This window comes from Manihot esculenta, chromosome 14 (assembly GCF_001659605.2).
Source record: "Manihot esculenta cultivar AM560-2 chromosome 14, M.esculenta_v8, whole genome shotgun sequence".
Classification (NCBI taxonomy): Eukaryota; Viridiplantae; Streptophyta; class Magnoliopsida; order Malpighiales; family Euphorbiaceae; genus Manihot; species Manihot esculenta.
The window spans coordinates 23537847-23609935 of record NC_035174.2 but is presented as its reverse complement, the minus strand read 5'-3'; the positions used below and the strand labels follow the sequence as shown (position 1 = coordinate 23609935).

Here is a 72089-nt window from a genome sequence, read left to right as displayed (position 1 = left end):
GCAGCCTGACGATCTCATCAACATACACCTGCGCCAACTTGTCCACAGAATAGCCACTCCTGACAGGGATGAAGTGAGCAGATTTGGTGAGTCTGTCCACAATCACCCATATGGAGTCCGTAGCTATATTTTCCCATTTCCACTCTAGAATAGGTAGCGGGTTAAGCATTCCAGCCGGCTTCTGATGTTCCAGCTTCACCCTCTGACACACTTCGTAGGCTGACACAAATTGTGCCACTTCTCTCTTCATAGCTGGCCACCAATAAACTTTCTTCAAATCTTGGTACATTTTGGTGGCTCCAGGGTGAACGATGTATCTTGCATTATGAGCTTCTCTCATAATGTCTCCCTTTAGCCCTATGTCATCTGGTACACATAAACGACTCCCGTAGCGGAGGATCCCCTTGTTGTCGAATCTGAACTCACTATCCTTGCCTGACTGAACAGTCCTGGCAATCTTCACTAACTCTGGGTCCTCATGCTGTTTCTGAGCCACCTGCTCTAGAAACACGGGTGCCACTCTCATCTGGGCTACCAAAGCACCTGTACCAGACAACTCCAACTGTAGACCCTCATTCATGAGCTCGAAGAACTCCCTCACTACTGGCCTCCTCTCAGCCGATATGTGGGACAAACTGCCGAGTGATTTCCGGCTTAAGGCGTCTGCCACAACATTCGCCTTACCCTGATGGTATTGAATCTTGCAATCATAATCACTCAGCAGCTCCACCCATCTTCTCTGTCTCAAGTTCAAGTCTCTTTGACTCAGGATGTACTGCAAGCTCTTATGATCTGTGAAGATCTCACATTTAACCCCATAGAGGTAGTGCCTCCACATCTTGAGTGCAAAGATTACTGCTGCCATCTCCAGATCATGTGTGGGGTAATTCAACTCATGCTTCTTCAGCTGTCTAGAAGCATAAGCAATCACCCTTTCATTCTGCATTAACACACAACCCAATCCCACATGGGACGCATCACAATAGACTAAGAAGTCTTCATCACTAGATGGCAGAGCTAACACTGGTGCTGAAGTTAACCTCTTCTTAAGCTCTTCAAAACTCTCTTCGCATTGGTCGGTCCACACAAACTTCTGATTCTTCCTGGTCAATCTGGTCAGAGGAGCTGCAATCTTTGAGAAGTCCTGAACGAACCTCCTGTAGTAACCCGCCAAACCCAAAAAACTCCTAATTTCTGACACTGAAGTGGGTCTAGGCCAGTTAGCCACATCTTCTACCTTCTTGGGGTCTACCTCTATTCCATTTTCCGACACCACATGCCCCAAGAATGAAATGCTCCTCAGCCAGAACTCACACTTAGAGAACTTGGCATACAAGCCATGCTCCCTCAGGGTCTGTAGAACCAACCTCAGATGATGGGCATGCTCCTCTGCATTCCTGGAATACACCAAGATATCATCTATGAAGACAATAACGAAGTGATCCAGGTACTGGCTAAACACTCTGTTCATGAGATCCATGAATGCTGCAGGGGCGTTGGTTAACCCGAACGGAATTACAAGGAACTCAAAATGCCCATATCTGGTCCTGAAAGCCGTCTTTGGCACATCCTCATCTCTGATCCTCAGCTGATGGTACCCGAACCTCAGATCTATTTTGGAGAAACAACCTTCTCCGGCTAGCTGGTCGAATAGATCATCGATCCTTGGCAAAGGGTACTTATTCTTGGTAGTGACTTTGTTCAACTGCCTGTAGTTGATACAAAGTCTAAGGGATCCATCCTTCTTTCTCACAAATAGAACTGGAGCACCCCAAGGTGAGGTACTCGGTCGGATGAAGCCCCTTTCTACCAGCTCTTGCAACTGTTCTTTCAATTCCTTCAATTCTGCTGGTGCCATCCTGTAGGGAGGGATAGAGATCGGTCGGGTTCCAGGCATCAATTCTATCTCGAACTCTATCTCCCTAGCAGGTGGTAAACCTGGCAGCTCGTCTGGGAACACATCTAAGAACTCTCTGACCACTGGCACCGAGGCGAGCTCTCTAACCTGACTACTAAGCTCTCTCACATGAGCCAAATACCCCTGACATCCCTTCCTAAGCAACCTACGAGCCTGAAGAGCTGATATCAGACCTCTAGGTGTACCCCTCCTGTCTCCCCTGAAGACAACCTCTGACCCATCCTGACCTCTGAACCTGACTACCTTGTCCCTGCAGTCCAAGGTAGCACCATGGGTAGATAACCAGTCCATCCCTAGAATGACGTCAAAATCAGTCAAATCTAGAACCACCAGGTCGGCGGACAAGCATCTTCCCACAACAAACACTGGGCTGCACTGGCAGACTGACTCTGCCACTGATGGATCACACTTGGGTCCACTGACCCAGAGAGGGAACTCTAACCCAGAGACCATTAATCCTAACCTCTGAACGGCTCTTGGTGCAATAAAAGAATGAGATGCACCAGGGTCCATCAAGGCATACACATCTGAACAACCAATGACTAAGTTACCTGCCAGCACGGTGTTAGATGCATCTGCCTCCTGCTGAGTCATCGTGAAGATCCGTGCTGGAGCTGATGGACCTTCACCTCTGAAACCCGCTGAAGAAGAGGCTGACCCTCTCCCTCTGCCTCTGCCACTGGCCTGAGTCGTGGCTAGAGCTGCTGGCTGCGCTACACTACCTGAAGCTGTCTGCTGGGACTGTGCCCCAAAAGCTGCCCTAGGACACTCCCGTGCCATGTGTCCCTCTTGCCCGCATCTAAAGGAGGCTGTCGTCCCAACCAGACAAACTCCCTTGTGCGGCTTTCCACACTTCTTGCATACTGCATTATCCGCACCAGAGCTTGAGCCACTCCCTAGTCCCAGACTGGACTTGATCTTGTTCTAGAACTTATTCTTCTTTGGCTTCCTAGTGGTGTTACTCCACCTTTTGCTACCTGAAGCTGCTGCACTCAGAGAAGAAGAGCCTAGGGTCTTAGAACCAGAGGGCTGTGCCACTGACTGTTTAACTGTCCCCTGAATGATGGCACTGGCCTCCATCTTTTGGGCCATATCCACTATGGCATGGAAGCTCTCCCTATCTGCTGACTGGATCAAGGAGGAATATCTGGAGTGGAGTTTCATGATATACCTCCTTGACTTTTTCTGGTCTGAGTCAAGATTTTGCCCTGAAAATGGCAACAGCTCCAAGAATCGGTCTGTGAACTCATCCACACTCATATCATCAGTCTGCCTCAACTGTTCAAACTCTATCATCTTCAATTCCCTTGAGCTATCAGGGAAAGCCCATCCTGCAAACTCGTTTGCAAACTCTTCCCAAGACATGCTGTCCACCCTCGGGTTCACATAATTCTTAAACCACTCTCGAGCCTTCTTACATTTGAGTGTGAACCCAGCCATCTGAATGGCTCTACTGTCATCAGCCCCAATCTCATCTGTGATCACCTTAACCCTTTCAAGATACACAAACGGGTCATCCCCTTTTTCATACTGAGGAGCACCTAACTTCATATAGTCGATCATCTTGACCTTGCTCCCACCAGATGAGCTAGGCTTAGGTACTGGGGTTTTTGGTACTGTGGTTTCTGCTGGTGGAGGAGGAGGTACAGCATCTCCTGGGGTAGGGTTTGCTGGATTTGGATAGTAAGGTGGAGGTCGGTACATGGGATATTGTGGGTATGGTGGGTAGTCAGATGGGTATGGCATGTGAGATGGGTAAGGATTAAAGCTGGGGTAATCCGATGTACCTCCCATCGAATACCCGGGGTTTTGAGAAAAGGGTGGGTAGTGAGGTGGCTGAACAAATCCCGAGGCCTGGGTGCCTCCTTGGGACTCTCCCATTCCCTCTTCCGACATGCTCACTCTTAAACTGCCATCCCTCCTTTGGTCCACATCCATCTCATCCTCCATATCCTCTGACATTCCCCCCTGAACTGTTCCCCTCACTGATCTACTTCTACCCAGATCCAAAGACCTTCTAGGGTCTCTTACTGCTCTTTCTCTGCTAGACCTGCTAGACATTGCCCTAGGCAATGCTGGAGGACGGGCGCTCGTGCCCTCATCCTCAGGTGGTACTTCAGTCAATCTTGCTGATCGACGAGTTCCTCTCATCCTGTTTTCTGAAAAACAGCGCACATCACACAAAAACATTAGCATCATATGGTTCATGTGAGCACACATGAACCCGCATCATATACATCACATATCATTAATGCACATGCATATAATCATGGCATTTCACATCATCATGCAAGACAGGACTCCACATCCTATCCTAGTGGACATGATCTTCCTATTGTGCTTGACCTTCTATAACCTCTATGAGCCCGACACTCTAGGTCCGACCATATGAACCTAGGGCTCTAATACCATTCTGTAACGACCCGAAAATCCGACCGCTACCGGCGCTAGGATCCAGGTCAGCTTAAGGCCGCCGAGACCCGTAGCAAGCCTGACATACAACCTGTAAACCTGTTTAATCCCATACATGATCAAGAATATACATAAAAATTTGAACTTTTCTTTACATTCATTCACCAAACTCAACCTGTGCATGCACTATACATAACATGGTTATAAATATTAACTCCTCTTTGGAGTCTCAACAGTGCCCCAATGGGGTGAAATCATATATAGAGAGTTTGGTTACCAAAGCATCATAAAACATAGATCATGTTTACAAAAGGGATTAATATACAAACTCGGTCAAGCACAATTTCTAAACCTCAATCTCAGAATCAACATATACATAACATAACTATTCATAACTTTACATCACTATATAATTTGTCATGTCCACATTCTATCTATTACAACTCTAGACTTCATTCACCTTGACTTCTCTGTCTAGCCTGTACCTGCAACCCTGGGGGGTTAGGGAAAAGGGGTGAGCTACTAGAGCCCAGTGAGCAGAATAATAAAACATTTAAATCGTATGCTATAATGGAATGCAACACATCACAGACAAATCACATCACGAATGGTATTGTCACCAAGAGTCCTCTACATTCCAAAGTGCCGAGACGTAGAATGGGTCAACCGGTCTTTCTCTTAACATAACATAACATAACATAACATTCCAATGTGCCAGGGACGTAGAATGGGTACAACCTGGACTTTCTCTTACATAGTGCCAGGGACGTAGAATGGGTACAACCTGGACTTTCGTACCATACCGTATCATATCACATCACATCATATCGAGGACTAAGGATCATCCAATAACCATCCACATCATCATCAAATTATGCAATGCAACATATTCGTGAATTCTAATGCAAACAACCTAGAATATCACATATCATTCGTGATGCATGAACATGCTCAAATTTATATTGATTTGCTTTAAAACATAAGTGTTTATTCTACTCACCTCAACTAGCTCTGACAATGACTGAAGCAGCTGACTCACTGCTGGGGTCCTCGGTTCCTCGGGTCCGAACCTTCACAGGTGGACTCAAATGAGGGACCAAACAACTAGAACATAACTCTAAAAACATCCCCCAAAAACCCTCTAAAACACCTCAAAACATCCAAGCAAAAACATGCAAAGGAAGGCTGAATAGGGCACTTTCGGCAACAGGTTCGGCGGCCGAAAGTCCCTCCAGAGCCGAAAGTCAGGCAGGTTCGGCAGCACCTTCGGCGGCCGAAACTCCCAGACAGAGACGAAACTCATGCATGTTCGGCGGCATTTTCGGCGGCCGAAACTGCCCTCCAGAGACGAAAATCCTCTTTCGGGGGCAGGCTTCGGTAGCCGAAAGGCTGGCCTCCCAGGCAGGTTCGGCGGCCGAAAGTCCTTCGGCTGCCGAACCTGGTTTCTGGTTCCTCATGCACATTTGCCTCCCAAAACCATCCAAACATGCATTTTCCCTAATCTACAACATACATACTCAAGCATACAAGTTCCTAGGGGCTTCAGACTATCTTAAACCCCATCTACAACACATCAAACATCCACAATGTCTAAAAACATAACATGAACCCATAAACCTAACCATAAGCTAAACATGCATTCTACCCCATAGATCTACTTAAAACTTACTTAAAACATGCTATAAGCTCAAGATCAGCCCTTACCTCTTGAAGATCGAGAGGAGAACGACCCTAGCTCGTTAAATGGGAGAGAGAGAGTTCCTTAAACCTCCAAGCTCCAAAACTTGCTCAAATGTTCAAAACATTCAAAACAAAGTTGCAAACTCATAAAAATCATGATGAATGGAAGGAAGAAACTCAAGATCGGTGAGGGACGGCGGAGAGCTCACCTTGGCCGAAAATGGGGAGAAAAACTCGCCCGTTTTCGGCTAATGGACCCTTTATAGGTGGCTGGCCAGGCCACATTCAGGAGCCGAAAGTGCCTCCGCATGCATGCCATGTTCGGCGGCCGAACTTGAGGTTCGGCGGCCGAACCTAGACTTCCCTCACTTATGCTTTCGGGGGCCTAAAGCACTCCCGAAGTGCATGCATGTTCGGCGGCCGAACTTGAGGTTCGGCGGCCGAACTTGAGTTTTCCTCCAAGGCTATTTTCATGAAAAAAGACTCATTTCTTTCATGCTTAAAACATAAAACACATTAAAACATTTTATGAAAACATAGTTTTACCCTTCTAGAGGTCTCCGACACCCGAGATTCCACCGGACGGTAGGAATTCCGATACTGGAGTCTAACCGGGTATTACATTCTCCCCCCCTTAAGAACATTCGTCCCCGAATGTTCACCAACTAACACATAGCATGGCATAAGTAAAGCATACATACAAGCACATGAACTCACAAGGAACTAACCTTAAAAAAGATAAGGGTATTGCTGGAGCATGGACTCCCGTGTCTCCCAAGTGCACTCTTCCATATTGTGGTGGTTCCACAGGACTTTCACCATCGGAATTTCCTTGTTTCTCAACTTCCTGATCTGGGTGTCTATGATCCGTACTGGCTGTTCAACATAGGTGAGATCCTCTTGGATCTCCACATCAGGCTCACTAAGAACCTTGCCCGGATCTGACACAAACTTCCTCAACATGGAAACATGGAAAATCGGATGGATTCTCTCCATAGAAGCAGGTAAATCCAGCTTGTACGACACATTCCCAATCTTTTGCAAGATTTCAAAGGGTCCGATGTATCGTGGGGCTAGTTTACCTTTCTTCCCAAAGCGAACCACTCCTTTCATAGGAGACACCTTGAGCAATACCAGATCCCCCTCCTGAAACTCTACTTGCCTTCTGCGGATGTCTGCATAACTCTTCTGTCTGCTTGCAGCAGTCTTGATCCTTTCTCTGATTATGGGTACTACCCTGCTGGTAATCTCTACTAGCTCAGGCCCTGCCAAGGCCTTTTCTCCAACTTCTTCCCAGCAAACAGGTGATCTGCACTTCCTCCCATACAAAGCTTCATATGGAGCCATCCCGATGCTAGCATGATGGCTGTTATTGTAGGCAAACTCCACCAAAGGTAGATGCTGCCTCCAAGAACCGCCAAAGTCCAGCACACACATTCTGAGCATATCCTCTATTGTCTGGATTGTAATACCCGGCAGATTCAGACATCGGAATTTCTACCGTCCGGTGGAATTCGAGGATGTCAGAGGTTTCTAGAAGGGTAAGAGAAGGTTTTCTAAAATATTTTCAAGTATTTTAAAGGTTTAGAGTGAAAATGATTGAGTTTGGAAGAGAAAAGGCCAAGGAGGCAGAATGCAGGTTCGGCCCCCGAAAGTTAAAGTTCGGCCGCCGAAAGTCCCCTAGTTTCGGCCCCCGAAGGCAATGTTTGGCCGCCGAACGTTGCATGGTTTTGCATGCAGGTTTGGCCGCCGAACCTGAGGCGATTGCTCCTCTATAAGGGCACCGAGTGGCAGAAAAAGGGGGAGACTTCTTCTCTCCTTCTGGCCTAGGTAAGTTCTTGATCTCCTTGAAGTGTTTTCATGGTTTTTTCTTCAACTCTTTCAAGGTTTTAATGAGTTTTACCCTTGTTTTGAAAAGCTATGAGCTTTAACCAAGGTTTTGGAGTTTGATGCTTGTGAAGCTTGGTTTCTCCATATCTTTGCGTTTGAATCATACTAGCCTTTGTTCTTCAAGAGGTAAGTGTTGATCCATGCTTTTTATGATGTTTTATATGAGGTTTGTAAAGGGAAAAGGGAGCTAGGCATGAGTTTGCATGAGATGGGCATATAGGGTTGATGAATCCTTTATGTTTGATGTGTGCCTTGTGAGCTTGTTTTGTTGGAGTTTAAGTTGTTTTAAGCTCCTTTATGCTTGTTAAAGTGTTTATGCATGTTTTAGAGGGGTTAAATGCATGTCTTGAGGGTTGAGCAGGTGATAGAGGGACTGGCAGGCGTCCTTGTGCACGAAACTGAATTCTGGCTGAACTCAGGTTCGGCCGCCGAAAGTCCAAGTTAGGCCGCCGAACATGCCTGACTTTCGTCTCTGGAGGAGACATTCGGCCGCCGAAGGTGCTGCCGAAGGTGCCCTGTCCAGCCTTCCTTTGCTTGTTTTGCATGCATGTTTTGAGGTGTTTTAGAGGGGTTTTGGGAAGGTGTATAAGAGATGTTTATCAGTTGTATAGAGTATGTTTGGTACCTCATTTAAGTCCTCCATTGTAGGATTGGACCCGAGAAAACGAGGTGTTTAGCAGTCTTCAGAGTTAGAGTTGGTCCAGAGCTAGGTAGCCCAAAGGTAGCCAAGCAGAGGCTACAGGTGAGTGGAACTAAACTAAATATTTTATCTTGAAAAATGACACGATTCTAGCATGATCCATGCATCATAAAATGCCATGTTATGTATTAGGTTGTGCTGCATTAGCATTCACGAATATGACGCATTGCATAAGATGATATTTGTGCGGATGAATGTTGGATGATCCTTAGCCCTTGATAGAGCACAGAGTACAGATATAGAGTTATGGCATGAGGTAGCCATACCAGGTCGCCCCTGGATAGTCCAGGTCGCTCCTGGTACTATGAGATAGACAGTTTGACCTGACTCAGATAGAGAAGTCCAGGTGAGGCCTAATCGCCCCTGGCACAGTTGGCCTTGTGATAGAGACAGGGAAGAGAAGTCCAGGTGAGGCCTAATCGCCCCTGGCAAGTTGGACATATTGTTATATGTATACAGTAAAGGGCTATTGGTGAAAAGTTCATCCTTGAGGTGATATGTTTGTGATGTGATACATTTCATGAAAGCATGTAATTAATGAACTGTTTTGCCTGTTCCTTCTCACTGGGCTGTAGTAGCTCATCCCACTCCCTTAACCCCAGTTTTGCAGGTTCTGAGATAGCTATGGGAAGTCAAAGTCAGCAAGAGTAAAGAGAACAGTGATGCATGAATGTATGTTTGTAATAGCATAGTGGACATGATGTAATTAAAAGATTAGTTGTCATGTAATGTATCGATATGTACTGTCATTTACTGGATAGACTTGTGCTTTCCCTAGTGTCACTGTTATAGTGTGATGTATGATTCATCCCTTGTACACAATCCTGTTTTCCGTTTCTTGATGAGAAATGTGTGAGTTAGGCTTAATGTATGGCTTCGATGAGATACCAGTGGGATGTGTTACAGATTGTGTTAATCCCTGGACCACAGCAGATAGTAGTCCCTGGTATAGGCCCTGAGGGCCATTTCAGATTGACATATCTGAGTAGCAGCAGTTAAGCCTACAGAGTTTTACAGGATTGTTGAGTCGTTTTGTATCATGTATGGGATTTATCAGGTACACAGAGAGTATAGTTGGCTGACTACGGGTCCCGGCGGCCTTAAGCCGATCTGGATCCTAGTGCCAGTGATGGTTCGGACCGTTACTAAGGGGTACCGGTTTCCGGGTCGTTACAGATTTGGTCCTTTCTGATTGTCCGTCCGTCTGTGGATGGAAAGCAGTGCTAAAATCCAACCTGGTACCCATGGCGTTCTGCAGACTCCGCCAAAATCTGGAGGTGAACTGGGGCCCTCTATCGGACACTATTGAAACAGGAACCCCATGCAGCCTGACGATCTCATCAACATACACCTGCGCCAACTTGTCCACAGAATAGCCACTCCTGACAGGGATGAATTGAGCAGATTTGGTGAGTCTGTCCACAATCACCCATATGGAGTTCAATCTATTGGACGTCGCCGGTAACCCCACTACGAAGTCCATAGCTATATTTTCCCATTTCCACTCTAGAATAGGTAGCGGGTTAAGCATTCCAGCCGGCTTCTGATGTTCCAGCTTCACCCTCTGACACACTTCGCAGGCTGACACAAACTGTGCCACTTATCTCTTCATAGCTGGCCACCAATAAACTTTCTTCAAATCTTGGTACATTTTTGTGGCTCCAGGGTGAACGTTGTATCTTGCATTATGAGCCTCTCTCATAATGTCTCCCTTTAGCCCTATGTCATCTGGTACATATAAACGACTCTCATAGTGGAGGATCCCCTTGTTGTCGAATCTGAACTCACTATCCTTGCCTGACTGAACAGTCCTGGCTTTCTTCACTAACTCTGGGTTCTCATGCTGTTTCTGAGCCACCTGCTCCAGAAACACGGGTGCCACTCTCAAAACAAAGTTGCAAACTCATAAAAATCATGAAGAATGGAAGGAAGAAACTCAAGATCGGTGAGGGACGGCGGAGAGCTCACCTTGGCCGAAAATGGGGAGAAAAACTCGCCCGTTTTCGACTAAGGGACCCCTTTATAGGTGGCTGGTCAGGCCACATTCGGGAGCCGAAAGTGCCTCCGCATGCATGCCATGTTCGGCGGCCGAACTTGAGGTTCGGCGGCCGAACCTGGACTTCCCTCACTTATGCTTTCGGGGGCCTAAAGCACTCCCGAAGTGCATGCATGTTCGGCGGCCGAACCTGAGTTTTCCTCCAAGGCTATTTTCATGAAAAAAAAAAAAAAAAAAAAAAAAAAACTCATTTCTTTCATGCTTAAAACATAAAACACATTAAAACATTTTATGAAAACATAGTTTTACCCTTCTAGAGGTCTCCGACACCCGAGATTCCACCGGACGGTAGGAATTCCGATACCGGAGTCTAGCCGAGTATTACAGAGTCAAACTTGAGATCAAAATAGATTTTAACATAAAGATGTGATCCATTATCCTTGCCAATTTCTTTTATGAGCTTAAAGTAAGCTCATATATGAACATCTTAAAGTATATAAATGCAAAATTGTTAAATATGATTATATATAGTCTAAGAGACCAATAGAGGAAATAAAAAGGAATGAAGCCAAATGCAAGATAAATTGTTTCAATTGTCACAAGACAAAAATTGTCTAAATAATTTGATTTTTCAAACTAACAAATATGACAAAATTCTTATGAAAGTAAATATCTACAATTTATTGTTGAAAATTTGAATAGTACTTATAGTTCATTATCTGCTACCTTCACGAGCATTATGATTTACAGGATTGCAAATAGACCAACTTGTGCATATAAGCATAATGAACATTAATTTGGTTGAAAGACAAGAGTCACAACGGAAAATGAATATGTGTTTATTAAGTATCTATAACTTGTTTTGTAAAGATTAATTATAAATTAATTTAATGCTTATAAATATCATATCATTAACAAGTCTAACTTGTAATGGATATGAATGTAATTCAAAGATCATTAACAAGTCTAACTTGTAATGGATATGAATATAATTCAAAGATGTACATATTTTATTTAGCGAAATAAAATATTAACATTAATTATTTACTCATGATTTAATTTTAATTATAAAGGTAACTGAAATAAAATAAATTTAAATTATTAATTGCGATTAATATTGAAAACTTTTTTAATTTAAAGTGAATTTAGTTTTAATGGTTGTGTGAAATTGTTAAGGATATAATCACTAATTTAGAAAAAGGCGGGGATAGGTCTCATTCGGGTTTATGACCTATACTGACTAGTAAGTTTCATTATTAATATAAGATGACGTAATTAACCTTATATGACAAAAATAAAAGTAAAGAATTTTTAGAACTAATACTTAGAATGCATGTGGTCCATTTTGAAAATATTTTTTAAAGGGGTATTTCTAAATATTTTGAAATATTTATGTTTTTTAAATATAAAAATGAATTCTTTGAAATGTTTAAAAATTTTTAACTTAAAAGTATAAAGAAATATATTTCGAAGAGTACGGAGGTCTTTAATATAATCAAAGCAAGATGTTCAAGTACTTTATTGAATGAAATCTTTATGAAAGTCTATTAAATCATAATTAAGAACCTGCTAAAAATACAATAATATATGAAATGTCTTAAAAAAATTAATACTATACGCACTGTATGAGATTTAATAAACTATATAATCATTCTTATGAAAAATTTATAGAAAATGCACAGTTTCATTACTTTACTATTAGATTCAAAAATCAATCAATCTTTTATTTATTTATTTATTTTTTTGAATTAAGCTCACATTTATAGTTAAATATTTTAAATTAAATATTTATTGTTTTATCATTAGAAACTAATAGAAAAGTCATACTTTCATAATAACAAAAGATACAATATTTTTTTTTATCACAAAATCAATTTCACGGATTTGAAACAACCACAAAACCACAAGATTTTTCTTTTATATAATTTTTTCTTATTTTTAATTAAAAAATCGACTAAAGACATTTTTTATCACAATGTATAAAATTATAACACTTTTTTATAATATTCAATATATTTATTATCGATTCTCATGTTTAAAAATATAATAATAAAAAAAATTTAATTTTCAACTTGAAAATTTTATTAAAAAAAAAAATGTAAGGAGCTACCACAAGCACGATGGGTTGCAGCACTGATATCGAAGCTTATCTTTTTTTTTTTCTTTTTTTTTAATTTTCTCTCCCTCTCTTTTCGTTACTTGTTAAATGAAGTGGAACTACTGAATTTGATTATTTGACCACATGCATTGAAGTCCAAGGTAATCTTATACATTAAGATTGGAAATAACTTATCAGCCCACATAATAATATAAAGTACATAAGCTAATTCACAAAAGAATGAGAAAATAAAAGAAGCGAAGGTGAATGTCAGCCAGTGCTAGCAGATAGATCTCCAGAAAGAGCACTTCCATAGGATGCTGATCCTGTTTGTGAAGTTGTACCTACACGGGCTTTTTGAATCTGTCTTATCCTGAAAGCATCTCTAGGTAGTGGCTGGCTTTGGACAGTTGCAGTTTCATCATCCTCTTGCCCTATAATCACAACATAATAACAAAACATTAAATCTTCAAAAAGGAATAGCTCACCAAATTTGAATACAAAAAAGTAAGGGTGAAATAATACTACCCTCAGATTTGGTCAAATATTAGTTAGTTATTGCTGGTTTCAAAACTGACCTAAGGAATTACAAGGTGAAGCAAGGGCTGGAATCACTCTTTCTGTCCCTAGGGGTGAGCGTTTGGTCGGTTCAATTCAAAATCGAACCGAACTGAATAAATTAAAAATTGAAATTTTAATATTTATAAAAATCAAACCGAACTGATTTTAGTCAAAAATCGAATCAAACCAAACCAATATGATTCAAATATGAATTATATGTTAGAAATATAAGTCTGAAACATAGTCTAAATATACATTGATTTTTTTATTAAAAAATTACTATATTACTATATAAATATATAAAATAAATTAAAAGTTAGGGATTTGGTATGCAGGGAAAAAATGGCCAGGTTCGGCGTGGGGCGAGGCAGGGTTGCTCAAGTTGTCATCCCTAGACTGACAAATTTGGTTTTGGTTCTGTTAATTTTTGGTACTCAGCCTTGACTACTACATCGACTTCCAAATCGTTGTCGCCAAGTTTTTTACATCCTTAACCACGATAATTAGCCATCCACAGTATGGTTGCCAACCAACGGTAAATTCCAGCAAACAATGTTATCCGTAACATTGCTTACTTCCATCCTCAGCTCCAACATCATTGGCTTTCTTCTTCAATTTCATTCTCTGATTTCTTTGCCACTCAGATTCTCGAGAGAAATTGATTGCTATAAATTTCAACATCCTCAACCTCCAAGCAGAGCATGATTAGGTAGAAGAATGGAGGAGAGGGAGAAAGCAAAGCAATCTGTGAAATCAGAGGACTTCGGTTTGGCATCATTAGATAGAAAAGAGAGCACATGAGTGATAGGTTTTTGATTTGAGAGACTTTTCACACAACGGTAACTATTTGGTTGTGATTTTTGAGTAAAATCCTAAAATTAGGGACTTCGACAAAAGGGCTAATTGCAAAAAGAGTCGATTCCTAAGGGCCATGTAATTTGGTTTAGAAAAGTAAAGAATAGGATATATATTATTTGATTCCAAAAATGTAGAAATAGAATTATCTATAAATTTGAAGCGGAGGGAAACTTACTATCTGAGTCCTTCCTTTTTCCAGATTGTCTATCTCTCAACTGTTTGAATGACGAACTGCTAGGGACAGGACGAGACTTGCTAGAACCAGAAAGGTCACTTGTAGCAGGAGCAGGGGATGCCCCTAACTTTCCCACCTGCCCATTTGGTATGTCAGCCTGCAAGCAAATTGATAATACAATATCCACATTTGGCGTTGGACCTAGAAGCATTCAAGAACAGGTCATTAGAAACTAAGGAAATTATATTTTAGCAGCAGCAACAAGTAATTGTGAGTCATTAATTTTTCATGCATCATTTCTATTGAGTTAATTTTACTCGCGATCAATCTTGTCACCAAATTTCAATATAACCACCTAATGCCAATCTATATCAATAAAATCACTCAATTTTGAGGAAAAGAGGTTCAATTGTCTTTTTGATTAAAAATTAATTTCTGCTTAATTTAGAAATGAATTTATCTTTTGTCAATTTCAAATTGATTGCTAAAAATTGAAACTCAATCCTCAAGGGTTCAGGCCGGATCAATAAAATTTAATACATTACATGAACCATGGGTGAAACTAACCTCAATTACTATTGACTTCAAATCACATGAACTTGATATCGAGAGAGCAAAGTTAGTAAGAAAACACTTGTTTCACTATGCAATTAAATGAAATTTGGATATAAAATCTATTCTGTAATCTATTTAAACAAAAAGCAGATAGTTCAGAGGCAAAATCTATGTAAAAATCAATAAGCAGTTCGCTAAACAAGAAGAGAGCGTGGAGGTTTGAGTCATCTTCAAGGCATTCACTTAGCCCTTTCATCTTCGGCACAAGAGCGTCAATGTGAACAATTATAACTTGACCCGATTTTAGATGTGGTCCATTTTTATATATAATTATTATATAAATAGCTATATAACTATATAATAACTATTAATATATAGTTTTTAACAATATAAAATAACCACATATTCTAGTTAGTTATTATAGATTTCTAACTATATAACTGCACATCAATTTAGCAATCCTATTTCGTTACATATCTATTTCTTTCTATCCAATTTTGGATCAAATATTCTTAAATTACTAGAACCTTTTCCAAATCACAGATACGTCGGGTAGATTCCTTTAAGCAACAAATGCAATTTCGGTTTCACTCTAATACACATTTGAAAACAATCTAAATAAAACTTTATCAATAGGAAATGGGGCATAAATTAAATTTTAGACATAACTGGAATTGATGTTCTGAAAGTTACCTTCAACCGTAGGCAAGCTTGCTAAAAAAGACACAAGTGCTGGTGGTGTTGCTTTTAATATTTCATCCAACGCACTGGTTGTTCCAGAACCCAACAACCCAATGATGGGATTAGACATGTTGGAAGCAGTTGCAAATCCAGGGGTTGTGCTTGGAGAAATTCCAGTCTCTGGGATCAAGAAGACAACTATTATTTTATGGCTAATATTATGAGAAAGTGGCTCCAATTGTTTGGAATTGTGGAATATAACATCTATAAAATTGAAAAATTTACATTGCAAGAGAAATTAAAGTGAGACCAAAGAATATGTCATCTTAATCAGGCTCTATTTTAGAGAAAATTACCAAGATTGTGGCAACATTAAACTCGATTTATTGGGTTCCCAATGAACGAAGAAAAATGTTGACCAAATGAAGTGAATTTTCCACTGAGAAAACACTATGTATGTTTTAATCATCTAATTAAAGTTATCTTTATATATATTTTAATAAATATGAATTTATGTTGCTTAAAATAATTGATGACCCAGTAAGATACAGTTTCTGGTCTAGGCAGCTGACCTTTCTTTAGTCTACCTTGAAGGACACAAACGTTAACCAAAAATTAGATGCACGCATGTGGATGGATACCCCAGGTGTCAACTGTAAACTAATAAATAGAGCAATAAGTAGTTTACTGATATTTTCAGAATACATACATATAAGTCTAAGCATTCCTGTAAATAATTAATAAAATAATTCACAATAGAGAAATTCAATTTTATTACAAAGCAAGAGTAGATATTATTAAAACAATTTAAATGATAATATTTATTTGTCAAGTCAAAAACATGGGTTAATCTGGCATAATACTAAAAATTATAGCTTCAGTTTGTCACCATTAAATTCAAGGTTTATTTAGATATTCAACCACTCCTTATAGTCCCAAATAAACTTCTACACCTAGAGCAAATGTCCATAAGAGTATCCCTGTCATAGAGATTTTACCATTACCAATACTCCACTATCCTTGTATCAACGTTCCATTCAGAAAGTTCCTTTGGACTTAAATGAACTTCCATAGATTATTTGAACTTTCAGAAAGCAAACTCCCTAACAGTATTGTAAACATGAAAACACTGCTTAGGGAATTATGATAAACCAAAGTTGCATACCATGCTTTTGCCTTGGCTCATAAATCACCATACAAGAAGTATCTGGATAAATAACTTTTGTAGATACAGCTGAATTGCTTGTCAGACCTGTACTATCCTTATCTGCATAATTCGAACAAAACCACAATTAAGGAGGCAACAAAAAGAGGGAAATAATTCTAGATAGAAAAGAAGAGAAACAATAACAAGACAATTTTTTTTCAGGAATAAAATGCAATTAGTACCTACAATCCCAAGCCCATTAGAAACAGCAGACTTCTCCATTTTCTTACTAATATTTTTAGCAAGCCACTGAAAAGAAAATAAATAAAACCAACAACTCAGTTACAGAATTTGTAGCTAAGGAACTTGTACAATTCAGAATGTTCCTACACATGTTTAGACAGATTTATAAAATCCAAAGAGCATGTATCACCTGTATAATAACTCAACAACAAAAACAACAATTCAACGCCATGGATTAGAAAGCAATAGACCTTTTTCTTCTGGAAGACGAAAAATTGATTTTTTGCAATGTACGGCCATATGATTTGAAAAGTACATTTGGCTACTTTTAGCCAAGGCATCCCACAGAATGCTTAGATGAGAGCAATTGCAGCAATATTTGAAGAAGCCCGAAATCCAACTTTGGCCTGTTAGAGATTTTGGATAACCTTTCTTTAGTCAAATCAAGTCTCTTTCAGGTCTTATTTCTAGGTGTCTCCTTAGTTTTAACAGTCGAGGATGTTTAGGTTAATTTTTGCGTCGCATACTATAGAAAAAGATATGGAGGGCAGAAAGGGAATAAGTCAGCTGTAGCCAGTGGAGGTAGTTAATATTGGAGGGAAAGAGTTTTGAAGGGAAGATGCTCAGGTAGCTAGTGGCAGTTACCTTGTTTGGTAGTAATAGCTACTGATATAGATGTGAAGGCGATACTGAGAGAGGATTCCAAGAATTCAAGAAATAATATTCTCTCACTCTTCTGATTTTGTCTCTCTTCTTCTCCTTCTCTCTCCTTCTCCTTCTCTCTCTAATTTCTATTCCTCTCTAGATTCTTCCTCTATCCTCTTCTAAATCCTCAGTTAGGGTGCCATAACCCTAGCATTTTGGTTTTGCAGGAAATTGGGTAAACTAGTGATCCATGGATTTAGTTCTATGTAATAGGCCTTCGTTTGTTACAACTTTACATTTGGCAATCAACTGGATCATTCTTGAAAGTCAGATTTCTCATTAACGAGCCCAAATCCACATTTGGATATCTCTCTCTCTCTCTCTCTCTCTCTATATATATATATATATATGTGAAGTTCAATCATGTTACGAACATACGGTTATGGGTCACGGATCGCGTCATGGGATTATTGATAGAGAAGAGAGAAGGAGCTCATTAGAATGAACTCTTAATATCTAAGACTCGTTAGTGAGAGTCTTAAATCTCACAATTTTGGAATAAATTTTGCTTGTTCTATTGAATAAAATTAAACCTCTTATATAGTGAAGGTTCATACAATCACACAATCATATAATTTTTAATTAGAGTAGAAGTCTAATACAAGCAATTATTAAGATAAAAAACTCCTAAGATAAGATGACAAAAATCTAATAACAAACAATTATATAAGGTAAGATACTAGAAATAAGATAAGATAATAGAGATAAATAATTAATTGATAAAAATAATCTATTTGTTATAGATTTAGTCTATCTATTATCCATAACATCACTTCTCTTTGGAAAAAAGAGTTTATCCTCAAGTTCAAAGATAGAATATGCAGCCTGAAAATAATTGATAGAGTCTTATATAACTTCGGATTTAGGACAGTCTTGCCAATTGACTAACATTTTCCAAACTTGGGTGCTTGGCTCAAAAGCAACAACTTTGTACTCCTTTTCATCACACGAGCAAAGTTGACTTTGGCATTTTAGGGCACCACAAGTACCTTTATCCTATCGTTCGCTTGTTGACCAAAATTTTATTGGCTGCTACTTGATCTATCTTGGTTCTAGTTCCCCCTGCTATTGAAAGTTCGAATTAATTCAGAAATTTTCTAAGCTAAGTCATTCACACGCGCATCAAATCGTTGCATGAAGGAATTCAGCCTCTCTTCTAGATTTGTTGAATCACTCATGACGACCGGCTTTTCTTTCGCCTTTTTTGCGAAGGTTATATACTTAGCTATAACTTCAAGCAAAACCTATATCTCTTTTTGCTCATGATATTGCTGTTGATACCGTTCCTCAAATAATTGGATATAGGAATCCAATTTTGCTATAAACTGAATTGATCTCCCATGATAATTGGGCATTTGGATAAACCAGATTTAAGGAGATATTCAAGAAGAGACACAACAAAAGTAGAAAAAGCTATTGTGCAACCTACTCAGTGGCATGAATCTTCATCTTCTCCATCTTGTGAATCATCCCTAAACCTTAAGCCCATTGATGATCTAAATAAACCAATTGCTCAAAAAAAAGAGTTAGGTCTTGCACAAATCACTCTATTTCTAACTTTCTCTCTTATGATTCTTTACCTCCATTCTATAGAGTCTTTGTCTTGTCTACTTCCTCTGTGTCTATCCCACAGGATTGGAAGGAAGCTCTCAAAGATTCTAATTGGAAAGGAGCAATGAATGAAGAAATAAAACCCTTGACTAAAAATCAAACTTGAAAATTGATGTCTCTTCCACTGGAAAAAAATTAGTTGGCTGCAAATGGATGTCCACTGTGAAACACAAAGCAGGTGGATTAATTGAAAGATTCAAGCCAGACTAGTTGTCAAGGGATACACTCAAACCTATGGAGTGGATTACCAGAAGACATTTGCCCGTGTTGCCAAAATGAACTCAATCAGAGTATTTATATATTGTGTTGTCAATCTTGACTGAAACTTACAACAATTTGATGTTAAAAATACATTTCTCCACGAGGACTTGGAGGAGGAAGTGTATATGAAAATCCCTTATGGATTTATTGATAAAAAAAATACAAAGAAAAATGTGTATATTAAAAAAAACTTTGTATAGGTTGAAATAGTCACCCAAAACTTGGTTTGATCGATTCAACGGAGTTATGATTTTCTTTGGCTATCAACAGAGTAATGTTGACCATACTCTATTTATCAAACATTGCAAAAGTAAAATTACTCTTCTCATAGTCTATGTTGATAACATAGTAATAATAGGAAATGACACTGAAGAGATGACTCGGCTGAAAAAGCTTTTGGCTCAGGAGTTCGAAATTAAAAATCTAAGATAACTTCAATATTTCCTGGAAATCGAGATTGCCAAATCAAAGAATGGAATCTTTATTTTTCAGAGAAAATACATTTTGAATCTTTTGAAAGAAACTAGTATTTTAGGTTGCAAACCAGCAGAAACTACCACTGAGAACAATCACAAGGTACAAGCAGGGACTGGTGAATCAGTGGATATTGGTAGATATCAGAGGTTGGTAAACATATTGATTTACATTTCGCATACTCGACCGGACATAGCATATGCAGTTAGCTCAATCAGTCAATTTATGCATGATCCTCGTGAGTCTCACATACAAGCTATTTTTCGCATTTTGCGATACTTGAAGTCTGCTCCGGAAAAGGTCTCCTATTCTCTAAATACGGCCATCTTCGCATACATGCATTCACAGATGCTGATCGGACTGAATCTCTTACTAATAGAAGGTCGACTAGTGGTCACTGCACACTTGTGGGAGGAAACCTTATCACTGGAGAAGCAAAAAGCAAAGTGTTGTTACTCGATCAAGTGTTGAGGCGGAATATAGAGCGATAACACAAGGTGTTTGTAAATTCCTATAGTTGCAGAGATTGTTGGAGGAATTGAAACCCTTGGAAAGGGACAAACTTCTACTTTGACAACAAAGCTGCCATCAGTATAGCTCGTAATCCAGTTCAACATGACCGAATGAAGCACATAGAAATTGATCGACACTTCATTAATGAAAAGTTAATAAATGGTGTCTTGAAGTTATATCATGTGACTTCCGATGAACAGCTAGCTGATGTGTTTATAAAGGGCTTAGCAACAAAGCCTATCACACCTTGATTTGTAAGTTGGGTATGTGTAATATTTATGCACCAACTCAAGGGAGAGCGTTGACCAACATAGAAGGTTCCTAATTAGGAGGATTCAGATTTTTGAGATCCTAATTATGCATGATTATAAGAATTTTATTTTTATTGTAAATATTCTTAATTTAGGTTGATTCTTTGTGCATAAATACTCAAACCTTGTAAAGATCAATTCAATTGGAATAGAATTAAAAAAATTCTTCACAAAATTCTTCACTCATAAATTAATCCTATATATTTAATAAAAATTATACAATAGCATAACATTAATCCTATATATTTAATAAAAATTATACAATAGCATAACAATTCCTAACAAATTAAAAGTCTATAGTACTTTATAATAACTAGAAAATTTATCCTAATTTAAACAATAATAAAGATTCATAATCACAAAGTTTATTCTAATCCAAATAATGATAAAGATTGATAATAATCAAAAAATATATTTGTTAACCATAATATGTTTTAATTCAATTCAACCTTTTCTATCAAACAATATTATAAAAAAATAATAACTTATAGAGCAATTGATCTTAAAAACCAAACATTCACACGTTTTTAGTGATTTTATTCAAATATTTCAATTTTGGCAATTTAGTCCAAAATACAAAGGTATTGTATAAATATATTTCAATTTTGAAATCACATTTAGGGAAAAGTGTGGTTTTATATATGTAACATGACATGTGACTTTTTTATTATTAAACATAAAATTCATTTTACATCAAAATTGTTGACTTATTTAACTAATCCTAGCTGATTCTAGAGATTTGATTTGATCTGATTAGGATCCTTAATTATTTCTGTAATTATTATTTGATTATTTACTTCCTGTTTAGATATGATTCTCTGTGTATAAATAGTCATGTAGACTAATTGTAAAGATCAAGAGTGAAATACAAAAATACTCAAAATTTTCCCAAAATTATTCATGGTATCAGAGCCTTTTCCTGATTTTTTGGGTCCAAATTCAATTTTTCATTTTTAGGGTTTTAAAATCCTAGATTTACCATTTTTGGTACTAACCCATCTAGGAGCCTCTTATTCTCTCACCGCCGGCACCAGGATAACCGCCGGCCGATCGACCAGCTTTGACGTCGGAAAAGCCTGCGCGTGAGGCTCACGCGCCACCCCTTCCCGGCGCATGACCCGTCGCTTCCCGGCGCGTGATCCATCGTCTGTCACTGTTTCGCCGCTCCGATCACTGCGGCGATGATTCCGGCCCTCCCGTGCTGTTACCCGGTCTTTTGGTGAATCAATTGGGCTTTCTTGTGTGTACAACCTTGGGTACCTCCTATTCTTTCACTGTTCATAAATCTTTACTATGGCAGAAGGTAAAGGGGTCTCGATTCCTAACTCTGATAATCCTTCCTTGCAAATTAGTCCTATAAAACTTGATGGAACCAATTATCTTGCTTGGTCAAGGTCTTGTTTGTTGTTTATCAAGGCTAGAGGACTGCAGGGTTATGTCACTGGTAATAAAAAGCAACCTGATGAGAGTGATCCAGATTTCCCTCAATGGGACTCGGATAATTGTCTTGTTATGACATGGTTACGGAACTCTATGCAACCTCATATCTCTAAGTCCTATTTGTTAATTGATACTGCTGCAAAAATATGAAAAGCTTTGTCCTTAACTTATTCCAAGATTGGGAATGATGCCCAAATTTATGATATTCGGAATAAGATTCATGGTACTAAGCAAGGAGAAATGACTATCTTTCAATTTTATTCTGAGTTATGTGGCTTATGGCAGGAGCTTCATTACTATCAAGACTTCCAGGCAGACTGCACTGGAGATGCAGTCAAATTTCGAAAAATGATTGAAAAGGAGCGGGTCTATGATTTTCTTGCAGGGTTGAATAACGAATATGATCCAATTCGGGTCCAAGTGTTCGGAAGAAATCCTTTTCCTTCTCTAGAAGAGGCCCATGCCCATGTTCAACAAGAGGAAAGTCGTCGACATGCTATGCTCCATACTGCACCAGTTGAAAAGGCTGGGTTGACTACCAGTTTGAGCACACCACAGCCCCCTACTTCTGAGAAAGATCACTTACACTGTGACTATTGTGGGAAACCAAGGCATACCAAAGAGACTTGTTGGAAGTTACATGGTCGTCCCACTAGAGGTCGTGGAGGAAAACGAGGTACCTCTAGAAATCAAGCTAAGTTAGCAGAAACTGTGGAGGAGCCCTTTAAGGAGACAACAACGACTGAGTTTCTTTCCCCTAATGAACTTCAGAGTCTCAAGCGCCTCTTGTCTCATATTGACACCTCTTCATCCTCTGGTGCCACATCTAACTTTGTAAAGTCAGATAATGCTTCCTCTTTTAATAGAAGCCAAACATTGAGCACTTTCGGCGGCCGAACTTACCTTCGGCGGCCGAACTTGGCTCAACTGCCTTAGGTCATTTCAACTCAAAAACTCACTTCCATTAACCTTAAAACATCAACACACATCACATCACTTAGGAAAACATAAATCCTACCTTTTTGTCTTCCATGGATTATCGATTCTGGTGCGAATAGACATATGACAGGCTCTTATAAAGGCTTTCTCAATTATTCTCCTTCTCTAACCAAAGATAGTGTCAGAATTACTGATTGCTCTTTTACTCCCATATCCAGAACAATTTGTTATTTGCACATCAAACATTAAATTATCATCTGTCCTTCATGTTCCCCACTTTCCTGTCAACCTTTTATCTGTTAGTGCTATCACCAATGCTCTTAACTGTAAAATTGAATTCTTTCCTGATCATTGTGTTATTCAGGATCTTCGCACAGGGAAGATGATTGGCAATGGTAGGCTGCATGATGGCTTATACATGTTGGAGAGTGATCCGGCTTCTTCGATACCTCAAGCCTGTTTTGGAGAAAATAAGGATGTCAATCGGAAAATAATACAGTGGCACCGGCGGTTAGGGCATCCATCATTTTTTGTCTTAGAAAAACTTTATCCTGATTTGTTTGCTAAAACCCAGTTTGGCTCTTTATTTTGTGATGCTTGTGAGTATGCTAAACACACTAGAACATCCTATCCTTTGAGTCATAATAAAAGTCAAATTTCTTTTGCAACTATTCATTTTGATGTTTGGGGGCCTACTCAAACGGTCTCATTATCTGGTAATCGATGGTTTGTCACCTTTATTGATTGTTGCACTCGAATGACTTGGGTCTATTTGATTAAAGCTAAAAGTGATGTCTTTTCCTATTTTCAATCCTTTCATAAGATGGTTTGTACTCAATTTGATACTAAGGTGAAAATTTTGAGAACTGACAATGGAAGAGAATACATGGATAGTAGCTTTTCTGCTTATTAGGAGAGTAATGGGATAATACACCAGACTAGTTGTCCTTATACTAGTGCTCAAAATGGCGTTGCTGAGAGAAAAAATAGACATCTATTGGAGGTAGTTCGATCTCTTATGTTCACCATGAATCTACCCAAAGCATATTGGGGAGATGCAATTCTTGCATCTGCTTATCTTATCAATAGAATGCCTCTCAAGACCCTTGACTTTATGAGTCCTTTGACGGTTCTACAAGGGAAGAATTCATACGTTGTTCCACCAAAAGTATTTGGGTGTGTTTGCTTTGTCCATACTAGGACGGCAGGAAAACTGGATCCCAAGGCCCTTAAATGTGTGTTTGTTGGGTATTCTCCAACACAGAAGGGATACAAGTGTTATCATCCTCCCTCTAGGAAATACTTCGTTAGTATGGATGTTACCTTCCGAGAAACTGAACCCTACTTCAGTACCACCCACTCACCTCTTCAGGGGGAGAATAATGAGCAAGAAGAGGTGATCCCAAATTCTGTGATTCTGAATGATATGGTTCAACTAGAAAGTTTGAGTTCTAGTAGACAGGGGGAGATGTCCAATCAGGGAGAGAGAACTGGTCGTTTGGACAAGCCAGATTTGAGAAGGTATTCAAGGAGAGATAAGGCAGAAGAAGCCATTATGCAGTCTACTCAGAGTCAAGAATCTTCTCCTGGTGAGTTACCCACAACTCTTTCTTCTAGTAAGTTACCCACAACTCTTGAATGTTTCAATGACTTAGATAAACCTATTGCACAAAGAAAAGGGGTCAGATCTTGCACTAAACACCCTATTTCTAACTTTGTTTCTTATGAATCTTTATCTCCTTCCCACAGAGCCTTTGCCTTGTCTATTTCCTCTGTATCTATTCCACAGGATTGGAAGAAAGCTTTTGCAGATCCTAAATGGAAGAAAGCAATGATTGAAGAGATGAAAGCATTGGCTAAAAATGAGATTTGGGAGCTTGTCACTCTCCCACTTGAGAAGAAACTCGTTGGCTGTAAATGGGTGTTCGCAGTGAAACACAAAGCTGATGGCACAATTGAACGGTTTAAGACCATATTGGTTGCTAAAGGATTCACCCAAACCTATGGAGAGGATTACCAAGAGACATTTGCCCCAGTTGCAAAAATGAACTCAATCAGAGTTTTGTTATCTTGCGCAGCCAACTTGGACTGGGACTTGCAACAGTTTGATGTGAAGAATGCTTTCCTCCATGGAGATTTAGAGGAAGAAGTGTTCATGGAAATTCCTCTTGGGTTCGCTGATGAGAAGACACAAGGAAAGGTGTGCAGGTTAAAAAAGGCTTTGTATGAGCTAAAACAATCTCCCAGAGCTTGGTTTGACAAGTTTAGCAGAGCCATGATGTCCTTTGGTTACCAACAAAGCAATGCTGATCACACTCTGTTTATCAAACATCATAAGGGTAAGATCACCCTTCTTATTGTGTATGTTGATGATATAGTGGTGACAGGTGATGACAAAGAGGAAATGGCTCAACTAAAGAGATTGTTGGCCCAGGAATTTGAAATCAAAGATCTGGGAAAACTGCAATATTTTCTAGGTATCGAGGTGGCTAGATCAGAAAAAGGAATTTTCATCTCCCAAAGAAAGTACATTCTGGATCTTTTGGAAGAAACTAGTATGATGGGGTGTAAACCAGCAGAATCTCCCATTGAAAGTAATCACAAACTGAAAGCAGGAACTGGTGAGTCAGTGGATATTGGAAGATATGAGAGATTGGTAGGAAGGTTGATTTATCTCTCACACACTCGACCGGATATAGCCTATGCTGTTAGCTTAGTCAGCCAATTCATGCATGACCCTCGCGAGACTCATATGCAAGCTGTACTTCGCATCTTGAGATACCTAAAGTCTGCGCTAGGGAAAGGGCTTCTTTACTCCAAACATGGTCACCTCCGAATTGAAACTTTTACAGATGCAGATTAGGCAGGATCTCTCGATGACAGGAGATCCACCTCTGGCTACTACACAGTTGTGGGGGGAACCTTGTCACCTGGAGGAGCAAAAAATAAAGTGTTATTGCTCGGTCAAGTGCGGAAGCAGAATACAGAGCAATGGCCCAAGGAGTATGTGAACTCTTATGGTTGCAGAAGTTATTGGAAGAGTTGAGATTGTCCGAGCGAGACAAGATAACTTTGTATTGTGACAATAAAGCTGCTATAAGTATAGCACAAAATCCAGTTCAACATGACCGAATCAAGCACATTGAAATTGATAGGCACTTCATTAAAGAAAAATTAACAGACGGTGTCTTGAGCCTAGTTCATGTGACTTCTACGGGGCAACTTGCGGATGTGTTTACTAAAGGGCTTAACAACAAGATCTACCATAATCTGATTTGCAAGTTGGGCATGTGTGACATCTTTGCATCAACTTGAGGGGGAGTGTTGACTTATTTAACTAATCCTAGCTGATTCTAGAGATTTGATTTGATCTGATTAGGATCCTTAATTATTTCTGTAATTATTATTTGATTATTTGCTTCCTGTTTAGATATGATTCTCTGTGTATAAATAGTCATGTAGACCAATTGTAAATATCAAGAGTGAAATACAAAAATACTCAAAATTTTCCCAAAATTCTTCAAAAATAAATCTTACAAACACATAACGTTAGATCTAATTATTTTAATTAATTAAAATATATTTTCAATCAGTTTCTCTCATTCCTCACTCTCTCCTTAGATCTCCTCATTTCCTTCGATTTCCACAAATTTTAAATTCTCAAATATAAAGGTTATTATTTTAGTGAAGTGAAATAAGAATAGGAATGATTCAGTATCAATTACTTTTCCATCAACTACATTGTTGATGATGATGTTAAGAAGGAAGGACATGGAAAATCATGATACAAGAAGAAAATCAAAAGAAAGGGGTGGGAGAGGAATGAGAGAGAAATTAAAAATATTTTTTAATTGATTAAAAAAATTTGAAGTTATTGATCATGTGTTGTAAGATTTGCATAGGTATCAAATAGATCACATGTTTAATAATAAAAAGCCAGATTAATGCCACATAATAAAAAACACACTTCCCTAATTATGATTCAAATTATAATAAAATTTGTGCAGAACTTTTAATTTTAAACTAGATATGTGCTGGTAAGATTTATTTAGAAGTAAAATGGGTTTCAAATTTAATAATAAAAGTCACATATCAAGTTACATATGCAAAACTACTCTCTAAATAAGGTTTCAAATTTGAATAAAATTTATGCAAATCTTTTAATTTTGAATTAAATTATCAAAATTAAAATGTTTAATAAAATAGCCAAAACGCTTAAATATTTGGCTTTTGAATAAAATAAAATGTTTATCTATGTGTCAAATGTGACCCACTTTTAATAATAAAAAAAACACTTCTAGTGCAGTACCTAGTCATCAAGAGCACACTTCCTCATTTCTAATTTCAAATTAGGATAAAATTTATACAAAGTATTTCAATTTTGAACTAAATGGCCAAATTGAAACATTAAAATCGCCAAAAAGCGTAAACGTTTAGCTTTTTAATGTCAATTGCCTTCATTTAGAAAAAGTAGAAGTACTCAACATACCTCTTGACAGGATAAATGATCCAAGTCCTTGGAAGAGCATGGCCAAAGATCCATGAAACTATAGCGGGAGACAACTTCTTGCAATGAACTCTCTAATGTTGATCCTCCATCTTCCCCTGACCTTGAAAGAGCTTCTTTTCTTCTTTGCTCAACCTAAATTATGCTATTACTAGTTAAGGCTGAAATTTGACCAAAGAAAATCTAATGCCTTTATACATATGGGATGCAATTTCTGAAGTGAATGCTCTTTCAACAATTATCAACATCTTTTTGAAATCTTTATGTTCATGAGCCATTGTGTTGGTATTTCATGTCTACAACAAGTAATTTTCCATCTCTATGTATCACCATGAGAGGGTGAATTATGAGGCTACTCTCAAATTAGAAAGCAGAATCCCCAACCATCCTTTGCATAGGTTTGCTGCTAGTATTGCTTTTATATGAGGTGCACAATACACAGGAAAATCTAGAAACAGATTAGGAGTCACGTGTCCTCTCATGCATGTGTAATTTGGTTGGTAAGCATTACAAACACAACACTTGTAGAAAAACTAAGAGCAATGCTAAATAACAAATGTGAGCAAAAGCATCAGCACAATATTAATTAGAGAGGAAGAAAGTGTGATAAGAATGGAAAGGATCTACTACTGCCAAATTGATGGAAGACTAAAGCAACCTTGGAGAATTTAGATGAGTCAGGAAGCTAGGAACTAAGTTTAGGAGTCATGGATGAAGAATGTATGAGGTGACAGCATTCAAATGGTTTTTTATAAAGATTTCCCTCTAATGATTAATGAACTTGAGAATACTTTAAAGGAACAAAAACAACAAAACTATACTGCTCTAAGGGTCATGGGATATTTATAGACTGAGAAAATAACTCTGACCAAAAAGAAGGTACCTAAATACACGCTCTATTCTTAACATTCCATGAAACCATGTTTGTTATGTTACAAAATAACAAAGATCCAAATGCTGAAAACGTTGCATTATTTAAAAAAACTTGCTACCTTCAACATGCTAGCTAGATCTCCATATGTTTGCTCGAATAGAGTAAAACGTTTCCATATCTGTACAAAAGTTTATAAGAACATCAATTAGCAAAGTTCCATTTAGATTTGACATATAAGAATGAATCATTGTGTGGAACAATGTAGCACATATATAAATAATAATTACAAAATCGTGATCTTTATTTGCTATTTGCTATGCTTGCAACACATAGGTCAAGTACAACTTTTAGATAAAGACATGCACCTAACAAAATGATTCATCAAAATTCAAACCAGAAAAAATGGATATGTGCATGAATTTACAACTATGCATTTCTTTGAAAACCTCTGCTTAGAGATGGCTTTAGTTTAGGCAGAAAGCTGTTCAAAGAAAATAAATTCAGTTGCTTCAATATCAAGCTTCCCAGACACTTGTATCTCACCCTCTCTGTCTGTCTGAGTTTGTGACTCAAGATTTTTGGGAGAATTTAGAGAATTCTTGTATTTCACTCTTAATCTTTACAATTGGTTTACATGACTATTTATATACAAAGAATTATATCTAAACAGGAAGCAAATAATCAAATAATAATTACAGAGATAATTACGAATCCTAATCAAATCAAATCAAATCATATCCCTAGAATCAGTTAGGATTAGCAAATAAGTCAACACCCCCCTCAAGTTGGTGCAAAGATGTCGCACATGCCCAACTTGCAAATCAGATTATGGTAGATCTTGTTGTTGAGCCCTTTAGTAAACACATCTGCAAGTTGCCCAGTAGAAGTCACATGAATTAGGCTCAAGACACCGTCTGTTAATTTTTCTTTAATGAAGTGCCGATCAATTTCAATGTGTTTCGTCCGGTCATGTTGGACTGGATTTTGTGCTATACTTATAGCAACCTCAACTCCTCCAATAACTTCTATAACCATAAGAGTTCACACACACCTTGGGCCATTGCTCTGTATTCTGCTTCAGCACTTGACCGAGCAACAACACTTTGTTTTTTGCTCCTCCAGGTGACAAGGTTCCCTCCCACAACTGTGCAGTAGCTAGAGGTGGATCTCCTGTCATCGAGAGATCCTGCCCAATCTATATCTGTAAAAGCTTCAACTCGGAGGTGACCATGTTTGGAGTAAAGAAGTCCTTTCCCTGGCGCAGACTTTAGGTATCTTAAGATGCGAAGTACAACTTGCATATGAGTCTCACGAGGGTCATGCATGAATTGACTGACTAAGCTAATAGCATAGGCTATATCCGGTCGAATGTGTGAGAGATAAATCAACCTTCCTACCAATCTCTGGTATCTTCCAATATCCACGGACTCACCAGTTCCTGCTTCCAGCTTGTGATTACTTTCAGTGGGAGATTCTGCTGGTTTACACTCCATCATTCCAGTTTCTTCCAACAGATCCACAATGTACTTTCTTTGGGAGATGAAAATTCCATTTTCTGATCTAGCCACCTCGATACCTAGGAAATATTGCAGTTTTCCTAGATCTTTGATTACAAATTCCTGGGCTAACAACTTCTTTAGTTGACTCATTTCCTTTTTGTCATTGCCTGTCACCACTATATCATCAACATAAACAATAAGAAGGGTGATCTTACCCTTGTGATGTTTGATAAACAGAGTGTCATCAGCATTGCTTTGTTGGTAACCAAAGGACATCATGGCTCTACTAAACCTGTCAAACCAAGCTATAGGAGATTGTTTTAGCCCATACAAAGCCTTTTTTAACCTGCACACCTTTCCTTATGTCTTCTCATCAGCGAACCCATGAGGAATTTCCATGAACACTTCTTCCTCTAAATCTCCATGGAGGAAAGCATTCTTCATATCAAACTGTTGCAAATCCCAGTACAAGTTGGCTGCGCAAGATAACAAAACTCTGATTGAGTTCATTTTTGCAACTGGGGCAAATGTCTCTTGGTAATTCACTCCATAGGTTTGGGTGAATCCTTTAACAACCAATCTGGCCTTAAGCCGTTCAATTGTTCCATCAGCTTTGTGTTTCACTATGAACACCCATTTACAGCCAACGAGTTTCTTCTCAGGTGGGAGAGTGACAAGCTCCCAAGTCTCATTTTTAGCCAATGCTTTTATCTCTTCAATCATTGCTTTCTTCCATTTAGGATCTGCAAGAGCTTTCTTCCATTTAGGATCTGCAAGAGCTTTCTTCCATTTAGGATCTGCAAGAGCTTTCTTCCAATCCTGTGGAATAGACACAGAGGAAATAGACAAGGCAAAGGCTCTATAGGAAGGAGATAAAGATTCATAAGAAACAAAGTTAGAAATAGGGTGTTTAGTACAAGATCTGACCCCTTTTCTTTGTGCAATAGGTTTATCTGAGTCATTGAAACATTCAAGAGTTGTGGGTAGCTCACCAGAAGAAAGAGTTGTGGGTAACTCACCAGAAGAAAATTCATGACTGGGTAACTCACCAGGAGAAGATTCTTGACTCTGAGTAGACTGCATAATGGCTTCTTCTGCCTTGTCTCTCCTCGAATACCTTCTCAAACCTTGCTTGTCCAAACAACTAGTTCTCTCTCCTTGATTGGACATCTCCCCCTCTCTACTAGAACTCAAACTTTCTAGTTGAACCATATCATTCAGAATCACATAATTCGGGATCACCTCTTCTTGCTCATTATTCTTCCCCTGAAGAGGTGAGTGGGTGGTACTGAAGTAGGGTTCAGTTTCTCGGAAGGTAACATCCATACTAACTAAGTACTTCCTAGAGGAAGGATGATAAAACTTGTATCCCTTCTGTGTTGGAGAATATCCAACAAACACACGTTTAAGGGCCTTGGGATCCAGTTTTCTTGCCGTCCTAGTATGGACAAAGCAAACACACCCAAATACTTTTGGTGGAACAACGTATGAATTCTTCCCTTGTAGAACCGCCAAAGGACTCATAAAGTTAAGGGTCTTGAGAGGCATTCTATTGATAAGATAAGCAGATGCAAGAATTACATCTCCCCAATATGCTTTGGGTAGATTCATGGTGAACATAAGAGATCGAGCTACCTCCAATAGATGCCTATTTTTCCTCTCAGCAACGCCATTTTGAGCACTAGTATAAGGACAACTAGTCTGGTGTACTATCCCATTACTCTCCAAATAAGAAGAAAAGCTACTATCCATGTATTCTCTTCCATTATCAGTTCTCAAAATTTTCACCTCAGTATCAAATTGAGTACAAACCATCTTATGAAAGGATTGAAAACAATAAAATACATCACTTTTAGCTTTAATCAAATAGACCCAAGTCATTCGAGTGCAACAATCAATAAAGGTGATAAACCATCGATTACCAGACAATGAGACAGTTTGAGTAGGCCCCCAAACATCAAAATGAATAGTCGCTAAAGGAATTTGACTTTTATTATGACTCAAAGGATAGGATGTTCTAGTGTGTTTAGCATACTCACAAGCATCACAAAATAGAGAATCAAATTGAGTTCTAGCAAACAAATTAGGATAAAGTTTTTTTAAGGCAAAAAATGATGGATGCCCTAACCGTCTGTGCCACTGTATTATTTCCTGATTGACATCCTTATTTTCTCCAAAACAAGCTTAAGATATCGAAGAACCTGGATCACCCTCCAACATATATAAGCCATCATGCAACATACCATTACCAATTCTCTTTCCTGTGTGAAGATCCTGAATAACACAATAATCAGGAAAAAATTCAATTTTACAATTAAAGGCATTGGTAATAGCACTGACAGATAAAAGGTTGACAGGAAAGTGGGGAACATGAAGGACAAATGATAATTTAATGTTGGATGTGCAAATAACAGAACATGTTCCGGATATGGGAGTAAAAGAGATATCAGCAATTCTGACACTATCTTTGGTTAGAGAAGGAAAATAATTAAGAAAGCCTTTAGAAGAGCCTGTCATGTGTCTATTCGCACCAGAATCGATAATCCATGGAACATTATTGAGAGAGGAAGCATTACCTGACTTTACAAAGTTAGATGTGGCACCGGAGGACGAGGAATCAGAGTTAGGAATCGAGATCCTTTTACCTTTTGCCATGGTAAAGATTTGTGAACCGTGAAAGAATAGGAGGTACCCAAGGTTGTACACACAAGAGAGTTCAATCGATTCACCAAAGGACCGGGTAGCGGCACGGGAAGGCCGAAAAGATGGTCGGAATCGTCGCCGAAGTGATCAGAGCCGCGAAGCAGCGTCAGGCGATTGGTCACGCGCCGGGAAAGGGAAGCATGTGAGCCTCACGTGCGGGCTTTTTCGGCGTCGAAGCTGGGCGATCGGTCGGCGACAGTCCTAGTGCCGGCGGTGAGAGGAGGAAAGGCTCCTAGATGGGTTAATACCAAAAAGGGTAGATCTAGGGTCTCTAATACCATGAAGATTTTTAGGAGAATTTAGAAAATTCTTGTATTTCACTCTTAATCTTTACAATTGGTTTATATGACTATTTATATACAAAGAATTATATCTAAACAGGAAGCAAATAATCAAATAATAATTACAGAGATAATTGAGGATCCAAATCAAATCATATCCCTAGAATCAGTTAGGATTAGCAAATAAGTCAACAGTGACAACAGTAGTTGTACTAAAAATATTATTAGAATCCATTCCGTTGAGTTCCTATGAATTTTTTTTGAAAAGTAAACACCAAGCAACAAACAAAAGTACAACCTAAATGGAAGAAAATGCCCATGTGAAAGCACTGAGCTAGATGAAGAATGAAAAAGATTACTAGGAGGGGTTGAAAGAGCGCCTAAAACTGATTTTGACAATAGCAAAATGTGCTTCTGAAGGCTTTGAGAGTTTATTTAGGGTTGAATAACAAATAGCAAATCTTAAATTTGAATCAAATTACTTATTATATTGAAGGACAAATATGACATTCTATGCTTTACATACAGAAATCCCAAGGCACTCCAGCTAAGGCCATATTAGTATCACACGAAAATTCTTTTCCATTTTAATGGAAGCTACAAAGCTACTAGGTTCCCATAAAATTGTCGACTACTACTAGAAAATTTAAGCATCAACAGAATGGGTAATTATAGAATTTCTAATAATCCTAAATCAAAATCAACCTTTTGCATTATTTTATATTAACACTCAGAGTGATTGATCCCCAGCCTTATTCTATATTGAGATGAACTTAATTGCCCTCAGAAACGGTACTCAACAAATGCTTTACCAACCCTCCTTAATCTCCTCAATATTTCAAAAATCTTCCTGGTAGTATTTTTTGTTTCTTATGACAATTTACAAATTCACAGAACTCAATCAATGCTACGAACACAAATAAATATGTCTGTTTATTTAACCATAACCACACTGCTATCCTCATAAGATCCCAGAAAATGATATACTTCACCTCAACAGATTCTTCAGGTGGCAATGAGCTTAATGCCCTTTCAAACAAAGCCCTGATGTTTCTGTCATCATTCAAACGAGACAAGAAATCTGCATATCTGCAGCATGAAAGGGGAAAAGTGATATTTGATAAACCATATCATCAATAGCAAAGTATAAAAGGTCCATTAAATATTTCCCATTCATGAGATATCTTATACCACATGAACATTAGCAAAATCACATATGATATAATTTTTGTGACAAGAACTGAACTCACTCAAGAATATATACAGGCTCATGCATAAATCGTTTCAATCCTGCTTCAAAAACCTTGTGTGCCGTCTGCAGGAAAGTGCAACAAGAGACAATATGAACTTAATTTCTCTAGTTAAATCTTTTACTTTTCCACAAATAATAGTTCACTTATTGGCAAAGGAAATAAAAATTGGAAGAAAAGATGTCTTCTTCTCAATATCCTCCAATCACATTACACAACAACAGAAGACCCTCCTTTATAACTTTCTGAAGTAGAAACGATAATAAGGCTGGAAAAACTACCATATTTAGCATAATCTGCAAATTGCTGCAAGTGAATGACCGAACTTCATATACACTCCAACAAGCTATGTGATGTGGGATAGCTTGTTAAACATTTTAAGTTTCAGTGTTTAGAAAGAAACTTAGAAAATAGTTTATTTGGTTACTTTATTAGGGTTAGCGTTCCTATCAGGACTTCTTTATTGTTATTTTTGTATTTGATGATTAAGAAATTAAATTAAATCCCGTCTTTCTGTTTTTCTTTTGTGGTTCTACATCACTACGTAAAAGGCAAAAGCACAATAAATAAGAAGCTGGAAAGCAAAGATTTAACATTTTCCCTTCGGAATAAATATACCTTTGGATCCTTGTCAAGACAAAATGCCATCAAGGCATATGCAACATACACATGATATGTGCAGTTTGGGGATTTGCGAGCATCTAGGAAGTACTTGCGTGCTGCTTCTACCCCTTCATTCCTTCGTAGAAAGCGAATAAACTACAGCATAAAATACCATGAAGACAATAAGTCCAATATTTAAAGAAGCATGAACCAGCCCGACATTAAGTACAACATAAGCTAAACAAAGACTTTCTTTTGAAGCCACAAATTAATAACTAGGCATACTGGATTTATACTAGCCATACTGGAAAATAAAAAGAGAAACAGAATTGACGAAGAAGAAAAATCTCACTCCCAATCACATCTACATCCAATTCAACCTTCTTGATGAAGACTGCAAACAAGAACTCATCCAAAATTCCCAATCTCACGTAATCAAATTATCACAAGGGAGTAGATACCACTCCACTCATCATGCCAAACGACAAATAAAATTACAACCAGCCCGCATCAAAATACACAAGGGGAATAATCAAGAAACTGAGTGCTACTGACTACTAGTTTATTAGCAGACATCAATTGAATCTCTTCACACAGTTTCTCAATTTCAGCTTCTACCCTTAATAGTGAGTTGGGAGTTTCCATATTCACAATTTTCATGTGCAAGCCCTCCGGGCATGTACAAACAGAAGTTCCATATAAATCTTTAAATGGTAGCCACTACTTGAATAAAATTGCTTGCTATTTTCTTGGCACAATCTCATATTCTTTATTCTTTAAAATGTTATAGAATAATAGAAAATTTTGTTTATTCGTCTCTATTTAATTTTTTGCATTGCAATCTCAAACAGTGTAAAAACACAGAATAACTTCTTCAAAGATTCACTATTTGCTATACAAGAAGCAAGATATTTACTGAAATATTAAATACTATAATAGAATAAAAATTCACCAGCAGTGGAGAAAGAACTTACTTGTATATGTGCTAGTGCTGTTGTATTAACACCATCCCCCAAAAGGCTTTCATATATTTTCTTTGCTGGCTGCATTAAGGAAATACTTTGATCAAGAACCAAGAAATCAATCACACTAATTGAAGGGGGAAAAAAAAGGAATATGTGGAAGTTCCATACCAGGATCGCTCCACGGGATTCCTCCAATTCAGCATATGCATATTTCAGCATTTCTGAATCTGATGGTGTAAGAAAGAGAATGATAGAGCATAAGTTGCCTCAAAGGAAAAAAGAATAAGGAGAAGAAAAGGCCTTCCTCAATCCAATTGAAAATTGCCGTTTACATGCCTATTTGTTGACTTTTCAAGTCAATTACAGCATAAACATGAACAGGGGGGAAAAGCAACATATAGATAGACTGGAAATTTTAAAAACTTTGTCAAAAAGTTAGAGAAATCAAATTACCTGGAAGAGCTTTCAAAGCCCGTTGAAATACCTTGATTGCAGCATCTATAGAGCCACTTTTTGCATGCCAAGTAGCATAGTCATACCATATATCAGGATAATGGTATAAATACATCAGGCACTGGATAACAATATAGTAAGCAATCCATCAATAAGGCGATGAATAAGAGACAATAGATCAAGACAAAAACTAAAATTTTTTCTTTCATGAGAATAGAATTAATTCTTCATTAAAGAACTTCAGAATACACAAGCCAAGTTTTAATGGAAGACATATTACTATCTAAATATACATTAAAAAACAATGACTATAATCAGCTATCAATTCAATGAGTAGAAATCCGTGGGACTGCAAGGAAAAGTTCCATGTTTCCTAATCTAAGATTGAATTTGGCATTGCTTGAAGAAATAAGCAAGCTATCTATAGAAATAATATCTACATATCCAATCCAGTAAAGACCTTTAAGTTGAAATCATATATGTACCATGGCATGCCCATTCCAAAAATTATTTTGTGCCATAATTGCTTTCATTCACATAATCTAATGGTGATATTTCATGAAGCCCTCAACTAGAAAAGTTGTCAGTCCACATATCATGGTTATGTGGGTCTCATGGTGAAGATTACATTCAACCTTGATGCTTTCTCCCCACCAACAAAACTTGCCTCTATTCACTAGTTTGTTTCTATGATAGCTATCCACAACTAGCCGTTACATCAAGTAGATAATGTTTTTCTACATGGTGACCTTCATGAGGAAGTATATTTAGAACCACTTGGATTTGTTGCTTAGGCAAAGTATGGAGAAGTGTGCAGTCAAATTGCTATATGGTTTGAAACAGAGTCTCCGGACTTGTTTTGGGAGGTTCAACAATGTAATTCAAGCATTTGGCAAGCATGTAGAAAGTAATTGTCATCACTCAATATTTTATAAACAGTCCACAGTTTACTAGTTATACATGATGATATTTTATTACTAGGAGCAACATGGCAGACATTTCATCTGCAAAATTCTTTTGTCACAGTTCACAGCAAGTTGGAGACAAATAACTTAGGATTGTTTAAGTAATTCATGGGTATTGAGGTGACAAGGTATTGGAGAGGCATTTTTCTCACAGAGAATATATATTCACCAATTGCTGAGAAAGACAAGAAAATTTTGTGCTAAGCCATATAAAGCACCAATGACTCTAAATCTGCAACTTATAATAGAAAATGGAGAATGGTCTGAAGAGCTTGAGAAGTATAAGAGACTGATTGGTAAATTGAAATATCTTACAATGACTCATCTTGATATAGCGCAGTCGATTAGTTTTTACATATCAGTTCATGTCATCTCCAACATTAATCATTGGACAACTTTAGAACAAAATTTTATGTTATTTGAAGAGAGCTCCAGGACGTGGTCTATTTTGTAGAAATCATAGGCTCACTAGATTGAATGTTTCCCAAATGCAGATTGGGCTCTAAGATTTATAGAAGATCTACCACAAGATATTCTCTTTGTTGGAGAATTTGGCATCTTGGACAATTATGAGAAAAAAATGTAGTATTTCAATCTAGTGTAGAATCAAAATATAGCGCAATGGCATGATAAGCACGTGAGATTGTATGGATACATCAGCTATTAAATGAAGTTTGTCTTAAGACCCATTACCTCCCAAGTCATAGTGTGATAATCAGGTTGCTCTCCCTATTGCTTCTAATCATGTGTTTATGAGCAAACAAAACATACTAAGATTGATTGTTTGTTCATTGGAAGATTCAGCAAAAGATTATTGGTCCAAGATATGTCAAAATTGGAGAGCAATTAGAAGACATCTACACAAAAGCTTTGTCAGAGCTCGGTTGGCTATGTTGGTTGACAAGTTGGACATGATTAACATTTATATTCCAACTTAAGAATGAGTTTTATAGAATAGAAAGTAAATATATATAAACATTCCTAAACTATTTAACATCTTAGTATAATCTTAGGGGTTTTATTTATTTCCCATTTAGGGTTTGAGTTGTATATATATGTATTATGAATGAATTAAAATTAAGATTTTCCTATTCAAAGATAGCAAAATATACATCAAGACAGATTTATAGACATTAAACGATAACAAAAAAATTGTGCATAATGGAATGAAATGAAATCATTGAAAAATTTACAAGACATGCTTGGCTAAAGCATAGACAAAAACAAATAATACACACATATAAAGGATACTTGTGCAATCAAGTGAAAGGATTTACAAGCTTCAACAAAGACCCAGAACATACAGAGATAGATGGGCTTCATTGACACCACTGTAGAAATTAGAAGCCAAAAGTTTCTAATGAAGAGAAGACAAAAGACATAAGAAACATAAAGGAGCAATTCCCCATTACCTGCTCATAGGTGAATACAATTCTCTTATTGGAAGAGACACTGTCTATCCTTTGGGGGTTTCCTCTGAAAAAAGACGATTAGATAAAATTAATCCAAAATAATGAAAAGACATCTAAACTTTTTAGCTAAAATCAATATCCAAATAATGAAAGATGCGGCAAATGTCAATATATATATATATACACTCAATATCTTAGTAAATAAGAATAACCTCATTTAATATGTCAATACATCTCAATGCTTTACATAAACCAATGTTATTAAGTCGAGTGATGACACTAAGACAACAGGGTCCCCTATTGTCTTAGGTGAGAAGCGAGAGGCAATGCGACACCTTTTTCAAAAAGGTGCAAAGTCAAAAAAAATTTTTTTTTTTAAATATATATATACAAACACATCAATGCACACCCATATTCAAAGGGGAAAAAACATATTATTTGCAACAATATAAGAGATATAAACCAATAATGTATTACCCATTTAACTCAACAATAAATAAATAATACTTAAAAGCCATCTAAAAAAACAACAAATTATAATTTTTGAAATTTTAAAATTAACAACAATAGAACAACAACAATTTAAAATAAGTGTTGCAAGATGGAAAAAAATATGTATTGTATGTATATCATTAGATGAAACATTGCATATTTATATACGAGTCCTAATGAAAAAAGGAAAATAATCTAAAATCAAGTCCTATAATCAAGCCCTACGATCAACCAAATATATAAAATATCTATACATATTTACTTTCTATACCAATAAGAAAGCAATCACAATTTTCAAAATTATTCAATTATAAGCAATATAAAACATAAATATATAAAGCAAGCCAAAAAAGGAAAAAAAAGGGGTTGTTGTCACATATTTGGAGAAAAGATAGAGGATGATGGATTTTTGGAAGATGATAAGAAGAGAAGAGTTATCTTCCACTACTATATTCCCAACTACCTCCACTAACAGAAAAAAAAAAAAAGTAAAAAGTAAAAAGTAAAAGAAAAGATCAAAGATTCTAAAAGCATTTATTATTTTTCTATTAAAAATACACTCTTCCATATGACTCTCCATCTTCTTCTTTCTTCTTCTTCGTCCCATGTATATTGTTCTACTCTACACATATTCAGAAAAAAAGAAAAGAAAAGAAAAGAAAGAAAAACAATTGCAAAAAAGAGATAGCGCCTTCCTTCACCGAGGCAAGCACCTCAGTAAAGGTACCTCACCTAGGCAGTGGCGCATCGCCTCACCCGGCGCCTTTCTGCCTCCTTAATAACTTTGACATAAACAAAGGACATCAAATTCAGACTCGAGTTATAAGCAAACTTTACACCTATAAAAATTTGTAACCTATCAAATGACTGCAAAAATTTTAGTCATAAAGTTATTTAGATGTAAGAATAAGATGTTATTGCTCTTAAGAATAAACTAATTTGGTTTTCTCCCTAGCCTACATATCAATGTTTCCTAAAGTTTAAAAAGTAGAATCTAAGGAACATAGATGTATAAGTTTGCCTTCCCTTTTTTTCCTCATGCAAGAGGGGTAAGAAGGTGTTCAAAGACTATCAGGAGGACTCAGGATCAAAGGCAAGTAAAGTGCCCATGCTTACTTTTCAAAAGCTAAAAGCCTTTTCCAAGCCATCCACTGCAGTTCTTCCTGAAAACAAGGAACAAAGATTAAAAATTGCGCTAAAAGATGGAATTCACGAAATTAGAATTCATAAAAAGTAAAGATCATTCCAAGCAGGCCAACTTTTCCTGTCCAAAAATATACTAAAAAGTAGGAGATACAAATGACCCAGCATAGGAATTCAGGGACCCATTTGAAACAGGCCTATCGTTAAGCATTTAACATGGGAAACAAAATTTGTACGCTTGGTAAGCTTATAAAAGGAACACCATTTCAGTTTACTCTTGATTTCAAATCTTAGTTCCACACAAAATTTTCCATTAATATAAATAACAGATTGATATAAAAGAAATTTGAAAAAAAAAAAAACAATTCCTTGATATATATAAGTGACGATGAAATTCAGTTGCTGCATCAAGTTGGTGACACAAACCAAATGTCCCCTTAAGATCTTTTCATCTAATCATTATAACATTTTACTCCAATACAACTAACTCTTGTCTGTTAGCCTATATAGTAGGAAACTAACTGGCAGGGGAGATTAAAAGCGAGAGAAGAAATGGCACATTTCAATTGAAAGTGGCATGCAGTCTACATAACTCACAAAGAAGAAATGAAACACTTCAGTTTGAAGTGGCTTGTTTTCTACCTAATTCACAAGGCTTGTCTTTTTATGCATTCATGTTAATATCCAAAAATGTAGGTCGTCATATACATTAAGTTGGAAAAGAAACATTTCATAATAACCACAAAGCATCAGGAAATTGCCTTGTAGGAGCCAGTTGGTGGTACAGCAAGCATATTCCAATCAATTTCATCAACGTATTTCTTCCGCTCTCTATAGACAGCCCTAGCACTGTTATATTTTGGTTGATATTCAGATAACAATCCTTTGGCCTGGTTCAGAAGAACAATCAGATGGCAGAACTACTCATGCACATGGCCATATAAAAGTGCATCAGAAATGATGTCATAACCAAAATAATACCAACTGTCGGCTAACAGAGTTTTCAAAATTTTCATAGTCCTTCCAAAGCTGTTCAACATGATGAGTAGGAGTAACAATGGCCTTTTGATATACTTTCCGTACAGCAGTCATCCGCTGTGACTCTTCCTGTGCATTTAGAGCCTGCAACATGATCTCACACTAAGAACAACCAACAAAAAAATAAAACAACAACAATAAGCAAATTATGTAAAAAAAATGAGGGAGGGGGGGCCAAAATGTTAAGTGGAAATCATGGATTAGAAATTCACGGACCGGCAGTGACTTTAGAAAGGTGATGTACTCAATCCATACAGGTCCAGATGCTATGTCAGCACCTGCTAGCACATGCATCAGAAATAAGAACCCATTAGATCACCTCTTATTTAACATTCTTGTCAAATATATCAGATTACATCTTTTTATCAACTATTGCATCTTTTTATCGACATCTACATGTTCCATATTCAACATCCTAATTGAGCTATTTAGCTTGAGAAACCTGCAGTTTATCTCAAAAAATCCCATTTAGTTTTTCCTTTTTTTTTTTTTGGGTAAAGGAAGAAAGGGAAACAAAAGCTACACCAAAGAGAGATCTAGCAGCAAGAGGTCTCAACTCCTAATTGATCATGCAACAGCCAGGTTGAAGAGGAGGAAGCTCTGACCCAATAAACAGCTTTATCCAAGCTAGTGTCATTGTTGGCTAACCAGTCAGCACAATAGTTAGCTTCTCTGTAGATATGTTAAAAGGATTTTTACTAGCAGCAAGCTCTTTAATAGCATCAAAGATGAATTGGAGATGCACTAGAGGATCTCGAACTCATTTGTAAGTCCACAACTGCTTTATCATCACACTCCACTTTAAGCTTCTTAATACATAAGTTCCAGGCCAAGTTTACCCCACTTTATCTCAAAAACTCCATTTATTTAGTGAAAAATATTTTCACATTTTCTAGTATTGGGGGCAGTAATGAAAACTGACAAAAAGGAAATGTTTTCCCAGTCAAAAGGAAACTAAGTTATTCTTAATGAAAATAACTTCCAGTTTTCAAAACTGAATATCATTTTATGGGGAGAAAGATTAGGAACCATATTGGCACAAGTCCATCAGTATACTACCATAGATAAACATCTCTAGCTGTTACTGGAAAAAAACATAATTTTCTCCATAGTAAACTTCAAATACAGAACATGAAGTTCTTATATGTCCAATAATATTATTTGTTGAGAAGAAATTAAATTTTCCAATATGCATGCCATATAAAAAAAAAAAAATCCAGTTGACTTTTACCTTTGCAACCAAACAACATGAATTTTTACTCTCATTAATGATATCCACAGAAGAGTTAATTTCCATGACCCAAACAGAGCCTAAAATTACAAACAGATACCATCTATTACCTTCAGGTAATTAGCCACTGCACTTGTTTACCTTTTTTGTTAAGCATGGAGCTCAAGTAGTTTAACCAAGCACAGGCTCTATCCAGAGAGACAAAGAAACAAAAAGTTTGGTACTCAGACACACACACAGAGAGAGAGAGAGAGAGCAAGGGCTTTGAAGATTAAAAACATCCACAAAAACTAACTAATATAATAATTCTGTATTATTATTATTTTTTTGCTCCAATATTAACTGCATCCCCAGCTAGTATGTTATAGTGCCATAGCCCAAAGTGCCACAATACATACGCTCTCCAAAAACAGTTACCACATCCTGAAGAAGGAATTGTATGCTTTAATAGCAAAGTAGAATACTAAAGCCTTCTAAGCATCTCCTTTTTATGAGTGATATTGCTGACTTGACTACAATCTTTTCTAAAATGCTTCTTGATAGCTAATAGATTTAATTTTGTAATTGTTGAAGGAATCAACTCAATTGCAATTCGTTTTACAAAATTTCACTAAAACTTTTATACATGTATATACATAAATAATATGTACTCAACCATGTACTCTTAATTAGACAGTCTCAAGGGTACAACTCTCTAGTAGTCTATTTGGCATCCCTATTAGAGATGTTAAGTGAAGTAACATCTTAAATATGTTGATTACAGGCCAATAAAATGGTTGCCCTTATTCGTTATGGTCAAAGCAAGAAAGATTTTCCAGTCATAGACTTCCTATTTGTTGAGAGAGATGAAGAGAGAATAAAGTTTCCAACACTATTCCTTTTACATTACATTAGTTGATACATAGTGATTAATGAAAGAACAGAAATAGATTTAGGAAGGTTGAAATCAATTAGTTCTCAACTTTATTACAGGTTGTTTTACATAGTGAAGATATGACATGGGGGTTATGCTTCATGAAAAATAAAGATATTTATTAACCCAATGCAGAATTAAGGCGAGAAGCGACACTAGAGCGCCGGAGTCTCCTATCACCTTAGGCAAGAGGCGAGAAGCCAGGACGGAGCCAATTTTTATTATATATTTTATAAATATACATGTATTTATACATATAACGTATCACCAACTATAATTTATATATTTTAACTTTAACTAAATATTAATTTATTTAGTTACATTAAAATATATAAAATATAGTTGATGATACTCTATGTTTATATACAATGTATAGAAGATTAATATTAATTTCTTAATATATATATATAAAGAAAAATTATAGTGATTATAATTTAATTATTATAATTATGAGTAATATATAATTAACTATAAATAATTAAATAATAATAATAAAATTAATAATTAATTTAAGGGAGAATTACTATTTAGTCCCTTGATCTTTAGGACTTTCATTAGTTAGTCCCTATAATTCTTAAACCCAATTAAAATATCCCTCATTATTTATAAATACAATAATTTAGTACTTCTGTTAACTTTTCTATTAGTCAAAGAAATTTACTAATAGTCAAATGAGCGAGACAAATTTTATCCTCAAAATACCCCTAAATATTTCCATTAATCTTTTCCAGCCTTTTCACCCACTTAGATTCAAGTAACATATCATGCTTAAACGAATCACTTTTTGTTCTCAAGGATTCGATTATAGCAGAAATGGCTTCTTCTCCACCATTATTTCGAAGGGCAAAGAGCAGCATAGTGCTCATACATGACCTTTTCTTCATCCAAAAGAGCTTCCTTTTTAATTACTAACATCAATAAACAATTTGACAAATTAATACAAATGGCACGCCAAGAGCTTCTGACAAACTAATACAAATGGCACCAAGAGTTAACATATCTCAGCATATCAAACAGAAGAACAAGAAGAAGCTGGAGTGGCTGGGTCAACTGATGTAAAGGGTGATTTTTCAATTCTAAATTATTCATTACAAGTGCTTGCAACATTCATTTCCTCAATTCGCTTGAGAGACAATTACAAATTTTCTCTAACCCTTTGACCTGGATCTACAAATAAACTATTCTTTAAAAGAGAAATATTACTCTCTAAATCAATGGCACCAAGAACTTTTACAGCCTGTAATGAAACAATACAATTTGCATTTGGGTATTAAACACTTATTTATAAAAGAGAAAATAGAGACTATAATTTAATAAAAAACCTAACTTCATAACCAACAATAGGATGCAAAGAAAGACCATTTAAAATTGATGCTAAAGTAGGTATAGCTTCAAAATCTTGCATTTGACCCAATGCAAAGGCTGCCTCGTGCTAGCAAATTTGAAGAATCCATTGTTGCTAAAATGGGGAGAAAATTTTCTAATAAAAGAAGAAAGAAGACAGATGTGTCAATGGACTGGAAAAGAACTAAGCAATTCACTCAACAAATTCTAATTAGAGAATATTGCTTTGTTAGGGTTAGGGATTGCAAGGTGAATGTGTTATTTAAAAGAGCGATAAGGGCATTTTTACTTTTCTACCTCAACTAACGGAACCTGTTAAGATAATTTAACAGAAGGACTAGATTGTTATATTTATGAATAATGAATGGCATTTTAATTGGGCTTAAGAATTATAGGGATCAACTAATGAATTTCTTAAAAATTTAGGAACTAAATAATAATTCTCCCTTAATTAAATAATAATATTAACTAATAATAAAATAATATATAAATTTCTAAGTTATATATACTATATAATATAATAATCTATATGATAAATAATAATATTAGTTGATATAGAATATAAATATAAAATATAATTCTAATATAGAATATAAAATAATAATAATATAATATTTATAATAAAAATAATATCATAATAAAACATATAAATATAACTAAAGAAATTAATATTTAATCTTCTATAAATAAATATTATTTATTATGTATTACTAGTACCGTTACATTTGGATCAGGCCTAACTCACCCCAAAAGCTAGCTCAAGGGGGAGGACTGCCTATGACCCATATAAGGGGCTCATTACTCTTTCCACAACTGATGTGGGATTCAACAAGTACCAATATTAATATTCTACTTACATGTTACTAATACCAACATAAATTATTATATACTACTAATATCAAAGAAAAAGCCAAAAAGGTGAAGAAAAGTCAAAAGATTCTCATGTCTCTTCTTCTTCCAATGAAAAAAGTGACTTTTAAAATATTATTAAAATTACTTTCTCTTCCAACAATACTATCTTCTTCCTCCTCCTCCTTCTCCTCTTGGGCGCCTAGCCTAGGCACCTTTCTATGCCACTGACTCAATGTTTATTCATGGAAACTTCTACACATGACTCATAGTAGATAAAGCATTTTTATTAGTCATTAGCACATTTGGTTCATTATGGACATACAAAGGGTATACAAATCCAAAACAAGATAAGATTTTGTCATTTGGCTTACAATGAATCAAAATGATCATCGCATTTCTATGTTTGAACTACTTGAATTGAGAAGACAAAGAAATGTAAATTTATATATAGCTTATGACACTACCATTAAAATATATTTTATCTCAAAAATAAAAAGGAATGGAATTCTTAGAATAGGATGTCTAGATGACCTCTACTCCAAGGGTGAACCAAATATAACTTTATGATATAAATAATGAAAATAACATATCAAATCATAAGTAAAAATGAGAAAACACACCAACATAACCAAGCATAAAATCAAAAGCTTTTCTTGTTTCTTCTTGTCCCTCAACGCCCTTTTTCTCATTGACCTTCCTAATGAATCGAATGTAGCAGCGCCTACAAAAAAAAAAATCTTTTATATAGAAGAAAAACAATGATAAGCTGATTTACTCTCATAGATGAGACAAAAAATTTATAACCATCAGCATCATCGTACACAATGCTCTCTAGTCTCATTGTATGTGAAGTTGTGAACTAACCAAATGGAGGGAGAAGGAAAAGAATGGTCGGTGAAAGAAAAATAATTAAGTGAACTTTTAATAGTAAAAATAAAGTGAAATCTTGAAATTATCAGGTCTAACAACCATTTAGGAAAAGAATCAACCGAGTTGGTCAGTTTACACCTAACTCTCAATGGATTCTTCTGATGTGATCACGACACAAGCACATTCGCAAATCACCTCATATTTTCAAATAGCTAGGATAGTGAACAGAATCAAGTTGAATTAAGAACTGATGCTTCTAATAACATTAGTTTGAAAACCGGAGCTGTCTAAGAGATTTAGTTGGTAAGTTGAAATATTTACATTTACGCGTCCTAATATTGCATATTCTATTAGTATAATGAATCGGTTTATATCCTTTCCTACAATTAATCACAAGGCAACTTTATTGCTATTTGGAGGGAGCTCCAAGAAAATGATCTATTATTGACTGTTTTTCAAATGCCAATTGAGTTCGTTCCAAAATTGACAGAAAATCTACTAAAAGATATTATACATTTATTGGAGGAAACAACATATTTCTCCTCAATCTATTGTTGAATCAAAATATAGAGCTATGTTACAATCTCTATATAAGGTAATGTGAACATCAGCTATACAATGAAATTAAACATTAATTATCCAATTAAGTTGGTCTAGGACCATAGTTTTAAATCGCAGTCGCGGCCACGTCCGCGATCGCTGTCGCAAGTAACGAAAACAGGCCTGTAACGGTTGTACTGTAATGGTAACGGCCTAGCGATATGCAAATTTTTTTTAAAAATTTGTAAACTTCATAAAATCAAATGATATTAATTAGATTTAATTTAGAATAATGTATATAAATGCATAATAAACATAAATACATCAAATATAGATCGTTTAGCTAAATTTAAACATCATATAGTTTAAAATAACAAAAATCAACACAATCTTTATAGATCGAGTAAACTAATAGCTCAAAATATAGTTTCAACTCAAAACTAACACTTTAATGTATAAAAATTTAGGGAAAAAAACAGCTACTAAAAACTAAAATACAAAAAATTTAATAACTTTTTAGAGGAAATAAGCTTGAAAATGCATTAATTTATTTATGATGGATCTAAGCTTATATAAGAAATATGTAAAAAAGATTGAAATTTGAAAGAAAAAGGGAAGGAAAAACTTAAAAAATATTGCTTTTGAAGCTGTTGAAAAGTGTGGAAACTGATACAAATGAGAATAGGAGCAGAAGATGAAAGATATAAAAAAATATCAATTATTAGTAACGGTCGTTACCATTACTTTGCAGTCGGTAACGGCCGCCATAGTTACTTAACGGCCATAACAGCCGTTACGCATGCAACTCAGGAGGGGCCATTGTACAACAGGGTAACGGGTAACAGCCCCCACAAAACCCGTTACATAACGACCGTTACGTTCGTTTTTTAAAACCATGTCTAGGACCCTACTACATGCTAAATTGTATTGTAGTAATCAAGTTGCTCGAACCAAACATATCAATATTTTTCTTCATGAAAAGATACAACTGAAGACCATCCCAACAAGATATACCAACACTAGAGAACAATTAGAAAATATTTTCATAAAAACTTCGGGTGGAGCTTAAGTTAACTACACTAACAATTGGACATGATGAACATCCATGCTCAAGATTAAGGCGAGTATTATAGAACAAGAAGTTGTTATAAGATAAGAAGTCAACTAATAGATTTTCAAATCAATTAGCATAATTATAAGGATAGAGTTTGTCTACTTACAATTTAAGTTTGCTTGATTATAAGAGCAACTACATGTAATTTGTATCCAACCTTTTATGAAATTTATATCATTTTTTGCTCAGAATAGCAATAAGCATAAAAAACACATAAATGAATACGAACCTCACCACCAATATCATATTTATTGAAGAATTTTGGGAGGAATTTTTAATTCTATTCCAATTGAATTGATCATTACAAGATTTGAGTATTTATACACAAAGAATCAACCTAAATTAAGAATATTTACAATAAATAAAATCCCTATAAGCCTAATTAGGATCTCAAATATCTGAATCCTCCTAATTATGAATCTTCTATGTTGGTCAACACTCCCCCTCAAGTTAGTGCATAGATATCACACATGCCCAACTTGCAAACAAGTGTGATAGGTCATGTTGCTGAGCCCTGGCTAAACACATAGCTAGTTGTTCATCAAAATTAACATGATCTAATCTCAAGACACTATTTATTAACTTCTCTTTAATGAAGTGCCGATCAATCTCTATGTGTTTGGTTCGGTCATATTGAACAGGATTGTGAGCAATACTGATGGCAGTTTTGTTTTCACAATATAAGAACAGTTTGTCCCTCTCCAACAGTTTCAATTCCTCCAAGAATCTCTGCAACCACAGGAGTCCACAAACACTTTGTGCCATTAGTTTATATTCCGCTTCAGCATTTGATCGAGCAATAACACTTTGCTTCTTGCTTCTCTAAGTGTTATTGAGGTATTTTAAGGTCACATAGTCGAAATACAAAACGAACTCTTTCCCTATCAAATAATGCTCCCAAGTTTTAAGAGCACGAACTACAAAGTAGAATTCTTTGTTGTAGATGTCCCTTCTATAAGAGCTCCTCCACTTTCTGTTTGAGTATTTCACTCCTTTGGATTCATGTGACAATGTGGCAAATTTGGCAAACTTGCTCCTGGAATAAAGTCAATTTGATGTCGAATATCTCACATGAGAGGTAGTCCATCCGATATGTCTTCTGACATCAACTCTTCAAATTCTTTCAATAATAGTCAAACAAGCTTCGAAGACTCTTCTACTTGTGGCTTTGACTCCTCCAATAGTACTTATTTCACCACCAATACATGAACTTCTTATTATGAATAATAGATAGACTAAATCTATAATAAACATATTATATTTTATCTACTAGTTTCTTATCTCTATTATCTTATCTTATTAGTTTGTTATTAGATTTCTATTATCTTATCTTAGGAGTTCCTTATCTGATCAATTGCTTGTATTGAACTTCTACTCTAATTAGAAGTACTATGATTGTATGAACCTCCACTATATATGGGGTTTATTTTTATTGAATAAAACAAGCAGAATAATTACAAACACATTTGACATCTAAGACTCTCTCATTAATGAGTCTGAGGTGTTAAGAGCTCCCTCTAATGAGCTCCTTCTCCATCTATCATCTAGTGACACAATCCACTACCTAGGACCATAAACTTGATATCAGAGCCGGTCGTCATGGATGGTTTAACAAACCTAGGAGAGAAATTGAATCCATCATACAACGATTATGTTTGAATGACTTAGCTCAGCAAATTTTTTAACTAGTTCGCACCTTCATTCGGGAGATGAGCCAAAACCAAGATATATTGAGTAGTAGCCAACAAAACTTTGGTCAACAAGTGAATAAGAGGATAGAGATACCTGTGTGCCCCAAAATGCCAAAGTTGACTTTTCTTCGTGTGACGAAAAGGGGCATAGAGCTGTTGCTTTCGATTCAGACACCCGAGTTTGAAAAGTATTAGTTAGTTGGCAAGGTTGTCTTGAACCTGAAGTTATATAGGAGTCTATCAATTATTTTCGAGCTGCCTATTCTACCTTTAAGCTTGAAGACAAGCTCTTTTTTCAGGAGAGGAGTAATATTATGGATAATGGATAGACTCATCCATAACAAACAGATTACATTTTATTTACTAATTTCTTCTTATATCTATTATCTTATATTATCTTATTAGTTTGTTTTTAGATCTCAATTACATTATCTTAGGAGTTCTTTTTCTGATAATTGCTTATATCACTTCTACTCTAATTAGAAGTACTATGGTTGTATCAATCTCCACTATATAAGGGGTTTATTTTTATTGAATAAAACAAGCAGAAAAATTACAAACATATTTGAGATATAAGACTGTCTCATTAACGAGTTTGAGGTGTTAAGAGCTCCCTCTAACGAGCTCATTCCCTATCTATCATCCTGTGACACAATGCACTACCTGGGACCATAACACTTGCTTTCTCTTTCCTCCACCTCAAATTCTTTGGTGATTGTCAATAAAGTACGAACTTACTTCTTTTGCCTCTTCTTTTGCATCTTTCTCTTTTGAGGTAGCAAGGCATATTCCACCCCTTCCTTCTCAATGCAATAGTCAAAGAACCTTCTATATCAACAATTCAATCTAGAAATTTCTTAGTGTTAAAACTCCAATTGAAGTTGGGAATATCAACTTTGAGGCAAAAACCTCTATTATCCCTTTTTATCATATCCATGAACACCTCCTCTTCCATATTCTCCTTGGCGTTGGTACATAGGAAAATCATATGATTCAAAGTCCTCTTTTTCCGAATCCTCCTCATAAGCTAGTGCCTCCGTGCAGGAATTCTCCTTAGCCATCTATTGTCCACATGATTCCTGTTTCCTTCAATTCCCCAAGCATCAAAATGATCCACAATTTCTTTGATATGTCGTTTTATACGCTCGAATCTGAGGTCCATCCTTTACCAAGACGTTGCTCCAATCGCTGCAATGTGTCATCCCTTTGTTGAACGACTTTAGCTCCCTGATCATCGTCTTGGGAAACATTGTCATCGCCACCAGTTGCCATCCTAGCTCTGATACCACCTAATCGCAACGCAGCTAATTAATACTCACACACACTTGTGAGAAATAATAAGTATGAGAGAAACTCTCTATTGTACTGTTTATTGAAGTGAAATATGAACTGTTGTAATATAACATAATAGGGTATTCATAGAGTTTTAATTTTTCTAATTATGATAGAAATTTAACTCTGTAATTTAGGAAGAAAACTCTTACCAAAATAAGGATAAACTAATCCTAACTAGTGTAGGATATACAAGATAACTTCCTAAATAAAATAGAAGACTCCTAGAAACTAATCTAGAAACAATAGGAAATTTAAACAAGTCTTAAAAAAGAAGAAATTGTAGTCAAAGTAGGAGACAGCAAGAAATCCCTGTCAAAATAGGAGACAGTTGTTGCCTCTCAGAGTCGAGCACACCCACTTAATTTCCCTACAACAGAGTGTTAGATTTTAGGTGGGATAGGCAGAACTGATTTCCTTGTAGCTGCCTTGGTAATACCTTTTGGCTTAGAGCAAGGGGAAGGTACGGTAACAGGAGGTTCAACTATCTCTGGTTCAGGATTGTTAGATACAATTGGGGCAGCAATTTCAGGTTCTTTGGGTTCAGAACTTGCAAATTTGCATTCAATCTTTTTTGGTGGTGAAGGATCAAATTCAATGTCAGACGCTTAAGGTTTTGGAATTTTCAGGTGTTGGGGTATGGTTTGGAGGGTTCTGGTTGCTGAAATTCTTTTCAACACCTTATTCTTTTCTGGTTCAGCCCCTCTCTGTTCTTGATAGAAAGTCCCAACATTTTGATCAACTCCAAAAGCTGGACCTGTATATTGAAAACATAAGCACCAGCACCATAAGTTTCTTTCCGAAATAGCTTGCTTATAATCCTATCAACCTTTCCTTCAACAATCTGTACGTGTAGCTATTTTGTTCTTAGTTGTTGTGTCACTTTGAACAATCTTTGTTTACAACTTAATAGCTAGCTCCGAGGATTCTATGAGCATCTTTGATGTTGCCTGAATCATCTCCATCATTTTAAAAGTTTTTTTATCAACTTTCATATTTGGACTCTTTCCTTCATCCTTATCATTAGAATCAGAACCTGAACTAAAATTTGAATTCTCACTGTCAGACTTCTTTTCTTTTCCTTCTCAGACTTGTCAAGCTTTTCTTTCTTAACACTTTCCCACATCATCTTTTTCAAGCATAAATCTCCTTGATTGCCAACACCTGAGCACCCGTTTCTCATTATGTAGGCTCCACTCTAAGCTTTTTAAATATCAAAGTTAAAAACATACCACACAGTAGGCTCCTTACAGTTGTATTTTTTATGATGCATTTGATCTTAGGCTAGGTTTAGCTTTTTCTTAGTCAACAAATGCCATACAATGCACCAATCAAACTTGTTAAAGTAAGCATGGCTTCCTGTTCTAGGGCACAAATAGTGGATAATGAAGCTACATATGATTCTAATCTATTGAAGAAGGAGGGCAATATGGGTTCTATCTTTATCCTTGCTACTTTCAGGAACTATGGAATCCCTAAACTCGTCCTCACTATATCCTTTCAGCCTATTCACTTCTTTAAAAGACCCAAAATTGTTCCCTTCACACAACTTTAAAGGCAGAGCTCAAACCCAAATTTGGTATGACACAACTTAAAATGCAAAATTCATTTGCTTCTATTTTTTTAAACTAACCTCAAGACTAAAATAAAGAAATTATAATTTTCTACTTTTTCAAAAAAATTTATATCTAATACATTTATAACAATTAACAAAAACATACATCCATTTAACAATATATTGATAATAGAAAACAAATTCACATCTCATAATATAGGAGGTTCATACAATAAAATAATAGTGTTGACTTATTTGCTAATCCTAACTGATTCTAGGGATATGATTTGATTTGATTAGAATCCTTAATTATCTCTGTAATTATTATTTGATTATTTGTCTCCTGTTTAGATATAATTCTTTGTGTATAAATAGTCATATAAACCAATTGTAAAGATTAAGAGTCAAATACAAGAATTCTCTAAATTTTCCCAAAAATCTTCATGGTATCAGAGCCTCTCCATCCGATGTTGGGCCTCCCATAAATGTGTCACGCACTAGTAAAATTCTAGGCGTAAGAGGGTGTGTTGAATCTCATATTGGTTGTGGAAAGGGGTAATGTGCCCCTTATATGAGCCATAGGCAATCCTCCCCCTTGAGCTAGCTTTTGGGGTGAGTTAGGCCTGATCCAAATTTAACATGGTATCAGAGCCTTTTCCTGATTTTAGGGTTCAAAATTAATTTTTTCCTCTTTAGGGTTTCAAAACCCTACTCCGACGCCGAAAAAGCCCGCACGTGAGGCTTATGCGCCTCCCTTTCCCGGCGCGTGACCAATCGCCTGACGCTGCTTCGCGGCTCCGATCACTTCGGCGACGATTCCAACCATCTTTCCAGCCTTCCTGTGCCGCTACCCGGTCCTTTGGTGAATCAATTGGGCTCTCTTGTGCGTACAACCTTGGGTACCTCCTATTCTTTCACGGTTCACAAATCTTTACCATGGCAGAAGGTAAAAGGATCTCGATTCCTAACTTTGATTCCTCGTCCTCCGATGCCACATCTAACTTTGTAAAGTCAGGTAATGCTTGGATTATCGATTCTGGTGCGAATAGACATATGACAGGCTCTTCTAAAGGCTTTCTCAATTATTTTCCTTCTCTAACCAAAGATAGTGTCAGAATTGTTGATGGCTCTTTTACTCCCATATCCGGAGCAGGTTCTATTATTTGCACATCCAACATTAAATTATCATATGTCCTTTATGTTCTCCACTTTTCTGTCAAGCTTTTATCTATCAGTGCTGTTACCAATGCCCTTAATTGTAAAATTGAATTCTTTCCTGATCATTGTGTTATTCAGGATCTTCACACAGGAAAGAGGATTGGCAATGGTAGACTGCATGATGGCTTATATATGTTGGAGGGTGATCCAGGTTCTTCGATATCTCAAGTCTGTTTTGGAGAAAATAAGGATGTCAATCAAGAAATAATACAGTGACATATACGGTATGGCATCCATCATTTTTTGCCTTAGAAAAACTTTATCCTAATTTGTTTGCTAGAACTCAGTTTGATTCTCTATTTTGTGATGCTTGTGAGTATGCTAAACACACTAGAACATCATATCCTTTGAGTCATAATAAAAGTCAAATTCCTTTTGCGACTATTCATTCTGATGTTTAGGGACCTACTCAAACTGTCTCCTTGTCTGGTAATCGATAGTTTGTCACCTATATAGATTGTTGCACTCGAATGACTTGGGTCTATTTGATTAAAGCTAAAAGTGATGTCTTTTCTTGTTTTCAATCCTTTCATAAGATGGTTTGTACTCAATTTGATACTAAGGTGAAAATTTTGAGAACTGACAATGGAAGAGAATACATGGATAGTAGCTTTTCTGCTTATTTGGAGAGTAATGGGATAGTATACCAGACTAGTTGTCCTTATACTAATGCTCAAAATGGCGTTGCTGAGAGGAAAAATAGGCATCTATTGGAGGTAGCTCGATCTCTTATGTTCACCATGAATCTACCCAAAGCATATTGGGGAGATGCAATTCTTGCATCTGCTTATCTTATCAATAGAATGCCTCTCGAGACCCTTGACTTTATGAGTCCTTTGGCGGTTCTACAAAGGAAGAATTCATACGTTGTTCCACTAAAAGTATTTGGGTGTGTTTGCTTTGTCCATACTAGGACGGCAGGAAAATTGGATCCCAAGGCCCTTAAATGTGTGTTTGTTGGGTATTCTCCAACACAGAAGGGATACAAGTGTTATTATCCTCCCTCTAGGAAATACTTAGTATGGATGTTACCTTCCGAGAAACTGAACCCTACTTCAGTACCACCCACTCACCTCTTCAGGGGGAGAATAATGAGCAAGACGAGGTGATCCCGAATCCTGTGATTCTGAATGATATGGTTCAACAATAAAGTTTGAGTTCTAGTAAACAGGGGGGAGATGCCCAATCAGGGAGAGAGAACTGGTCGTTTGGACAAGCCAAATTTGAGAAGGTATTCGAAGAGAGACAAGGCAGAAGAAGCCATTATGCAGTCTACTCAGAGTCAAGAATCTTCTCCTGGTGAGTTACCCAGTCATGAATCTTCTTCTGGTGAGTTACCCACAACTCTTGAATGTTTCAATGACTTAGATAAACCTTTGCACAAAGAAAAGGGGTCAGATCTTGTACTAAACACCCTATTTCTAACTTTGTTTCTTATGAATCTTTATCTCCTTCCTATAGAGCCTTTGCCTTGTCTATTTCCTCTGTGTCTATTCCACAGGATTGGAAGAAAGCTCTTGCAGATCCTAAATGGAAGAAAGCAATGATTGAAAAGATGAAAGCATTGGCTAAAAATGAGAGTTGAGAGCTTGTCACTCTCCCACCTGAGAAGAAACTCGTTGGTTGTAAATGGGTGTTCACAGTGAAACACAAAGCTGATGGCACAATTGAACGGTTTAAGGCCAAATTGGTTGCCAAAGGATTCACGCAAACCTATGGAGTGGATTACCAAAAGACATTTGCCCCAGTTGCAAAAATGAACTCAATCAGAGTTTTGTTATCCTGCACAGCCAACTTGGACTGGGACTTGCAACAGTTTGATGTGAAGAATGCTTTCCTCCATGGAGATTTAGAGGAAGAAGTGTTCATGGAAATTCCTCTTGGGTTCGCTGATGAGAAGACACAAGGAAAAGTGTGCAGGTTAAAAAAGGCTTTGTATGGGCTAAAACAATCTCCTAGAGCTTGATTTGACAGGTTTAGCAGAGCCATGACGTCCTTTGGTTACCAACAAAGCAATGCTGATCACACTCTGTTTATCAAACATCATAAGGGTAAGATCACCCTTATTGTTTATGTTGATGATATAGTCGTGACAGGCAATGACAAGAGGAAATGACTCAACTAAAAAGGTTGTTAGCTCAGGAATTTGAAATCAAAGATCTAGGAAAACTGCAATATTTCCTAGGTATCGAGGTGGCTAGATTAGAAAAATGAATTTTCATCTCCCAAAGAAAGTACATTCTGGATCTGTTGGAAGAAACTGGTATGATGGGGTGTAAACCAGCAGAATCTCCCATTGAAAGTAATCACAAGCTGGAAGCAGGAACTGGTGAGTCCATGGATATTGGAAGATACCAGAGATTGGTAGGAAGGTTGATTTATCTCTCACACACTCGACCGGATATAGCCTATGCTGTTAGCTTAGTCAGCCAATTCATGCATGACCCTCGCGAGACTCATATGCAAGCTGTACTTTGCATCTTAAGATACCTAAAGTCTGCGCTAGGGAAAGGACTTCTTTACTCCAATCATGGTCACATCCGAGTTGAAGCTTTTACAGATGCAAATTGGGCAGGATCTCTCGATGACAGGAGATCCACCTCTGGCTACTGCACAGTTGTGGGAAGGAACCTTGTCACCTAGAGGAGCAAAAAACAAAGTGTTGTTGCTCGGTCAAGTGTTGAAGTAGAATACAGAGCAATGGCCCAAGGTGTGTGTGAACTTTTATGGTTACAGAAGTTATTGGAGGAGTTGAGGTTGCTCTAGAGAGACAAGATAACTTTATATTGTGACAATAAGGCTGCTATAAGTATAGCATAAAATCCAGTCCAACATGACTGGATGAAACACATTGAAATTGATCGGCACTTCATTAAAGAAAAATTAACAGACAGTGTCTTGAGCCTAGTTCATGTGACTTCTACTGGACAACTTGCAGATGTGTTTACTAAAGGGCTCCACAACAAAATCTACCATAATCTGATTTGCAAGTTGGGCATGTGTAACATCTTTGCACCAACTTGAGGGGGAGTGTTGACTTATTTGCTAATCCTAACTGATTCTAGGGATATGATTTGATTTGATTTAATTAGGATCCTTAATTATCTCTGTAATTATTATTTGATTATTTGCCCCTTGTTCAGATATAATTCTTTGTGTATAAATAGTCATATAAACCAATTATAAAGATCAAGAGTGAAATACAAGAATTCTCTAAATTTTCCCAAAAATCTTCAAATAGTATCATTACTAACAACATAAATGCTTAGATATTACAAAGTTGGGAACAAAAGTAAAATATTTTATATGGTCACGAGAGATATTAATAGTAAAAGGCTAGTGTTATGGTTTTCATCTTCTTTAACCAATGGAGTTTGATTAAATATATAAAGGAGAAGTATGACTACGAGAAAGCTTTTTGACATGTACATTAAGGTCCAAAAAATATAGTTACATAAGTTTTGTGGAAATCATTTCAAATTCTATCAGATTTAATAGAAATTGGTTTTATCATAGCCAATTCTATTGAATTGAATTCCTAGAATTAAATTCTAATTTTTATTCAAACCAAACACATAAAACAAAGAATTCAATTGACTTCAACCAAATTTTGAGAATTGCAATTGAACCACACATAATGTCAAGCTCAAAAAGACTTCATGGATCATCTTATTATTATTGGTAACCAACAAGTTATTGGAGAAACTACACAATTTGTAGCCTAGGTCAAAGTATTCCCTTTTTGGGATAGCTAAGGATGAAGAGCTGCTATTGAGAGCAGTTCTAAGGTTTATTTCTCAATATTTTTTAAAATATATATTTTTCTACTAGAAAGTGAAGGAACTTCAGAGTACACTATATCAAGTTCCTTATGCAATTGAGTGGAGTATTGACAGTGAAATGTTAACATACTAAGACATACCAAAGAGGAACTTGAAGACAATTCAATAAACAACGGCTGAATATCTGCTTTGTAGCATCATCATTGTTTACAGCCATATACGCCTCCACATACTGCTTCCATAATTTTGCCTAAAAAGAAGGAAAAACAGCTTCAAGAAGCCAAATATATTATAAATAATAAAGTGCGAGAATTCAAGTTAGAATAATTCAGAGCATCATAGAGGGTATAGATGAAGTTAGCTAAACATGCCAAAAATATAAATTATTGCCAAAGAATGACATAAAACTAATGATATATGGAATTACTAAAATGTTTTTAATTTCAGCATTTGAGTATCCAGCAGACCATGATGGCAATATGAATGGCATTCCGTTTGACATTTTGATTCAGTACAGGCTGACTAGCCTCTCAAGAATCCAAGTACTAGCAAATGCTCCAAAAACATTAGCTCTTCAAACAAGATATCAGGCACTGTTTGCCCTATCTTGAATGAAAATTCATTCCAAAGATGTATTCTTAAATAATTATGCAAGAGCTTTGCTAATTGCAAACATCAAGCAGTAACTAATGTCTCAGAATTAGCTGTTCCACCAACGTTCAATGATGTGATGGACACAAGCAAGGAGAGATTTACAACTAAAATAAAACTAAAGCAATGAAAATGAAAATAAAACTATGAAACAACTCCATCAACAACACGATTAAAATAAACTATGAACAACTCCATCAACAACATGAGTTACTCCTAAAAAAGTATATTTCTGGGAATATAAGGGGAAAATGTATCAGTCTTGTTCAAAATAAATGAATAAAATCTAATCAGGAGCTTAAATCAGACGTGCCATATTCTATATCCCCAGACACGTCTACAGTCCATTCATTTTAAGATTATAAATAAAAGAGAGAACAAAAAAAGAAAAAAAAATCCCCAACAATTAAACACATTTGCACGCAGTTGTTGCAGCAGAGTAAATGAAATGCATTGACAAGGGAATAAAGATAAGTTAAATGAGTTATTACGTTAATCCAATATGAAAAGGACTGCCCATAAATAATCAGCAATACAAAATTAAAAAAATTAAAAATTAAATAAATAAATAAAAAGAAACTCACAGCTGTTGGAAACAATAACAGAAGTTGCTCATATATTGGTGCTGCCTGGTTAATGGGCAAATGCTGAGATTTAAAAATTGAAAAAAAAAAAAAGAAATTAAAATCCACATTAGAAGAAAAGGAAGCTAATGAAACCAATCACAAATTCAAACCTGTGCACTATTGGCTAGAAATTCTGCAGATTCGACATTGTATTTATCAACAATTCCAGCAGCAGTCGTTTGATCCTTAAAATTGAAATCAAACTTCATATATATAGAAGCTCGGAACAATGACAAGAAGCACAGTCAAACCAAGGATACCAACATACCTTTGTCTCGGCTCCATCCGGATTCTCCATTCCCATAAGCCAGCAAGCAAACTAGGGTTTCAATTACTCAAGTAACAGTATATGCACAAATATGCGTTACCTATTAGTAATAGCTTTCCGGCAATGACCTAATAAGTGATAATTGAGATTAACTAGATTTGGCCCACAGATTGGATAGCGAAAAACATTTATGGTTCAACCTATGTCGAAAACGGCGAGAAACGGAGAAGGAAGCTTAACTAACCACTGAGACCCCTGCTCTCTTCCTTCTTTGCCGGCATATACCTAGCTTCACCGCACTCTCTCTCGGTTTCCCAAGTGGTCTGTTTCTGCCCTCACCGATTTACCCTCTTTCTTCTGCCGCGTGAAAGGAAACAGAGGCCGGAGGGGAAAACGGCGTCGTTTTAGGGTTGTGTGCACTGCTAACTTGACCCAAGAACCCAAGCCTATACGCGCGTGTTTGCTAGCACTCTCCATATAGACGACTTGCCGTTTTACTTTTCAGTACATTTTCAGCCAGCTACTGTCTCGTGCAGTCATTCCATTTAATCTCGGGCTTTTTGTCCACTTATGGTTAAAAATTAAAAAAAAAAATTATCAATTTAGAATTGAAGAGAATGTATTTATGAATTTGAGATTTGATGTTTTTCTAATGCCTTTTATAAAGGCGTCAAATATTATTTATTTTTTGTTAAATTATGGCTTGGCATTATTTATAATTTATTTTTTTAATTATTAATATATTAATATTTAATAGATTTTATTATTAATTTTTATATAAAAAAATTATTGATATTATATAATTTCATAATTATAAAATTAATATAATATTATGATTAGATATATAAAATCAATTCAGTTCTGATTAGATATATAAAAGTAATTTAATAATATAATATATATTTATTTAATAATAAAATTTTTTATTATTAAAATTAATACAGTAATTTACGTTTAATTATATAATAATATATTTTATTAATATAAATATATTATTATAATAATTAATATTATTATAATAAAAGATGCTAGAAACCATTTTTATCGCCCCTGTGACGGTCAAATCTCAAATTCATAATCCCAAATCCATAAGTATGATGACGATGTCTTCAACTCTAAATTGATAATTTTTTTTATTTTTAACCTTAAATTAGCAAAAAGCCCATCTATCTCCGTGTCCGACCCAAGAAGGAAAGAATGGGTACACTCCCAACGATAATCCCAAATTCACGTGCCCGTTTCAATAATTCTCAAGAATTCGATGTTCTTCCAAGAGTAGAATCATGCAAATCTGTGCGAGAAATGAAGCAAATCCATGCATTTATGATCAAAGCCAAAGCCAATAGAGCCCCTCTTTCCTTCCGGCTCCTATGTGCTAAAATCACTTCCGTCCTTCAACATGTTGATTTGGTTAGCAGCAAAGAAATCATCTTCTCCTATGCTTGCTTCCTTGTCAAGCTCTGCGGCCAAAATTATGTCTTCAACTTTAATTCCATTATCCAGTCACTTGCAAGTTGCAAGAACAGCTTTAATGCAACGATGGGCATGTACCGAGAAATGTTGCTAGAAGGTTTTTTTCCAGATACTTATACTATTCCTCACGTTCTCAAGGCTTGCTCGGAATCCGAGAGCCTCAGAGAAGGTCAGCAGATTCATGCCTATTCCATCAAAACGAGTCTTGCGTCGAACGTGTTCGTCAAGAACACTCTGATGAGGCTTTACGCTGTTTGTGGAATTATAAAATCTGTTGAGAAGCTGTTCGACGAAGGTCCTGATAGGGATTTGGTCTCCTGGACTACTCTCATCCAAGGATATGCCAAGATGGATTATAGCTCCGCCATCGATGCATTCTTTCGCATGAATTGGATAGCTGATGAGATGACTTTGGTTGTTGTACTTTCCGCTTGCTCTAAATTGAGAGATTTGAATAGTGGTAAGAAAATTCATGCATATATGGATCATCACAAAATTGGCGTCAATTTAGATGTCTTTCTGGGTAATGCATTGGTTGACATGTACTTGAAATGTGGACAAATTGACTTTGCTCGTCAGGTGTTCGATGAAATGCCTACAAAGAATGTGGTTTCTTGGAATTCCATGATATCGGGGCTAGCTCAGCAAGGACAATTCAAGAAGGCCCTGGACATGTTCCGAATGATGCAAAACATGGGTTTAAAGCCTGATTCCGTTACCGTAGTTGGTGTGTTGAATTCATGTGCTAATCTTGGAATGCTTGAGCTGGGGAAGTGGATGCATTCCTATATTAACAAAAGCTATATCAAGGCAGATGGATATGTTGGGAATGCACTAGTTGATATGTATGCTAAGTGTGGAAGTATAGACCAAGCATTAGAAGTTTTCCAAGCAATGAAACGTAGAGATGTCTATTCTTATACTGCCATGATTGTTGGTTTAGCAATGCACGGTGAAGCAAGGAGAGCATTAGATATCTTCTCCCAGATGCTTAAAATGGGCATAAAGCCAGACTTGGTAACATTTGTTGGTGTCCTCTCTGCGTGTAGTCATGCTGGACTTGTAGAGGAAGGGCGAAGACATTTTGAGGACATGTCAAGACTCTACGATCTAGAACCTAAAACAGAGCATTATGGTTGTATGGTTGACCTTTTGGGACGTGCTGGATTAATTAGTGAGGCACAGGAGTTCATAAATAAGATGCCAATTTTACCTGATGCTTTTATTTGGGGATCACTTCTTGCAGCTTGCAAGATTCATGCTAAGGTTGAACTTGGGGAAAGTGCAATGGAAAAACTTGTAGAGATGGAACCCAGTAGAGATGGTGCGTATATACTCATGTCAAACATATATTCCTCTGCAAATCGATGGAGAGATGCATTAAAGTGGAGAAAGGAAATGAAAAAAAGGAACATAAAGAAGACTCCAGGTTGTAGTTCAATTGAAATTGATGGAATGGTTCATGAATTTCGCAAGGGTGAAAAGTCACACCCCAGAAGTAAAGAACTATACAAGTTGCTTCAAGTGCTGACACATCAATTGAGAAACTATGGATTGGACCAGAACTTTGTATGGTATTGAGACCCAAAAATATCTATGGCTGATGCATGCCAATGCTATCTGGGTTCTGATGCGGTTATGTTTGACTCAATTCAGTTCCACAAAGTTAATACAACACATTTTATTAAATGAAAAAGAAAATCAAAGGTAATATTTCATTCGATAAATGGCTTGGACTAAATTCAATGATTATAAATTCCGCAACAGAAAGCCAGAATAAATACAATCAAAAGCTTCTTGGGCACAAAAGCAGTAAAAAAAAAAAAAAAAAAAAGTCTACTGAAACATGGGAAAGCCTAAGATTCAAACATTGACCTAACAGAGTAGACCTGTTTTATTTATCACAGCGCGGCTCTTTTCATCTCCTTACTTGTTTATCTACTCAGCTTGATGTCTTTCACAGTAAAAGCAAAAAAGCAACTAGCAATTATGAAGCCGTACAAGTTAGACTATGTTTACTATTGCATAAATATTCTTTTATTATTATTAAAGATGTGCTTCCATTGATAAAGATGAGTATGAATAAAATACTAAGACCTAAAGAACACAATAACTAATTGGAGAAACCCAACCATAGGTCCTAATACAACTCCAAACAGCGAGGACCCTATTAACAAATCAAGTCTCATCATCAGCTAAATTAATGGGGATTATAATCTAATATTAATTTAATTATTTCAAAGTTATTTATAGTAGGTTGGATTTAAAATCGAATAGAATAAATTAAAAATTAAATCGAATAAATTAAAAATTAAAAATTTGATATTTATGAAAATCTAATTGAGTTGATTTTGATTAGAAATCAAATCGAATCGGTCTGATTTAATTCGATTCGATTTCATCGATTTAAATTTTTAATAATTTTTTTATTTTTTATGCTTTATTTTTAATATTTTAAAATTTAATTAAAATATTTTAATTTTAATATGATCTCATATATCTGTATTATTAAAAATAATATACTATTATCACTAATCGGTTCAATTTGATTTTTTTAGTTTTTTTTAATCAAAATCGAACCTAACTGAACTGAAATAATTAAAATTTTTATAATTAAAAATCGAATCAAACTGAAATAAATAAAAAATCGAATTAATTAATTAAAATTTTAAATTAATTCAATTGAGTAGATTTTTTCGATTTAAATAGCGCTAAACAGCTGAAATATTAATAAACAAATAAATAGAGAAGCAAATACAACAATGATAAAGGAAACTTAAATTGCTATGGTCCTAATTCTCATGCATTCCAATTAAGGCCCTAATTAAGAGGTACATATTAAATATCGTTTAGAGAGTCTGACTCATTAACAGGGCCTTCTATCCCATAAGTCAAAGTCTAATCAAGCGAATTAATTTTTAAACACAATCCATATTAGTTTAATTATTATATTTTATTATTATTAATAGTTGGCAAAAGAAAAAAAAAAAAAGGTAATTAGAAGAGCTAATAAATGACTCTAAACTAAATTATTATGGGTTCTGATTGAGAAGCACACATTTATTGTCGACTAGAGAATTCAATTTATCAATAGAATTTATTAATAGGGCCTCCTACTTGACAAATCAGACTCATAATATTAGCCCCATTACTGCTCAACCATAACCCATATTAACTTAATTACATAAAATACAGATTCATAATTTACTAACTATCGAAATGATAAATAAATTTTAAAAAAAAAGACAAAAAGCACAATTATACAAAAAAATTAAATTATTTTGAATTCTGATGCTTCTGATATTAGATTGATGATATGGCCGAATGAAAGACGATGTGATTGGTTAGAACCTGCAAGGAATAAAACGTGAGGTGTTAATGGTAAATGTTCATGGTATACATAACAGACACTCCGCCGCTCGAATCAGGATTGATGAATAGAAAAAATGTAAGGAATTGTTTAGAGTTTTAGTATTAAAAAATAGCATATTTTTATTTTTATGATCCTTCGAAGAGAATAAGGATTTTGAAGATTTAAGAATCTTGAAAGAAAGAAGATAATAATGCTTAGTGAAGGCTCTGATACATATTATTGAGTTTTATATACTGAGAAAGGAGAAGAAAACATGAAACACGTGAAGGGAAAGTTCCTGCATTTTCTAACTAATTAACTAATTAAACAGACATTGCTATCATACTAAACACACCTTTTAACTTAGAAGAAAACTGAAAAATAAACTAAGGCTAAAACACATCATTTCATTAACTATCCAGCTGGTCTTCCAGGGTTAAATAAAGAGGAAGTGGAAGTTGAGGTAGAAGAAGGCAGGGTTTTGCAGATAAGTGGAGAGAGGAGCAAAGAGAAAGAAGAGAATAACGACAAGTGGCATAGCGTTAAGAGATAAGTGCGAAATTCTTGAGAAGATTCAGGCTGCCAGAGAATGCAAAAGTTGATGAGGTTAAGGCAAGCATGTAGAATGGAGTCCTGACAGTGACTGTCCTAAAAAGGAGGTCAAGAAACTAGATGTCAAGGCCTTTAAGATCTCTGGTTGAGTGAGAACAATGGCAAATTCCATTCGTGGAGTGTTCCAGTTTAGTCTGAAATCGTAATTTGTATTAATTATCAGCTAATAAACAAGTATATAGATGAGTGTAATCTGCAATGCAATGGGTTTCATGGGCTCGTAATTTGTATGAAGTGTTAGTATAAATGCACTGAATTTTCTTTGGTTTAATAAAGATTTGAGCTTTTGGTTTCCAACTTTCTATGGTGCATCGAGAATTTCTGGGTCAATGTGTTCTCGAAAATTAGAACGCTTCCAGCTTATGGAAAATGTCGTTGGTTTGGCAAAAAGTTGAAATCAGTTCTTGAACGCTTTTTTATTAAAATATAAATAAGTCTAATTTTATGTTTATCGAGTTGACGGGCTTTGTTTCAGGTTAAAAGATTTTATTGCTAGGAAAACTCTAAAAATATATTTTAATGTGGTGTTTCTGGTTTTTCAAAAAATAATAATATACTGGTAATTATTGAAAGTTTAGCTCTCCGTCACTGTTTGTTTTATGAGATAGAATTTTTGCTTTTTAATAACTGTATTCATATTAATTGTTTGCAAGTGATTCAATATCTTCAGTCTTCATATTTATATATTTCTAAATTGGATTTGATTTTGAATGACTGTTGATGATATGAGATCCAGAAAATAGGGTTTTACAAGGGTTCTGTAAACTTAGCCCCAAAAAGCCCCTTGAGAAGAGAATGGTTCTTCCTTTTATCTGTTTCCATTGTCTGTCAGTGACGTGTAATGGCCTGGCTTCCATTGAGTCACCTGTCTCTGCCACACTGATATGATCGTACGAGGATATCAGATTTCTGCCCCATACGTAACAGCCTCTAATCTTCCCCGGGTGCGTATGCAGATGGTCCCATAAGGCGAATGGGCTTAACTCCTTCCTAGTTCCAAACCGGGCCGAAAGATAAGATTAAAACTGAGCTTAGAGAGGATCTGCTCGAGATATGGTTCAATATATAATGAGTCAAACAGATATTCCTTTATCATTTTAGGGTTATATTTTGGAAACAACTGCATTTATTTTCAACCGTGTACCATCTAAAGCAGTTGAAAAGACACCATATGAGTTAGAGACTGGTAAAACACCAAGTTTATCTTTTCTTAAGATTTAGGGCTGTGAAGCTTATATAAAAAGATCAATTTCATATAAGTTAGCTCCAAAATCTATCAAATGTAATTTTGTGGGGTATTCTAAAGAAACTAAAGAGAACTATTTTTACATTTTCTCAGAGAAAAAAGTGTTTGTTGCTCGAAATAGAACTTTTTTGAAATAGGGATTTATCTCTAAGAGAACCAGTGGGAGTACACTACAACTCGAGGAAACTCGAGGACCACAACAGAACATTGAGTCGTCAATAGAACTACTTCCAAAACTACAAACAGTTGTGGAATTTGAAAGTGTGACACAAATCTCTTGCAGATATGATAGGTCACATCATCAGCCTGAGAGACATAGATTTCTTATGACTGACAGTCGTTAAATTTTACTCATGGATCAAGATGAGCCCATAACCTATCAAGAAGCTGTGTCAGGTCTAGATTCTGAAAAATGACTTGGATCCATGAAATCAGAGATGCAATCCATGTTTGATAACCAATTTTAGTCCTTAATTGATCCTCTAGAGGGTATTAAAGACATTGGTTGCAAATGGGTTTTTAAGAAGAAAATTGACATGGATGGAAATGTGCATACCGATAAAGCAAGGCTTGTTGGAAAAGGTTTCAGACAAACTCATAGTATAGATTATGATGAAACTTTTTCACCAGTTGCTATGCTTAAATCCATTAGAATTCTCATTGCAATTACTGTATACTATGATTATGAGATATGACAGATGAATTTCAAAACAACTTTCCTTAATGGAAACTTACTCGAAGATGTGTACATGACACAAGCTGAGGGTTTTGTAAATCCTGAGAATTCTAGAAAGATTTGCAAGTTTCAAAGATCAATTTATGGATTGAAGCAAGCATCTTAGAGCTGGAATTCCGTCTGATGAAATAGTTAGAGACTTTGGATTCATTAAGAATGAAAATGGACCTTGTATTTATAAGATGGTTAGTGGGAGTGCAGTTGTATTTTTGGTCCTATATGTGGATGACATTTTGCTCATTAAGAATGATATCCCTATCTTGCAAAAGGCTAAGACTTGGTTAGGGAATTTATTCTCAATGAAGGACTTAGGAGAGGCTGCTTATATCCTTGGTATTAAGATCTATAGAATAGATCCAAAAGGATAATAGGTTTGAGTCAAAGTACATACATAAACAAAGTATTGAAGAGGTTCAACATGCAAGATTTTAAAAAGGAATTATTGCCTATGTCTCACGGCATTCATCTCAGCAAGAATTAATGTCCTATGACATCTGATGAGCGAGAGCGAATAAATAAGATCCCTTATGCTTCTGCTATAGGATCTATCATGTATGCTATGTTATATACTGACTAGATGTCTCATATGCATTAACCTCAACAAGCAAATATCAGGTAGATCCTAATGAGAGTCATTGGACACCTGTAAGAACATCCTTAAGTACCTTAGAAGGACTAAGGATGCATTATTAGTTTATGGACGTTTGAAAGATGAGCTAGTTGTAAATGGTTACACAGATGCTAGTTTCCAAACTGACATAGACGATTTCAGATTGCAGTCAGGTTTTCTATTCACATTGAACAGTGGAGCTATTAGTTGGAAGAGCTCCAAACAAGGCACTGTAGCAGATTCTACAATAGAGGTTGAGTATATAGCAGCATCAGATCCAGAGAAGTAGTTTGGTTGAAGAAATTGATGCATGCACATAAGGGGCATTGCCTTTCAACAACTTGAAGTGTAAGAATGTTGTGATGCTCTTTGAATAGTCAACTAGGAAGGCAAGAAATCATCAGGAATTAAGGAGAATTTGAATTATTCATATTGAATACCACGTTTAGAAGACAAGAAAAAGAAATGAGATTATTTTATTAAAATTCGTGGGTATAATTTTAGCCATAATTTATTTACTTTTAGAAGCTTATATATAAGACATTTTAGTGTCTTTTAGTGTCTTTTATAATCCTATATGGATTAGGAATCAAATTAGTAAAATTAGACATAGTTTTTCTTGTTCAAATAGGATTGACTTATATTTTCCTATTTCAACTAGGATTTGTCTCATTTTTCTATTTCAATTAGGATTTGTTTTGTTTTCCTATTCCAATTAGAATTAGAAGATATTTCGCTATAAATAGCCTTTATTTTATATGTAGGAAGGAAGTTAAAAAAAAGTTGATATTTTATCTCCATAATGAGAATTTTTGCCCTCCATGTTTAGTAACTTATAAAGGTTCAACTTTGTGGCGTTCTAATATGGATTTTTCCCATTCCTAGTTACCTTATTAAAATATTTTGTGGCGTTTTCTAGTTGAAATCGCTTGATTATTTATGTTTTTAATCACATTAATTGGCTTGGGGTGTAGTAGAGCAATCTTTGGAAGTTGTCTGAATCTCGTTAATTGTCAAGTGTGTGTTCGGAGTTTTTTATTAGAAGTTGATTCTAGGTTCCACATTTGTTTGGTATCAAAACTTGGTAGTAGATGTATTCCTATTTATCCATGTCTATTTATTTCATAAGTTTTAATTTGGTTTTTATTTTTGTTTTAATTTTATTTTTACCTCATTGTTTCATTATTTTAATTTATTTCATAGTTTCAGTTAAAAAAAATAAAAAATAAAAAAAAAGAAAAAAAGAAAGAAAAAAATCAATTATATTTCATTTTTCTTTTTTTAAAAAAGAGGAGAGATGTCAAAGTTTAGTACTTAATTTGAGAAATTTCAAATTGAATTCAAATATTTCATGAAAATTATGGAGAAAGCCATCCAAGAAGTGAATGAACGAACCACCAATAACGATGTAGATCGATTTGAAAATAATGAAGAAGTTAATTCTGAATCTAAACATTGTCATATGGAAGAAAGCCAAGAAGATGTGATAGAAAACACTTTGGTAGATCAATTCCAAGAAATTAAAGTTGCTACTGCAATTGTTGAAAAGCACAACTAAACGCAAGATGATTTTCAAGCCATTGAAATTGAGAAAAATTTTGATATTGGCTCTAATTCTGATTCATATGATTAATCTATTCAAGATATCCAAGAAGTCGAGATTCCAATTGCCTTTGACATTTTTGCACAAAACAACTTGTATGGACATGATCTTGTGTATATTGATCCTTTTCTTGTCATTATGGTTGAAGATTCGAGGACGAATCTATTCAAGGATGAATCTTTTAGAGGAAAGAGAGAATGATGTGTGCACAAGGGGGGCATTGCATTTCAACAACTTGAAGTATAAGAACATTGTGATGTTTTTCGAGTATTTAACTAGGAAGACAAGAAAACATCAGAACTCAAGGAGAATTCAAATTATTCATATTGAATGTCACGTTTAGAAGAGAAGAAAAAGAAATGAGCTTATTTTATTAAAATTTGTAGGTTCAATTTCATTTATAATTTATTTACTTTTAGAAGTTCATATATGAGATATTTTAGTGTCTTTTGGTGTCTTTTATAATTCTATATGGATTAAGAGTCAAATTAGTAGGATTAGTTATAGTTTTCCTTATTTAAATAGGATTGACTTATTTTTCCTATTTCAACTAGGACTTATTTTATTTTCCTATTCCAATTAGGATTAGGAGATATTTGACTATAAATAGCCTTTATTTTGTATGTAGAAAGGAAGCTAAAAGATATTGATATTTTCTCTCCATAATGAAAATTTCTGTTCTCCATGTTTAGCAACTTATCAAGGTTCAATCATGTGGCATTTTAATATAGGTTTTCTCCATACCTAGTTAACTTATCAAGAATATCTTGTGGCGTTCTCTAATTGGAATCGCTTGATTATCTATATTTCTAATCACATTGGTTGGTTAGGAGTGTAGTAAAGTAGCCTTTGAAAATTATCTAAACCTCGTTTATTGTCAAGTGTATATTCGAAGTTTTTTATCACATGTTGATCCTAGGTTCCACATCAGAAATTCATCACTGAGCTAGGAGTGGTACCTAGCATTGCAAATCCTGTGGACATTTATTGTGACAATAATGGATCTATAGCATAAGCTAAGAAGCCTAGTTATCATTAGAGGTCTAAACATATACTTAGATGATTTCATCTCATTCGAGACATCATTGATAGAGGAGATATCAAGATATGCAAAGTGAACATAAATGATAACATTGCATATCCATCAACAAAACCTCTCTCTCGAATCAAGCATGATCATCAAATTAGGTCCATAGGTATTAGATATTTGTATGACTAGGTCTAGTGCAAGTGGGAGATTGTTAGTATATGTGCCATAGACCATTAATTTGGACTTTTATGTTACTAATTATTGTTATTAATAAAGAGAGTTTTGTCATTATTATTTTTTTTTACATGTTACATAATAATGATTTACATCCCTAATTGTTATTATTATAGAGATAATAATATATATAACTAGTATGCATATTGATTGATGATCCTGAGATGATTATGTGTATGGTGATGCAAATCAATATCATAGATGCTTGTTAGAACAAAGTATTGGATAGACTCACACTAAGATCACTACATAGATTAGTATCATTAGTGAATCTCATAATAGTTATGAATTAACCTTTGGACTTTAGATTGTCATAGTTTCCAACATAAGGATTATTATGTTTTGACATAATCAAACGTTGCCTTTAATCGGATAATCATAAAGGTTATGATCGGGCATCATAGGAATTATATAGATGATATTGAATAATCAAGATAGAATTTGTCCCTTTCTCTAAGAGAGATATCTTCTGAGCTCTTAGGCTCCTTGTAGTCTTTTAAGCTCTTTAACCCTGATGATTTTTCTGAGCTCTTAGGCTCCTTATAGTCTTTTGGGCTTTTTAGCCCTGATTCTTCGTCCGAGTTCTTAGACTCTTTTTGGTCTTTCAATCTCTTTAGCCATAAGTCTTCTTTCGAGCACTTACACTCTTTTATTATCTTTTAGACTTTTTAGCCATGAGTCTTCTTCCAAGCACTTAGGCTCTTTGTTGTCTTCCGAGCTCTTATGGCTTAGTCTGGTCTGGGCTCTTCTGGCTCCTTGTCATTTTTCGGGCTCTTAGCCTTGGGCACTCAGCCTTTTGTCACATAATTCATAATAACCCATATAGTACTAGCCAGGAAGCCAGTATCAGATAGCGTATCCTCTAAATATACCCACTTAACTCTATCATAAGCTTTTTCCAAGTTAACTTTAATAGCAAAAAACCTTTCTTGCTCGTTTCGGATCTCATTGAGTGGATCACTTCCTGTGCAACAATTATATTATCAGCTATTTTCTTGCCAGACACAAAGCTAGTCTGATTAGGATGAATTATAATAGGTAAGACATGCTTAATCCCGTTGACAAGAACCTTAATGATGATTTTATAAATGACACTACAAAGAGAGATGAGTCTAAAATTAGATATTACCAGCAGATTTGCTACTTTAGGGATAAGACTTATGAGAGTATGATTTATTCTTCTTATGAAAGGATGACCTGTAAAAGCATGACAAACTTCATCACAAACTTGATTCCTCACAACCTTCCAATTTTTTTGAAACAAGCTGGCGTGGAATCCATCTGGCCCTAGGGCTTTCCATGGCTTCATCTCAAAGAGAGTGCCTCAAATTTCATCTTTGGGCATATGAGCAGAAAGATTAGTTAGAACCACATTCGGTATAGGGGCGAATTTAACTCTTATATTGTACACTGGGGTATATACACAGTCATCCAAATAAAGATTTTTGAAAAAAGTACAAGCCAAATCTTGTAAGGTCTATTGATCAATGACCCGATCATTCTTATCATTTCTCAACATCTCGATCTGGTTTTGCTTCCTTTTCATCATAGTATTTGCATGAAAATAGGATGTATTCCTATCCCTTAGTTTATCCATTCTGAACGAGCTTTCTAAAACCAAATTAACTCTTCTCTTTGTAAAATGATATCTAGCTCATGTTGAAGTTTCTTTTCTAGGGTGTAAAGAGACTTGGACCATTTTGTTTCCAGATTGCGTTAAGTACCATCAATCTTGTCAAGAAGAGTTCTTTTCTAGTAAAACACATTCCCGAAGACTTCCCTATTCCAACTTTTGAGATTATTTGCTAACAGCTTTAGGTTATTTATAAAATCATCACTAGTTCTCAACCTGT

The 72089-nt window shown here is 35.9% G+C and overlaps 2 protein-coding genes across 11 annotated transcripts; one reads left to right on the top strand and one right to left on the bottom strand.

Moving 5' to 3' along the window:
• Nucleotides 1-12843: 12843 nt before the first annotated feature.
• Nucleotides 12844-59791, bottom strand: LOC110599745 (cleavage stimulation factor subunit 77). Of its 10 annotated transcripts, none has more exons than XM_021736311.2 (23): nt 59585-59785; nt 59341-59468; nt 59183-59257; nt 59031-59093; nt 57936-58045; nt 46314-46414; nt 41570-41634; nt 41297-41455; nt 41077-41205; nt 40289-40335; nt 38681-38744; nt 36304-36424; nt 35860-36077; nt 34901-35041; nt 34283-34347; nt 34025-34121; nt 28668-28727; nt 27658-27810; nt 16914-16980; nt 16690-16791; nt 15537-15704; nt 14289-14489; nt 12844-13128 (listed from the first exon to the last, which is right to left on the bottom strand). In XM_021736311.2, the coding sequence occupies exons 2-23, from the start codon at nt 59374-59376 to the stop codon at nt 12965-12967; spliced, it is 2406 nt and encodes an 801-aa protein (XP_021592003.1). In that variant the 5' UTR covers nt 59377-59468; nt 59585-59785; the 3' UTR covers nt 12844-12964. The 10 variants fall into 10 exon arrangements, with proteins under 10 accessions (XP_021592003.1, XP_021592007.1, XP_021592008.1 ...); XM_021736315.2 differs by having other exon boundaries at nt 35860-35928; nt 36019-36077; nt 59341-59784; XM_021736316.2 differs by having other exon boundaries at nt 35860-35928; nt 36019-36077; nt 41297-41437; nt 41570-41631; nt 59341-59783.
• Nucleotides 59792-60458: 667 nt separating this feature from the next.
• LOC110630949 (pentatricopeptide repeat-containing protein At1g31430) lies at nt 60459-62634 on the top strand. Its single transcript, XM_021778609.2, has one exon. It carries the CDS (start codon nt 60538-60540, stop codon nt 62392-62394), a length of 1857 nt encoding a protein of 618 aa, XP_021634301.1. The 5' UTR covers nt 60459-60537; the 3' UTR covers nt 62395-62634.
• Nucleotides 62635-72089: the final 9455 nt, after the last annotated feature.

Coding starts and splice junctions, on each gene's coding strand:
- LOC110599745 (XM_021736311.2), bottom strand. CDS start 59,376: ATGGGAATGGAGAATCCGGATGGAGCCGAGACAAAG. Junction 40,336..41,076: donor CACCAACTGGCTCCTACAAG/GCAATTTCCTGA, acceptor CCTTGTTTTCAG/GAAGAACTGCAGTGGATGGC. Junction 13,129..14,288: donor AAAAAGGAAGGACTCAGATA/GTAAGTTTCCCT, acceptor TTGTGATTATAG/GGCAAGAGGATGATGAAACT.
- LOC110630949 (XM_021778609.2), top strand. CDS start 60,538: ATGGGTACACTCCCAACGATAATCCCAAATTCACGTGCCCGTTTCAAT.